Source organism: Malus domestica, chromosome 16, assembly GCF_042453785.1.
Source record: "Malus domestica chromosome 16, GDT2T_hap1".
Lineage (NCBI taxonomy): Eukaryota > Viridiplantae > Streptophyta > Magnoliopsida > Rosales > Rosaceae > Malus > Malus domestica.
In genome coordinates, this window is record NC_091676.1 from 19,598,482 (window position 1) to 19,670,570 (window position 72,089).

General features: G+C 37.6%; 1 pseudogene; it reads left to right on the forward strand.

The window, feature by feature from the left end:
- The first annotated feature begins 6,938 nt into the window (after positions 1–6,938).
- Positions 6,939–33,977, forward strand: LOC114819258 (1-aminocyclopropane-1-carboxylate oxidase homolog 1-like; annotated as a pseudogene).
- Positions 33,978–72,089: the final 38,112 nt, after the last annotated feature.

Sequence of the window (72,089 nt, forward strand, 5' to 3'; positions counted from 1 at the left end):
GATGTGACAGTTCCGGGGGCTAGCTCATACAACCAATCTTTAGCATTTTCTAAGAGAGAAAAGGGAAAAGCCTTCATTTTCAGAATGCTCCCATCAACATTCACAAGGGTCATGCTCGAACAAACAACCTCGAACTCCTTCAAGTGTTTATTAGGATCTTCCATGGACATCCCGTGGAACTTAGGGGTGTGATGTAACAAACTTGATTTCAATTCAAACTCGTCCGTCTTTCCTAGGGCAGCTAGGGGGTATTGGATGCATAGGGGAGTGGCATTGCCCAATCCCGAAGCGGAAAGCTCCTTGATTGTTCGATTGTCCGCTGCCATGTTGGGATCTTCCTCTTCCTCTTCAAGTGGATGTTCTTCAAACTCAGGTTCAGGAATAGGTGGGTTACGATCTTGCTAATTCCTATTCCTTCTCAAAGTCCTCTCAAAATTGCCGTCAAAGTCCAAGCTATGCTCACGAATCGGATGAGAACTCCGAGTCATAAACTGGTACCTAAAACAAGAAAAAAAACAAGGTCAGTAATTAACATAAAAAAAAACACGAAAATAAACAACAAAAGAAATAACAAGGGATTAGCAATGTTGCTAATCCCCGGCAACGGTGCCAAAAATTTGATGCGAGATATATAAGCACACAAATTAAACCTTCTTTTTGTCAATTGTAGTACATAATGTAAGTAGGGATCGTTCTAGGCCGGGGATTAGGAGGGATTGCTAAAACACTTGAAACTGACTCAAAAACGTAAAACAAAGTTTAAATCACTAAACTAGACTCAAAGAATGCAAAACTAAACTATAAAACACTAAAACAACTCAAAAGACTCAAAACAGCTTAAAACAAGCTAAAGACTCAAATCTGCCACTAATAAAGAATTTGGACGAAAACAGGTTGTAACTTGGTTCAAAACACTTAAAAACACAAACAAAATCACTTTCTAACTAATATGACTTAACAAAGTAAAGGGGCGGGGATTGATTTTGATGAATTTGAAAACAAAACAAACAAGTTATAAACTAAACAGATTTTTGGACGAATTTGGTTAAATTGAATGGATGGAAGGCTAGCTAGGAGGTTCTTCTCCACACATGTCACACTTGCATACAAAATGATTTCCAATTGCTTTTCAATAAACCCTGAATTCTTAACGCCCCAGATTAACCGTGAATTGCACTAATTAACCCTTAGATTTTCCTAAAGTTATTGAATTGGATGATTGCATACGACAACCCAAAGTATTCCCCACAAGTTCCCTACATGACTTGCATAATAGAGATACAAGCAAGAATCTTTAAATTCTTTGAAAATCATAAGCATTGACGAGGCACTTGTTACTATGAATTGCATGAAACTTATGCCAAGAATTTACTTAATGCGATTGTGATTAACAACCTTTACTACTTGTGAATATAAGTTCATAACGATTAGGTGAAACTCCCTTATATCCTAGCATTAGATTTATGCATGAAAATTAAGCGTGCACTCTCAACCAACACACACAAATCAGTTTTAATTCAAATAGATAAGTAAATTGAATTCACAACTTATGAAACACAATTAGAAGTAATCAAATCATATTGCAAGCATAAACATGGTTTCGAATTCCCCCTAACCAAAGGAGGGTTTAGTTCCTCATACTTACAAAACAAAGAGTATTGAATTTAAACATTGAAAACAAAGGAAAGAAAACACCTAAAATGTTCCAGCAATCCTAACTTGAATGGCACGCACGTCCAAGGCTTCTCCTCCTTCCTCTTTGCTGCGGCACAAGGTTTTGGGGACAGGTTTGGATGGTATTTGTATGGAGGAATGGATGGGAGATGGTATGGTGGTGTTTAGGATGGACATGGGGTGTGGCAAAATAGAGAAAGATGGCTGAAAATGTGTTTGTGATGTAGTGTATGAATGTGTAGATGGGTTTGGCTAAAAGAATGGATGGAGAATGGGTGGTGTGGCTGATTGTGTTTTTGATGTAGTGTAATGTGTAGATAGGTTTGGCTAAAAGAATGGATGGAGAATGGGTGGTGTGGCTGATTGTGTTTTTGATGTAGTGTAATGTGTAGTGTTTTTCCCTTCACTCCCTATTTATGGAAGCTCCAAAGCAAAGAATCACTCAAGTGGCTTCAATAAACAATACAAACAAAGACCAAAATGATGCAAAAACAGCTAGTTTACATGCTCTTTTATCATTGTGTCTTGCCTTTAACAAAAGGCAATCATTCATCTCTTGCTAATTCAACTCCTTTGTAGCTGTCCATGTGCCTTCATTCTTCAATTTTTGATGCATTTGCGTTGTATTCCATCCCTTTTCCACATGTACTAGCTGTTAGACAACTTTCACACACATGTTTTGCATCATTTCATCTTGCAAACATCAAATTTCGGCCACTTTACACCTCTACACACATGCTATGCATCATTTCAGCTTGCAATTATGTTTGTAGTTGCTGAAAATGTGAATACATCTTGTAAAGCAATCCAACAAATGGCATCTTTCACTTCTTTTCCTTTCAAATTGTTCCTTAAGTGTATGTATCTGCACACTTCCACACTTCAACTTCATTATTCAGATTTTTGCATGTGTTGAAACCCTTTTTAAAACACCAAAAATGTCCATCCTACTTGCTCCATATGCATACAATCCATTTTAGCCCAAAATTGCTCCAAATTGCACCAAAATGCATTTTCTTTCCAACTTTGTTATTAGGACCTACAAACACATGAAAATAGCTTAAAACACTCTTATAAGCAATAACTAACTAAGTAAATGCAAGAAAACATGTTAACTAAGTCGCATAAATATGCTCCTATCAGCATTCCATCGAGAGTGTCCATGATATTGTTTGGGTCAAGCTATCTGGTTATGCAGGCATATAAATGCACAACAAGGGATTTCTAACCTTCCATGATGGAAGGAGAATACTCTAGGATATGATTTAGGAGTCTTTGGCCAAAGCATGCATATGACTTAGGAAGTTTGTTCCAAATCATATTCAATTGAATCATATAAAGAAGTATCACATTGGATAGTAGACATGAAACAAACTATCACTCAAACAATGTGATTAAGAGTATTGTATTAGAGAAGGACTGTATTTGCATTGTAATTGTAACTGGATAGGTTCTCCAACCACTTCTACTTAGCTTGGTTAGCCATGACATACTGCTAGGTGTCACTCATGGTTTGTAGAAGACTTGAAGATTAGAAAACACTAATCTTCTTCAAAGGGAGAATTGAAATGTAGTTTCAATTCAGAATTGATCGTTAAGAGTAACAATTGCCCACTGCCTCGCTAATTAGAACCTAATGGATCGTACACCGAGTAAGGATGAAAGTGAAGAAATATACATGAGATGGATAAGCAATTAAATGGTTTAATTGAGAATGGTCAAGATTAATTAATTATACGAAAGGTTTGTATAGGGCTTTTAAGTTAGTTTTGGGTCTCGGGCCCCAAAAGGGTTTTGGTCTACAAGGCCCATTGAGTTTAAGTTGTGTGACAACTAAAACTAAATGGAAATTAATCCAAATATAAAGTCAAAACCGGCCATAGGGTGAGTGGTAGCAAACTTGGGTTAATTGCAAGTTTACCACTCACATGTGAGGTGGTATAAAGGTATGTTTACAGCCATTCTCTCACTAGGGTTTTCTTGAGGCAAAGAAGAGAAACCTTTTCTCTCTTTTTCTCTAAAGAGCTCGGCCACTTAGGGGAAAATAGCTTGCAATATTTTTTTCCTCGGAGACTTAGAGACACTAAACCTTTGGTGTTCTTGGAGATCCTTTCCTCACATCCTAAATGAGCAAAGGAGTATCAAAAGGAAGAAAATCACAAGGAAGATCTAAGGAGCTAGGAGGTGACTTGAAGGCCCTCCACTTGGGTGAATCCCTTGTGTAAACAAGGACGAGCTTCAAGGGTAATGAATCTCAAAATCCTTTATTCCCTTTAATGTTGTTAAAGAGTCTTGTGGTTCACCATTCACTAGGCTTTGAAAGTCATGGGTTTTCAGAATTGTTTTTTAATGCATGCCTACTTTAAAGTGTTATTAGTTTGCTCATGTGTTCAAATGTTTTTAACTAGGACAAAATTTTTCCTTCAGGGTTATGTATCCACGTCCTGTCCATAATTCCTGGAACCACAATAACAATCCAACAATCACAACAACTTCATACAAAATGATAATATCACATTATGCCTCCGGAAAGGGCCCTATCCCATTCGGGAATGCATAGTCATGTCACGTAATTTACGTTTACATCAGATTAGATTTAGACATGAATGAATTTTGGTAGTATCTCGATACAGTTCTTCAGGTGTATGACCCGAAGAACGTATAGAGATGACACCAAAATCTCCACAACCGAAACCTAATCCTTCAACCATAAACTACGCGTCATAACTGTGCATTCCCAAACTATCCAAATAATGGGACAATTCAAGAATTAATTGGACCGTAATCATGCTTTCGCATCCATGCGCGAAATCTAACTAATCCTCGAACGGGAAACTAAGTTTTACTAAAAATAAAAAACAAGTACGAATTTAATTTCAATTTACTCCGTACATCACAACACAATATAAATATAATTTCACAACACAATATAAACATAACAACATAAGTTCAACATAGGGGTGTGATATCCACACACCTCTTTTTACTTCTCCCACACCTTTTAGGATTTCAGCCGTCGGATCGGATGAATTGAAGAAGATCAACGAACAGAAATTAACAAGAGGTATGTGAGAAGTAAAAAGGGGTGTGTGGATAGCACACCCCTTCAACATAATTTAATTAATTTGATATTTAAAAAAATATATAATGAAGAAAAAACCTTCTCAATCGTTCTCCACCAATCGCAAATCACACACAACATCCCTATAAACAACAAAATTCATTGTGTTAGTATCAATTTACATTAATACCTTTACCCTAACAAAAAAAAAACACTTACCAAATAGAGCAAGATAGCTCAATCAACCTAGAAAACAAGATGGAGGGAGTATTAGATGATGAAATTGAGAGAAAATAGAAATGACAGATGCCAGATTGGGCAAAACTAAAGGGGATGAGTGCAGAGGCTAAATCTGCAATTTTTGTGCAGTTTGCCTCTGCACAAGCTCAATCCAGATTGTTTTGTGCGATGAATAGACCTTTCGTCGCGCAAAAAATATGTGTGCTTCTAAAAACATATTCGTCACTTAAAGGACATTTGCGCGACAAAAATAAAGTATTAGTCGCACAAGTATACCATTTTTTTATTTTATTTCCTTTACATAATAATTTATTCTTTTCAACTGTGCAGCCTTTGCAGCCTGCACAATCTGAATCCTTAATAATAAAGTTGACTTTTGGACCAAAATTTTGCGCGACGGATAAGGTGTTCGTTTCAAAAATACCCTTTGCGTGACAAAATAGAGATTTCGTCGTGCAGGTTTTGTTTTATTTTTTCAGTTTTCTTTTTATGTAATGTAAATTTTTGTTTTAATCTAAGGTATAAACTCAAACCTAACTAAACATTAAATTAATTACCAAAACTAATTTAATATATCAAACACAAATTATAATTAATGTAAATATTAAATACTCATCCATATAACATAAATTTATTTATTAAGATAAGTATACAATACACAGAATCTTATTTAAACAAAAAAAAAAAAATTCAATTCAACTTCAAGCCTCCTCCGCCTCTGCATTCCGTAGCACATCAAACTTCTACTGTCGGAAACGTTGCCTAAAAAGCTCATCTAGATGATTCTGCTGCTTCTCATCGGTTTCATCAACATCCCAATGCACCTACATTAATGCCAATAACAATAAATTAGTAATTTCAAAAATACTACATTTTAACAAAAATAAATATACATTATTTCATACAAACTTACCGATAACTCCCCTAGTATGGACTTCTTCAACTCCTCAGGCACCTTTTTCCAAGACTTAAACAAACAGAGCATTCCCTCCACACTAAATTGCCAATATCATAAATAAGTTCCGCGTACGACTTTTGTTGATACCTCTCAATTCGCACAACAACTTTCTTTTTGCCAGAACCTTCTCCAGAATCGCCCATGGTTTTTGAAACCAAAAACTTTTGAAATTAGGGTTCTGAAACTGTGTTTATATAACAAATAGGAAGGCTTCGCGCGACGAACACATTGGTCGCACAATAATCTATTTCGTCACACAAACAAGACATAACTGCGCAATAAATGGGATGGTTGAACGCAAATTTACCTTTTTATTGCATGACAAAAAAGATGTTTGTCGTGCAAAGTGATCTTTAGCGACGACAACTTCGTTGGGCAATATTTTTCACGACGACATTATTGATTGTAATTATTAAGTTTATGTGAACTTATATGTTTACGTAAACTTTATAATTACAATCAATATTAATATTACCTTAAAGTTTTATTCTAAAATTAATATGATCTTAAATATTTATTCTAAAAATAATTAATACCACAAACCATTCAATTCTTTAAATAACTAAACATGAATTAAAACATAATTAAGTCCAGATACATAACTTAAAAAAAAAAACCTTCAATTTAAATATTGTCATACAAAACATAAATTTAAAACTACTATTTGTATGGTCCTGATCCATTCCGCAAGACTTCATAATGCCACCGACTGTAACCTCCTGCCAACACATCATCCATCAACTTTATCAATTGTTCGTTCGTATCATCATCAAGAGTATACTTACACTGTTACACATATATGCAAGTAATTAATTCCAACATAAAACTAAAAATATCACAAACTTAATTATTGATCCATCAACAATATACTTACTAATAGTTCATCCATCACAGCCTTCTTCACATTCTCGGGCACATCTTCCCAATAACGCCACTCAACAGTGGGACAATTATTCCCATGGCTATAGCAATCGCATGCGCAAACTCAAAATGGTCCCTTAAATCATGCGGGTTGGCGTCGTGCACACTCTCATCCTTGTTTTTATCCGCCATCCCAGCACGAAAGAAGAACATAATTGTGAAGAAAAATGATAGCAGAAGCACATATTTATAGGAAAGTTTGGACGTTTGAACGACGAAGTATTTGTCGCACAACTTTGATATGTATAGTGCACCGCCGACTAGTTGGAGGCATAGTTTTGGGTGTTACATGGCTCCTAATCCTCCTAAGCCGGAAGACTTGCCAGAAGTATGCAGGTATATGCGATATGCATGATAATTTATAATTCTTTGCTATAATGGTAACTAGTTTGATTTAGAATTTATTCATATCCTAGATGAGATTCGATCGTGTATTGACTTTTGGTTGTTAATTTCTACACTATGATGTAGGAATTGAATCGTTTTGTAAAATCTTAAAATCTTGCTTTTTAATTAACAATTTGCATCCATGAGATTTGAACTTAGGGCTCCTCTAACAAAGTGGAGAGTTGGAGACTGGGTGTCAATTGAACAAATGGTCATGTGTAAGAAGAGAAATACAGTTAAAATCACGACACACAAGCCGCACATGCTAACCATTTTACTTAAATCTCTGTCAAATAATTTTTATATGCAGAGACCTACTGGTTGAATATTCGAAGCAAGTAATGAAGTTGGGGAAGTTGCTGTTGGAGTTGTTGTCGGAGGCTCTTGGCCTAAAGCCAAGTCACTTGAATGACATAGATTGTAGTGAGGGGCTTGTGCTTCTAAGCCATTACTATCCTGCTTCTCCACAGCCAGAATTGACTCTGGGAACCACCAAGCACGTGAAAACAATATAAAACCTGGAGAGCTAAGGAAGCAAGAGAGAGAAAGTAGAGAGGGAAAGTAGAGAGAGAAAGTTCTTATAAATTGAATGCATTTTTTTTTATTCAACTTGTTTAGAATAATTACAACTCTTGGTATTTATACATTTATCTACTAACCAACTAATACCACTACCAATAATACATAGACACTTGTCATAATCCTATGCACTCATAATATCATCAACTTTAACATCCCCCTTCAAGCTCATGTGGCAAAGTGCCAAGCATTAGATTGGAGCAATTTCGAGCGAACTGGGGTGAACACATCCCCTTAGTAAACATATCGTCATATTGATTTGCAGAAGCCGCAAATTGCAAAAGAATTGTCCCTTGTTGAACTCGTTCACGAACAAAGTGACAATCGATCTCAATATGTTTAGCTTTAGAGTGCAAGACAGGATTAGTGGCAAGAGCCATTGCTGAGATATTGTCACAGTGAAGAACTAGAGCAGAGGAACAAGCAACATGCAAATCTCTAAGCAATTGTTGTATCCATATAACTTCAGCAGTGGTGGTTGTCATTGCTCTATATTCAGCTTCAATAGACGATCGATTCACTGTATGCTGCTTTTTAGAAATCCAAGAGATGTGAGTATCACCCAGAAAGATAACAAAAATCAGTGGTGGATCTTCGATCATTAGGATCCTCTACCCAATCTACATCTGTATATGCTTTTAATTGAGATGATCCTGACTTAAAACACAATCCTAAGTTCATAGTTCCTTTGAGATATCTCATAATACGCTTCACAGCAGCAAAATGAGTAGCTAATGGTGAATGCATAAACTGACACACCAGATTGATAGAAAAAGAGATGTCTGGCCTTGTAAATGTAAGGTACTACACTGCCCCAACAATACTTCTGTAGGTACTAGGATCCGAGATAGGTTCACTACCATGATTCAGAAGCTTCTGATTAGGATGACAAGGTGTAGAACAAGGTTTACAATCCAACATATGTATCTTTTGAAGCAATTCTTTGACATATTTAGATTGAAGAACAAAGAGGCCCTGAGATTGATACTCAATCTGTAGACCAAGAAAAAAAATGCAAGAGACCCATGTCTATCATTTAAAATTCATTGATTAACTGAGTAATGACACTTTGAACCTTCACATCATCACTTCCAGTGAGAATTATATCGTCAACATAAAGTAGGAGAACGATAATGGAAGACTCATCACACTTGACAAATAGAGAAGGGTTTGCATATGAAGACTTAAACCCGAGTTTAAGTAAATAGCTGAAGAACATTTCATTCCAGGCTCGAAGAGCCTCCTTAAGACCATATAAAGATCTCTCCAACTTGCATACATAATTAGGACGCCTAGAATCCACAAATCCTTGTGGCTGAGACATGTAGACTTCATTCTCAAGAAAACCATGCAGAAAAGCATTCTTAACGTCTAACTGTTTAAGCTTTCAATTATGAGATGTAGCCAATGACAAAACTAATCTAACTATGGTTGGTATCATAGGGCTAAAAGTCTCATAGTAGTTAATACTAGCCTCTTGAGAATACCCCTTAGCTACAAGTCTAGCTTTGTACCGGGCCACTGAACCATTTGGATTTTTCTTAATCATGTAAATCCACTTGCAACCTACAAGGTTCTTGCCAGAGGGTATAAGCACATGCTTCCAAGTTTGTTCTTGAATTAGAGCATCCATATCTTCTTTCATGGTAATTTGCACTGAATAGACTTAACTACAGTAGAAAAAGACTGAGGTTCCTTGATGTTAGAATCCTGACCTATTTGAGCAGAGAACACTTTCTTTTTAACAATGCCAGATTTAGACTCATTAGTATTTGGATGCTCTTCTGAATATTCAAAAGGAAGAACCTCTGAAGACACCTCAGCATGAGTGGATGAAGGAACAAGATCACTAGAATTATTATGTTGAGAATCTGTGGACTGAGTAACATGCTATCGTCCAGAAGAAAGAGAAGTGAGGTGTGGTGAACCAAGAAAGGAATAACTGGTTGGAAGGCGAAGTGGATTTGTGAATGTATTTAGATGCATAACAGGCATTGGTAATGAAGTATGGTCAGGAGCAACTTTGGGAGGACAAGAGACATAACCAAAAAAAGAATGAAACTTGGACTCATCAAATACAACATGTCTAGATACCAACAACTTTTGATCTTTGATAGAAAAACAAATATACCCTTTGTATTGAGTAGTATACCCCAAAAAAAAAATACACTTAGTAGTTTTTGGTTCAAGTTTATTGACTCTCTAAGGTTTCAAAGAAGGATAGCACAAGCACCCAAAATTCTCAAATGATCCAGTTTGGGTGGATAATGATATAGTAATTCAAAAGGAGACTGCATATGAAGAACAGGTGTGGGCATTTTGTTTATGAGAAATGTAGCAGTAGCACATGCATGAAACCAGAACTTTGAAGGTAACGAGGCTTGTTGTAAAAGGGTAATTGTTGTTTCTACAATATGTCAATTTTTTCTCTTAGCCAACCCATTTTGTTCTGGGGTATAAGGACAAGATTTTTTTATGAACAATGCCTTTGGTAAGAAGAAAGCTTTGAAACTGAGTACTAAAGTACTCTCCCACCCCCATAACTTTGTAAAATTTTTACATTAGCAGCAAACTGATTTGAAACTAAAGCAAGAAAATTAACAAACATAGAGAACACTGCACTTTATTAATTAATGGAAAAATCCATGTATATCTTGTACACTCATTAATAAAGGAAACATAATACTTGTAACCTTTTATAGACATACTAGGTGAGGGACCCCACACATCAGTGTGAATTACTTCAAATGGAGCAATTACAGGAAAAGGTAGTTTGGTAAACTTGCCTTGCAAGCAAGCTTTACAAGTGTGAAGTTGAGCTTTACAAGAAAAAGGAATATGAGATTTACTAAGTGCTGCATTAACTATAGAATATGCTGGATGACCTAATCGACAATGCCACAAGACAAACGAGACTTTTTGACCCACATATGCAACTGGAGTAGAAACATGAGGAATAAACCTCTGTGGTTTGAACATAGGAAGTGGATAGACAACATTATTACTCAGCCCTTGGAATAGCATTCTCCCAGTGACATTGTCTTGTATACAAAGACAAACATCATCAATGATACATCTACATTTATTATCCTTGCACAATTGATTCATAGATAACAAATGTTGAGATAACTTTGGAACATGCAAGACATAATTCAACTTGAAATTATGTGGCTTAGTGGAAAGAGAAGAAGAACCAATATGTTTGATAGTTACACCTTCACCACTAGCACTAGTCAAAGTATCATTGGATGGATAAGATGTTGCCATGTGTAGATTTGATAGATCATTGGTCATATGGTTGGTTGCTCCAGAATTTAGAAGCCAGAAATCTTGTTGTGGAACCGGGGATGATATACCAGTACATGATTGCATAGCAAGTGGAGCATTAGACTGAGACATGGCAAACAGATACATTTGAGGCATGGCAGAAGATTAGAACTGTGAACCATGAATTTGTCAAACTATATTCTGTGGAGTACAAAATGGATTCCATATAGGAGCCTAACCATATTGTCCATTATTCATTTGAGTAGGCATAGGTGAAGATACACCCTGTGAAGAATGCCTTAAGAATCCTGGAGAGGTTTTATTCTAATCAAAACATGTAGCAGCAACATGACCAACTCGGTGGCATATTTGACAGCCATGATGAAAATAGTTCAAAGCATAATGACCTTTACGATCACAAATTTTACAGATTCGATTTGGGTTATAACCTTGGGGCATAGGTTGTTGTGTGGCATTATGTTGAAATGAATAGGATGAATCATAATATTGAGGCTGAGCATAACCTCCAGGACCATTATACTGTCCTCCAGAGTTGTGACCATGAAATTTCTACCCTTTTCCCTTGCCTTTGTAATTATTGCCTCGAAAATTATTGAATGAGCCAGAACTATGTTGAGTGACAAAATCCATAGGAACATTAGTCATATTCGGTATAGGCAATTGTTGAAACCCTTGAGGCACTTGCTGAAACCCCTAAAGAGACATAGATGGAACTGGCATAAAGGCAGTATTGAACTAGGATGGCCAGTAAAGCCTTGAGCCATTTGTGATACAGACTCTCCCTGATGAACTCCCATGCTTAAAGTTAGAACCAAAAGCTTGAGTATACATAGCAGATATCAACAAAATTTGTTTAGTAGCTTCATCCAAGGTTGTTTCTTCTGCCTTCAACTGAGATCTCAATTCCTTTAGTGAAACAAGATTTTCCTGTTCACGAATGCCTGCCTTGCTGGTATTATATTCACTTGGTGGACCTTGCAGTGCCACAATAACAATGTCTTCATCAAAGATCATTACACCAACAACTGCTAGTTAATCTTTAGACTCTTTGATCCTCTGAAGATATGCATTAACAGATTCAGATCCTTTCTTAATATTCTATAAATCAATCTTGAGTTGAACAATACTAGTTCTAGTGACATTGGAGAAATGTTCTCGAAGACTCATTCACATCTCTTTGGAACTCTAACAACCAATAATACAAGACAAAGCAGAAGATGACAATGTAGCATAAATCAATGTCATTAACGCTTTTTCATGAATTTTCCATACTTGATATGCAGCAGAGACATGGTGATTGTTCTCAACAGTTTCGTCCTCAGAATCAGAATCGACAAAATTATCAAGACAGGGAATAAAACCATTCACAAAACCAGCAATTCCATTTCCTTCCAATAGGTGTTCCATTTGAAAATTCTAGGTAACATAATTAGAATCATGAAGTTGAACCATGACAGTATTCCCAACACTCGGAATTAAAGACGAAATAGGTGATTGTGTAAGAGCTAATTGCATAAGAGTCACCATAGCTCACGGGAAAATGAATAAGAAAACTTCAACAATTGGTAGACCAATGTAATATTCTCGAACGACACACAACTGCGAATGAATCCACTAACAACCATAACAAACCACTAATTGCAAGAAATCAACAATCTTGAGTAGACAAAACACAAAACCCCGAAATCTTAGAGTTATAGATTCATAGAGAAATGACTCCAATGCTTAGAACTAACATAATGAGAAAACAAAAGGCAAAAGAATCGACAACACCAGGTGCACGAAGACGATCACAACTCTAGAAAATTGATCGATACAAAAATCCCGATCAAGAAATCATTGACAATCGAGCGCAAACAACAAGCAACAAACCAAATTTACAACCTAAGAAGATGAAATAGCTTATCGGAGACACCACCAAGCACCGATCACTAGCGAAGAATGACGGTGGAAGCATGAAGGATCGTCAACCGGAGGCGTGAGACACACCTGGCGAAGATACCATGAAAACAATATAAAACCTTGAGAGCTAAGGAAGCAAGGGAGAGAAAGTAGAGAGGGAAAGTTGTTATAAACTGAATGAATTCTTTTTATTCAACTTATTTAGAATAATTACAACTCATGGCATTTATACATCTCTTTACTAACCAACTAATACCACTACCAATAATACATAGAGACTTGTCATAATCCTATGCACTCATAATATCATTAACTCTAGTAGCACGGTGACTTGAGCTTACTCATGATACTTCTGCAAGATCATATTAGTGGTCTCCAAGTTCTTCCTCACAAGAAGTGGATTGATGTTCCGCTAATGCGGGGAGCTCTTGTGGTTAACATTGGAGATCTTTTATGAGTAAGTACCCATTCTTCATCTTCATCATCTTTTATATCTTTCTCCACTCTGAATGTTATACATTTAAAAAAAAAATTACTGCTATGTAAAGGATCATTAGAATTTTTTGAATTCTTCGATTAAGTTCCCTAGTTTAGGTTATCTTATAGTGAATTATTTGGAGTTCTTGCTTATCAAATGATAGATTCAGAAGTGTAGAACACAGAGCACTAACAAATCTAAGAATATATGCCGTGAGCTTGTTTATCAGAGGTTTGTTGTTGGATTGTGACTCAATTCTGTGAGCCCAGCAACCCAACTGCCCAGAGTAAATGAGCCTTTAGCTGCTCATGTGAAAGCAAAGCGAGTCGCTAGTTTTTGACCAGATTTTGTATATAAGGCAGCAACCTTTTGTGTTTTAGATAGGAAACCATAGAGAACTCTTTTGGAAGAAAAGAAGAAAGAGTTGCTCCCCATTTGTAGGTAATCACTCACTTAAAGATTTGATATGTATTTTCATCTTTTCCATTTGTTCTTTGTTTGAGTGAAAGTCATTAGGGTTTGAGAGTAAAACTCTATTTGTAATCTCCATTTCAATTATTAATGGAATTTCCTTGCCGTCTTTGAATTGGATGTAGACTTAGGCCAAATCAATATAAATCTTGGTGTCACTTTGTATTGTTTGTCTTGTCATGTTTTTCCATATTAGTTTCTGTTGATTTGTATAATATTTCCTTTAATTCTAGGATTCCTATAATTTTGGGTTTCCTAGTTTAGGTGATAGATTGCTTGTAATTATTCTTTCCTTATTGTAGTAGGATTGTATATGATTATATATACCTCAGAATGAGAAGAATAGAATTATCACATTCAAAGAACTCTTTTCTTGTCACCAAAGCCAGGTCGTAAAAAAGGAAAGAAAAATTTCGAATCTTAACTGGGTTTGTGTTACTAAGCCGTGCCCAACTCCATTGATGCGTCTTCGACAAATAGCGAGCAACGAGAAGTTGTTGCTGTGTTCCATTTCTACCCCGAACTGCAGCGAGCGAAGTGTGTCGTTGCTGCCCGCGTGTCCTTGCCGCTGCATAAGTCTATCACTATTCGTGAAAGATGTTTTCTGAGAACAACCAACTTGTTCCCGCCACTGCCCTGGTTATGGTCTAGCTGGATAATTCAAGCTTCAACATCATGATGGGTTTGGATGAGAAGAACTACGATTTATGGGCTTCTCTTAGTCAAATTCATATCGCTCGAAGGAAGAAGATGGGTCTATCAAGGCACCTATGGAAGATGATCCCAAATATGATGATTGGTTATCTAAAGACCAGACAATTAAGAGTTAGCTATTGTCGGCAATGAAGTCGGAAATCATGAAATGATATATTGGATTGTTAACTTCTAAAGAGATCTAGGATGCTCTTAATATTGCCTATTTTGATGAGAATAATAAGGCTAGGATTTATTCATTGAATCAGAAAGCTTCACGTCTTAGGTAGAATGGGTGGCCGTTGGCTAGCTACTTTGGAGAATTGACAGAGATTTTCTAGAAATTGGACCACTTTAACAAAGTGGCCATGGCATGTGAAAAACATGTCCTAATATTTCAGAAGACAACTGAGCTACAACGATTGTATTTGTTTCTTGGTGGACTTGATGATGTGTTTGATCATGTTTATGGAGAAATATTGCGCAAATACCCATCACTTGGACTTCAGGGTGCTTATGCGTACGTTTGTCGTGAAGGGGATCTCGAGGAAGCTATAAAGATGGAGGGCCAAAGCTTAGAACCGACTACAATGGTAGCCAAGGCTCATGACTTCTTCAACCGAACCAATCGAGGTGGGTCGGAGAGTAAGACTGGGTAGCCACGAACTGGCCAGTCAAGTCATGATTGTCCTCAGGGTAAATGTCCACATTATGGCATGATGAGACACTCCAAGAGGCGGTGCTTCGAGCTGATATGGTATCTCAAAAATTGGGATAAGACACATGACCCTCGATTCAATAAAACTCGAGCTTTTGTTGCAGAAACTAAGGATGTAGTAAGTAAAGCATTAGCTCTAATTGCCGTGGCAGGTATCGATGGTAAGGCACTTAGTGTTTCCATTCTTGTTATGAATAATACATGGATAATTGGTTCTGGAGCCACTAAACATATGACTTGTGATTTTAGACATATTTCCTCTCTAAAAAACTCCACTCACACCGAGGTTAATGTTGCTAACGGTGATGTTGCCCTAGTTCTTGGGGAAGGCACTGTTTCCCTTTCTGATACCATGAGACTTGATACTGTCCTTGTGATTCCCACCTTAAATTATAATTTATTGTCGGTTGCCCAAATAACCCTTACCTTACACTGTTTGGTGATTCTTTGGCCTTATTTTTGTGTATTTAAGGATATCTGGATGCGAAAGATGATTGGTTATGGTATTAGACAAGGGAAGCTGTATTTTCTTGAGTTGAATTCCAGTAGCTCGGGATTGCTCACTCAAGCACTGTTAGTGAATGAGACTCTAACAGAGAATAATAAAGTGTCAAATGTATGGATGTGGCACCGTCGTCTTGGCCATGCTTCGTTTGGTTATTTGCAAAAGTTATTTCCTTGTTTGTTTATGAAAAATGATGTTTCTCAATTTAAGTGTGATGTGTGTGAAATGGCTAAGAGCCATCGAAATTCTTTTCCTCCAAGTTTAAATAAGAGTTTTGTTCCTTTTATGATTGTGCACTCGGTTGTTTGGGGCCCTTCAAAAATCCCATATCTTGGTGGAGCTCATTGGTTTGTCACCTTTATTGATGATTGTACGAGAATGACTTGGGTTACTTTGTTAAAATAAAAAAGTGAAGTTATTATGGCCTTTCAAAAATTTCACAAAATGTTTCGGTCCAATATAATATGAACATTTAGGTGGTTCGCAGTGATAATGGAGGTGAGTATGTTAGTACCAAGCTCCGTTCTTTCTTTGATATGCATGGTATTCTTCATCAGACTACATATTCGTATACCCCTCAGCAGAATGGGGTTGTTGAACGAAAAAATTGACATTTGTTAGAAATGGTTGATGCATCTCTCCTTGAGGCATGGTTTCCCTTGCATTATTGGGGTGAGGCACTCACATCTGCTGCCTACATTATTAATTAGCTCCAATCTCATTTTCTTGAATTTCAAACACCATTTTAGACACTTATGTCCCTGCTCAATTGCCCATCGGTTCCCAACCTCTCCCCTTGAGTCTTTGCATGTGTGGCTTTTGTCCATGTGCACTCCCCCAGTGGCAAAGCAAACTAGAACCTCAAGCTCTTTGATGTGTGTTTCTGGGGTATGCTATTACTCATAAAGGCTATCGTTGCTATCACCCTCAAACCAAGAAAATGTTTATCGCTACCGATGTCACTTTTCATGAAACAGAGATGCTTTGTGGTTCTGATGAGTCTTCACTTCAGGGGGAGTTTCAAGGTGAGGAAGTTTACTTGTTCGATAATGGAACCAAGCAGGAAGCTACTGTGCAGCCACTCACCACTGAACAGAAGATACTGATTGCATAGCAGCTTGCCGACGAGCAGCAGGCCATAATACAACAGCCTACCACCGAAGAGACACCAACTACACAGTAGCCTAGTTCCAAGCAGGTTGTTGCTGCTCAACAGCTTCTTGCGGAACCTAAGATGGTGGGTGACACGGCTCCCTTGTAGCTAGATCCCATAGTTGTAGAAGAAATAGTACATGCCAACTCGTCCCTTAATGATTCTCATAACCAATCGTCTTCTATGCTAGATGGACCACTGCTCTGTAGTCTCCCGAAAAGAATTAATCGAGGTATCCCTAAACCTACTTATGAGGCAGACCTTAAGTGTAAAACTACATATTCAGTGAGCGTACCAATTCATAACTCGAGAGTGAAGTACCCATTAAACAACTATGTGTCCACTTATCACCTGTCTGAATCAAATAAGTCATTTGTAAATCAATTGTCTACTTTATATATTCCTAACAATGTGCAGGAATTCTTAGCCTATCCTAGATGGAAATAAGCGATGAATGAGGAATTAAGATCGCTGAAGAAGAATGCTACCTGGGAACTATCATACTTGCCAGTGGGTAAGAAACCTGTGGGATATAAATGACAATGAAATACAAAGCTGATGGAACTGTTAATCGGTTTAAAGCAAGACTAGTGGCAAATGGGACACTCAGAAATATGGCAAACATTACATGAACACCTTCGCGCTAGTAGCCACGATCAATACCGTTCGAGTTCTATTATCCCTAACAGCGAACCTAGACTGGCCACTTCAATAGTTCAATGTCAAAAATGCATTCCTACATGGAGATTTAATTGAAGAAATTTATATGGAGCTTCCATCGGGATGTACCGGAATGGACATGAACAAGGATAAGGTATGTAAGCTAAAGAAGTCACTGTATGGCTTGAAGTAGTCACCAAGAGCATGGTTCAGCAGGTTCACTAAATCAATGAAGGCATTTGGGTATAGACAAAGCAATTGGGATTACACTTTGTTCTTGAAACGGAACAATAAGAAGATTACAACAATCATTGTATATGTGGATGACATGGTGGTTACAGGAAATGACCCAGTTGAAGAATCAACGCTAAGTAAGTATTTGTCCACGAAGTTTGAAATGAAAGATCTTGAATCTCTGAAGTACTTTCTTGGAATTGAGGTATCAAGAAGCAAGTCTGGAATATTTTTGTCCCAAAGAAATTATATTATTGATTTGTTAAAGGAGACTGCGATATTAGCATATAAACCTGTAGAAACTCCGTTGGCTGAAGGAACGGAGTTGAGTATTGACTAGAATCAAGTACCAATAGACAAAGGAAAATATCAGAGGTTAGTTGGGAGATTGATGTATTTGGCATATACGAGACCTAATCTTGCTCATGCCCTAAGTATGGTCAGTCAATATATGCATGATTCGGGAGAACAACATATAGGTGTGGTTATGAGAATATTGTGTTATTTGAAGGGGAGTCCAGGAAAAGGAATTTTGTTTAAGAAGAATTAGCATTTTAGGATTAAAGGATCTACCGATGCTGTCTGGGCAGGTTCAGTAGATAACCGACAATCGACATCAGGATACTTCACCTTTGTTGGACGCAATCTTGTAACATAGAGAAGTAAAAAGCAGAATGTAGTAGCTCGATCGAGCGTAGAAGCAGAATATAGAGGCATGGCTCTTGGTATTTGTGAACTCTTGTGGCTTAAGTTTCTATTACAAGATTTGTGGGTTAACCATAGTCAGCCGATAAAGCTATTCTGTGACAACAAAGCTACAAGGGATATTGCTCATCATCCGGTACAACATGATAGGACTAAGCATATGGAGGTTGATAGGTTCTTCATTAAAGAAAAATTGGAAGGAAAAGTAATTGAATTTTCTCCAATTAGGACCGAGGATCAAGTGGCAAATATACTTACAAAGGCCGATTCTAGCGACAAGTTTTCAATGTTTTTGGACAAGTTGGGCATATGTAACATATATGCACCAACTTAAGGTGGAGTGTGATCTTGTATAATATTTCCTTTAATTCTGGGATTCCTATCATTTTGGGTTTCCTAGTTTAGGTGATAGATTGCTCGTAATTATTTTTTCCTTATTGTACTAGGATTGTACATGATTATATATACCTCAGAATGAGAAAAAGACAATTATCACATTCAAAGCATTCTCTTCTGTTTCTTGGTTTCATATTCAATGCTTTCTCACAACATTTGTTATCATATGCAAGACTCTATGGACCAATGAAGGAGTTATTATCAGAAGAAAATCCTCCAAAGGGAAAATTTTCTGTCGTCTAGTGAGAGCCTTTCTCACCAGCAGTATGAGTGACTTCGTTTTCAACTTTCTGCATTGTCGCCAGCTTTTTTGGCAGTCCTTTAACTTCCCTTTGTCTTTTTCTTTTTCTTTCTCCGACTGTTTTTTGCAATAACCCCAACCCCATTTCCATCTAGATCTTCCCACAATCTCATCTTCCTCGTACTTTTTTTGCCTCTGTTTTCATCATCCCAGCCTCAAATCTCGTTCACCCATTTCTATAATCTCATTTGGTCATTTCCCCAATATCATCGTCATCACTTGGCTCCATTTTCTTTCCACCAATCCTAATTTTAATTCCATTTAATCGTGAATTGTCGCTTTTCTATGGGAGGGTGTGTAGAGTTTTGGCTTGGGTGTTCGCACCACCACCTTTGTTGGCCCTTGTAGGTTCTTCCCAGTGTTTGTCCTTGTTGGCGTTGTCATTCATGGGATCTTTCTTCCCATGGGCTTCCTTTGTTCTATGGTGGCGATCGTTTTGGTGGTTCGTTGATGGTGGAGCAACTTTTTCTTCCTCAACTTTGGAACTCAAGATGATATGATGGTAGGTCCTTGTGCTGGAGATGGCTTCGACTCGTTGTGGGGAGTTTCGGCGGTAGGAGGAACTGCTATAGTAGCTGGTGTGGTTTAGGGTTTCTTCTGTTGTGTGGTGTGTGTATGCTGGGTTCCAAAGCTTTCTTTGGGCTTTGTAATGTGTGTTTTAAGGGTCCATTTTTTCTTTTGTTCACAATGTGTATTTGGACCCTTTTTGTGTAATATTTCTTTGTTGGCAATATATTTACCCTTTCTCCAAAAAAAAATATTAAAAAAATGAAAATCCTCCAAAGTACTAGGAGATCACTATAAAGGACTATCATTCCGATTTCAGTCAAAAATGCCTTGACGGAACATTTGCCTTGTCTTATTTCAAGGTTTGAATTTAAACCTAGAGGAGTAGAAACAGCAATGAACAAATGGTTTCTGTAGTGGAATTGAGGCTGTTCAAGAGAAGTTGTAAATGGGTTATTCAATTCCCTTTTTTTTTCCAATATGCATAATTGTTCTATGTATATATATTGCGGTTTGATAAAAAGGAATTGTCATTGGTGTAGACATGTAAATTTCATTGCATACAAATGATGCATTGAAAAGCTCCATGTGGCATATGACTCATAACAAATGGACAAGTCATCAATGACATGTGGCACAAATCAAGCAAATGAAGTATAAAACTTCCCCAAAATTCGGCAATAAGGGAGAATCCCCCTTAAATTCGGCTAGGGAATCCAAATTGATCCTAAAACTGGAAAGAAAGCTAAAACATCTTCATAAAACAAGTAAGAATTGAAGATTGCTCATGAAATAGGTAACGAGATCCTTAAATTTGGCCAAGGGAGTAAAGTGGCTGAAATTAAGACACAAAACATGCCTAAAATCATCCCAAGGGCAAGCCTTGAGAAGCCTATAAATACAAGGGCCTCCCATAAGCATGAAGGTCGAAATTCTTGCATTCAAAAGAACCTCAGCATAAATCTTTGAAGACTAATACGCTGCCAAAGTTCTCTTCGAAGAACATTCAACAAAACCCAAAGTGTTCTTTCGATCAAAGCTGAAGCTCTCCCTTGAAGAATCAATAAGTGCTCGTGCGGATTCCTTCAAGACCTTGTTGCAAGCTTATAAACTTGTAGCAACGTTCGTTTCAAGATCAAGTTGGCAAGCGCTTTGAAGCAACGAAATCCCGCATCAAACACTACCTTTGCCGCACTATTTGAAGGAAAATTTTCGTCCTAGCTAAGAACATGTGAGAATATTTGAATACATATGCAAACTATTAACACATTAAAGTAGGCATACATTCAAAAACAATTCATAAAACCCATGACTTTCAAAGCCTAGTATATGGTGAACCAATAAACTCTTTAACAACATTAAAGAGAAGGAAAGATTTAGAGTTTCTTTACCCTTGAAGCTCATCCTTGATTACACAAGGGATTCACCCAAGTGGAGGGCCTTCAAGTCACCTCCTTGCTCCTTGGATCTTCCTTGTGATTTTCCTCCTTTTGTGCTCTTTTGCTTCTTTGAGGATTTGAGGATTTGTTCTCCAAAACATCAAAAGCTTGATGTCTCTAAGTCTCTTCACCAAGGATGTGATGTGAAGATGAAATGGATGACTTAGGGAAGAAGAGATTGCTAGCTATTCCTTCCCTAGGTGGCCGGCCTCTTTAGAGAAAATGAGAGAAAATTGTTTCATCTCATTTCACCAAGAAAAACCCTAAATGAAAATAAAGCTATAAAGTTGAATTTATACTTCATCACATGTGAGTGGCAAACTTGTAATTAATCCAAGTTTGACACTTCTCACCCTATGGCCGGCCATATCAAATTGATTGGGCTAATTGCCCATTTTGTTTTAGTTGTCATACAACTTAAACATAATGGGCCTTGTGGACCAAAACGCTTTTGGGCCCCGAAACCCAAAACCAACATATAAGCCCAATACGAACATTTCGTATAATTAATTAACTAATTAATTAACCTTGACCATTCTTCAATTAAACCATTTAATTGCTTATCCATTTCATTTAATTTCTTCACCAACATCCTTACTCGGTGTACGATCCATTAGGTTCCATTTAGCGATGTAGTGGGCGATTGTTACTCTTAACGATCGATTATGAATTGAAACCACATTTCAATTCTCCCTTAAAATTAGTCTTTGCTAATCTTTAGGGCTTCCACAAACCATGAGTGACACCTAGCAGCATATCATGGTTACCCAAGCTAAGTAGAAGTGGTTGGAGAACCTATCCAGTTACAACTACAATGCAATACGGTCCTTCTCTAATACAATACTCTTAATCACATTGTTTCTGGTGAAAGTTTGTTTCATGTCTACTATCCAATGTGATACTTATATATATGATTCAATTGAATATGATTTGGAACAAACTTCCTAAGTCATATTCATATGCTTTGGCCAAAGACTCTCGAATCATATCTTAGAGTATTCTCCTTCCACCATGGAAGGTTAGAGATTCCTTGTTGTGCATTCATATGCCTACATGACTAGGTAGCTTGACCACAACAATGCCGTGGACACTCCAATGGAATGCCTTTGACATGATCAAAGATCAAGGACCTAACCATTAGACATCAATGATGCCTCAGGTCAAAGGACTACTTTGCATATTGCAACTTTCGAGTTCTTACATGACATGTATGTTCGAACTCTCTTTTGATCGTTGTTCAGTGTACTCGATCACTCTTTCGAGCACCTATGTGTTTGCCTTAGTGTCCAACACTAAATGACATGAGACTAGTCATACTCACGCTTGAGTCGACATAACACATACTAACCTTAGCGGATTGTCAATGCCCAATTGGCAATCCTATGGCTAGGAACGTTTTAGGAATGAACATAAGAGAAAGGTCTCGATAATCTAACTTACTTAAATCACTTATCTCTTAGATCAAATACATTCCTTGGATTCCCTTATTTCTTAAACACATGATACAATAAATAGTGATTAACAATAAGCTTTGCCCTTCATTAAACATATAAAAGTTTAATACAATAAGTATTCCAAAAGCTATTACATCAAATGAGTGGCTTTGTGGGCATACTTCCAACACTATTGAGTTGAAGATCATCCACGCGTTGTTTTCAAGCTAAAAAATTGAAGCAATCGTTCAACCGTTCATCCGAGATCAAGTCATCACGACCCTTGGTTTAATGATCAAGCATCTACATTAAATTTAAAGATCTAATGAAAGGAAAAGTTGTAAACAGAGATTGTAACCTACAAATTCAAATCAATACAAATCTACTTTATACAGGTGTTCTTATTTCATTCGATATAGAATTTTCATGTTTATAAATTTGGCACGCCTGGTGGGACATCTTTGCCTCTTATCTCTGTCTTTAAACCCACAAAAAGCACAAATAGCACCAAGAAAAGATCAAGATGTTCCTGTAACAATAAAAAGCCCAAGAAAAATGTAAAAGCTGTTAAGCCGACGTTTACTGGGGAACCTATGGAGCAAGAGCCACGCATTCTCGTCTCCTTTCACGAGTACTTCCCGAAGGATTTCTTCCAATAATGCACTACTGCTGTCTGTCACATCGTTGAAGTAGAGATAGAATAGCCCTCAAAAGGCAAAGTTATCGCCTTCAAGGAAGAGAAAACTCCCATGTCCGAAGAAAGCCTGGCGTCATACTTTAGCATTGAGAAGACGCTATGATTGCCCAAGGAGATGCGAATAGCACTAATAGCAATCTTGGCGAGCCCTGACGTCCACGAAGCGCAAGAAAGTAAGGATGAAGGCTTGAAGCTTCAGCCACATGAATATGCCATATGCTATGCTGCCCATGATGTAATCAACTTCACTGACATAGATTTTCTGTTGGGATCAAAGCCTCATAACCGTCATCTCTTCATCTCTGGGTACGTAAGGAAGCACAAAGTCAACCGCATGCTTGTGGATTATGGATCGACCATAAACATCATGCCAAAGTCAACAATGACTACAATCGGCATCAAGGTGGATGAACTATCCCAAACCTGCCTCATAATCCAAGGTTTTAACCAAGGAGAACAAAAAGCGATGGGCATGGTCAGTGTGGATAACCATTGGCGAACCCAAATCAAGCGCGCTATTCCACATGATTGATGCGAGAACTTCTTACAGCTTGCTCTTAGGAAGGCCTTGGATATATGAAAATGGAGTAGTGTCGTCCACCCTCCACCAATGCCTAAAGTTTTACCGAGAAGGGGTGAAGGTGATACAATGTGACACCAAGCCATTCACCGAAGCCAAATCCCACTTCGCGGACGCCAAGTTCTACATGGATGAACATATGGTGCCTGAAGCTTTTCCAAAAGAGATCAAGTCCACAGGCAAAGCTGCACCGAAAAAAAATGAGTGGCAAGCGATGCCTAAAGAGAAATAAGGGGAAGCCGTGCCATCTCCAAGCGAAAATGACGATGAGCCTGCTAAGCCCGCAACAACCAAAGAAATGTGACGCCTTCAATAGGATCAAACACACCTGTCTTTTGATACATCCCGATGTCGAGAAGAAAGAGTGGGCAATCCCCATTTGAAACAAGCAAAGCCGGTACACAGCCGCATAAGAACGACATAAAGCTGCTTAAGGTAAATACAATTTTACCTTTAACACAGCTAGGCGATGCTAAAATCTCAAAAAAGCCACCATAAGGCTTCGTATAACCCCTGCCAAAAGGGAAGGAACCAAGATCTCTTCCAACCAAGAGGACCGAGGAAAGCTTCGACCCAAATGCCTACAAACTCATGTCAATGGCTGGGTATGATTTCACTTCCTCTTGAAATCTTGGGAAGAAGAGTGTAAACACCGTCAACGAGAAAGAACGTGACCTCCCTGAGACTAAAAAAAGGTTGAACGAGCATGGTTACAGAGTTGACAACAACAAAGGTGGACTTGGCTTCACACTAAATACACCTGTGAATATTTAAAGAAAAGCGAAAAAACGCTAGCGTTCAACACATCAGCGTAAGCGTTGAACAAAATCAAGATGAGCCTAAACCTGCCTTTCGAACATCAATCTTCGATAAGTTGAATCGTTCAAAACCCAGAATTTTGGCACTTAATCGCATTGGAGGTCAAAAACAAACTTTCATCTTCAAACAGCTTAACACACCAACATCCTAAAGCTCTGTCTTTGAAACATTGTCAAAACCTAAGAAACAAAACAACATGGCTAGCTCTCCTCCGCGGCGGTCTGCCTTCAGAAAATATGTAGTAACCAAGAAGACTTCTAAGAAGAGGAAGACAATGCCAAAAGAATAAAAGCTTGACGGTCTAGCAGAAAAAGATAACATTCGTAGCTTGATTCCTTCAAGGATGAAGCGCTAAGCAACCTTAGAAGTGGACAAAAAAGGACAACCGAAGGTAAAGAAGTGCACCATCATCCATACTAGCCAATCTTCACGCCAACAAGCCTAAGTGGGCGACACTGAAGAGGAGGTCCAAGTCGTTTTCCATATCACAATCTAAGAGGACGGGAAAACAAAGTTCTCAAGAAAGATGTCATTTCTGCGCCACCATAACTTAAAGACGGGGCAAGCCATGGTTGATGATCTCAGAGAGCTCAATCTAGGCACAAGTGAGGAGCCAACACTTATCTTCGTAAATGCACTACTAAGCGCATATGAGATCAAAGAGTACTACCAACTGCTTTTGGAGTACAAAGATGTCTTTGTTTGGAACTACAAGGAAATGTTCGGCCTTGACCCTACCATTGTCGTGCATCGTCTGGCAATCAAGCTTGAAACGCGACCGATAAAGCAAACTCAAAGATGCTATCGATCTGAACTCATCCCACAAATTAAGACTGTGATTGACAAGCTAATCGAAGTAGGCTTCATTTGAGAGGTGCAATACCCTAACTGGATCTCTAACATCGTCATTGTCCTTAAAAAATTTAGACAAATACGTGTTTGTGTAGACTTTCGGGACCTCAACGATACTTGCCCAAGGGATGACTTTCCCTTGCCAATCATTGAAATCATGGTGGACACAACCATTAGCCACGAAGTGCTATCATTCATGGATGGCTCATCTGGGTACAATCAAATTCGCATGGCTTCCGAAGACAAGGAACTAACATCCTTCCGCACCCCAAAAGGTATCTACTGCTACAAGGTAATGCCTTTTGGCTTGAAAAGTGCTGGAGCCTCATATCAGCATGTAATGCAAAAGATCTTGAACGACATGCTACATAAAAATGTAGAATGTTATGTAAACGACGTAGTTGTCAAGACCAAGACGAGATCTGATCACTTGACGGATATACGAATGGTGTTCGACAAACTACGGCACTACAACCTTAAGATGAACCCGTTAAAATGTGCATTTGGCATCACCTATGGGAAGTTCCTTGGCTTTATTGTCAAGCAATGTGGCATTGAAGTAGACTTGTCAAAGATTAAGGCCATTTAAAGCATGCCCGAGCCAAGGAATCTACAGAAGCTGAAAAGTCTACAAGGACAGCTTGCCTTCATAAGACGCTTCATCTCCAACCTCGCTGGACGCTGTCAACCTTTCAGTCGACTCATGAAGAATGACACTTCATTCGTATGAGATGACGATTGCCGCAATGCCTTCAAAAGCATAAAAAGGTACCTAACGAGCCCACTTGTCTTAGGATCTCCCATGCTTGGAAAGCCGCTTATCCTGTACATTGCTACACAAAAAGGTTCCATTGGAGCACTCTTAGCGCAAGAAAATGAAAACTAAAGGGAAAAAGCATTCTACTACCTAAGTAGAACTCCCTCTGGGGCCGAGCTTAACTACACCCCAATTGAGAAGACGTGCCTTGCCTTAGTCTTTGCTGTCCAAAAGCTCAGACACTACATGTATGCTTACACCATCCACTTGGTTTCCAAAGCTAACCCAGTCATATACGTCATGTCCAAGCCATTTTTGACTGGGCGACTAGCAAAATGAATGTTGCCTCTCAATCAATACGAAATCATCTACGTTTAAGCTAAAGTCATCAAGGGACAAACGTTAGTAGACTTCTTTACCGATAATCCAATCCCAGCCGATTGGAAAATCTTAGATGACTTACCTGACGATGAGGTGTTCTACATCGACATCTTCCCGACATGGATAATGTTCTTCAATGGATCTAGACGGAGTGGGGGCAGAAGTAGTATTCATGTCACCACAAAAACAAATACTACCTTATTCCTTTTGGCTAAGCGAGCTATTCTCCAACAACGTCGTTGAATACCAAGCACTAATTATCAGACTCTAAATGGTGGTCGACATGGAAATCACAATGCTAGAAGTGTATGGCAACTCCAAGCTCATAATCAATCAACTCTTGACTGAATATGAAGTTAGGAAAAATGATCTCGTCCTATACTTCCAGCTAGTAACTCAACTGCTCTAAAAGTTTGAAGTCGTAATGCTAGAACATGTGCCAAGAAAATAAATCAAATGACAGACGCTCTCGCTAAATTAGCCTCAAGTATGGTGCTAGGAGAAGACGAAGTTGCAGACGTGCTAGTTAGCCAGAGATGGGTGATCTCGCCCATCATGGGAATGTTATTGGATGATACAAACGTTATCTCAATACTTCCAATCAACACTGAAAAGTGGAGACAGCCGCTGATCGAACACTTAGAGCATGTAAAGCTTCCAGACGATCCTATACACCGCTCTGAAATACGTCGACGAGCACCTCGCTTCCTCTACTACAAAGGAGCACTATACTGACGCTCTTTTGAAGGAGTACTTCTAAGATACATAGGTGAGGAAGAAGTTAATCATGCCATAGAAGAAACATACTTAAGCGTATGCGGAGCGCATCAATCTGGACCAAAGATGCACTTCTAGTTCAAAAGGATGGGCTACTACTGGCTAAGTATGGTGAACGATTGCCTGGAACATGCCAAAATGTGCCAAGCTTGCCAATTCCACGCCAACTTTATACATCAACCATTTAAGCCATTACACCCTATGGTTTCTTCACGGCCATTTGATACATCGGGATTGGATGTTGTAGGACCAATCACACCAAAGTCATATGCTAAAGAAGTCTACATCTTAACTGCAACAGACTACTTCTCCAAGTGGGCTGAAGCCGTACCCTTAAGGGAAGCCAAGAAGGAAGCTGTCGTCTGTTTTATCATTTATCGATATAGTGTGCCTCACTACATCATTACCGATAACGACAAACAATTTTCCAACCAACGAGTGGACAAGCTCTGCGAGAAATACAAGTTCAAGCAGCACAAGTCTTCCACATATCATGCTCCGACCAACGGTCTTGCGGAAACATTCGACAAAACGATGTGTAACCTCCTAAAGAAGATGATTGGCCGAATAAAAAGAGACTGGCACGAAAGAATAATCAAAGCACTTTGGGCATATAGGATAACACATAGGACTCCTGCACAAGCTTGCCTTATTCTCTCGTATATGGCGTGGAAGCTGTTCTGCCACTCGAAAGTCAAATCCCCTCATTAAGGATGGCTATACAAGAAGGCTTGAATGAAGAAGAAAACACAAGGCTGGGAATTCAAGAGTTGGAAGCACTCGAAGAAAGGAGGCTCGAAGCTCAACAACACTTGGAATGCTACCAAGGACGGCTATCCAAGGCCTTCAATAAGAAAGTCCGCCCAAGGTCTTTCCCAACTGGGGATCTTGTCTTGGCATTACGAAGGCCCATCATCACAACTCACAAGACAAAAAGAAAGTTCACATCAAAGTGGGATGAACCTTACGTAATACAAGAAGTTTACAACAATGGCACCTACCTAATTATGGCTGAAGACGGCTTGAAGATCGACCCATCAACGGCAGATTCTTGAAGCGCTACTACCTCTGAGCGGCACAATGCTCCTCGCCTACATGAGCCTAAATTGAAAATGGCACAACATTCCTTCCTCATGAGTCTAAAATGCAAACGACACCAAATAATACAAAATGCTCCTAGTTGGCACGAGCATGAAAGGCGAACCCCAACGCTCTTGGCCCGCATGAGCATAAACTGTGTACGGCAAAACGAAAAAAAAAACAAAAAAACAAAAAAGCAAAATCACCATCATAATCACCATTAAAATCGCCAACATCCATCACTCATTTGAACTACGTCATGACTTGATCCCTCCTCCACCAAGGGTACGTAGGCAACTTGAAACTTCAAAACTTCAAGTACAGTCACATCACCAACAAAACACAAACACTTTGAAGAATAAAGAGCAAATTCAAATACGAATACTTTATTTCTTTAAAGGAAAAAATTTGGCTACAAAGCCTTATTACAAAAAATGAGCAAAGGCAAATAAGGCTTAAAGACATTACTTGAAAGCTATGTCCCTAAAACTACGATGACGATCTTTAAGCAAGCCTTCCAAAGTTTTCAAAGTCTCTACATCGGTGGGAGACAAGGTGGGCACTTCCACAGCCACACATTTCCCTTGCTCTAAGCATGAAATCTTCTTTTGATGCTGAGAAAGTGTGGCTTCTTGCTCCAAGAAAACACCTTGAAGGACAGATAAAGTTAACGTCATCTTTGGGGAGAACAAACTTACAAAGCCAACAAGCTAAGCAAGCGGCTAAGTAAGATTCTTCCACGTGCTCTGATGCTACGCCAAGTTTGTCAAACACTTTCAAATTGGCAAGAAGCACGGTGCTCAGCTGAACCAATGACACCTAACGGATCTGAGTCTCCCTTCAGCTTGGTTGTCTTGTTGCAGCCACTTTTCTTCTAAGGTCTTTTGTACTTCATGGCATCCCAGTACCAAAAACGGATCCATGAAGAAATCTTTATGTTTGACTCACCCTGAGCCTCCTGGGAAAGCTTATGGTATGCCCAAAACAAATAGCGGCAACTCGTAGGAAATCCTGGGCTGTTGCGATGAGAAAACTCCTCCATGCTAGGAACAACCTCGTTATAAAATTTCCCCTGGATTGGCAAGCCTTCTATCTTGTGAAGATCCCAAAGCGAAATCAATATCTCCCCTTGAGCTGTGTGAAGAGTGTTGGTTGTTGAACACCAGTGCTTGAAGAATGCATGAATGATGGAAGGATGACAACCGTAGCTAAACAAAGATACGTACACAGCGTGATAAAGGTCCACGTTGGTAAGCACATTTTTGGATCGGCTCAAGACATCTTCAAGCCACTCCAAGTAAAACTCAACATAGGCAGCTTCCCCAGTAGTCGACAAGGCACACTTGCAAGTCACAGCTCCGTTGTGAATCCGATCACCAAGAAGCTTAAATGAAGCCGGTGAATTATCACAAACATGATGCGAAGGGTTCAAAACCAGAATTTTCGACGTACATGCCTTCTTCTTCGTAGTTGATTGACCAAAGTCCAGCACCTCCCAAGGCTATTCAGAAGACCATGACTTAATGTGCATGAATGTCTTTTACAAGAAGAACAAGTGCCTTAGGTCCAGTCAATGATGCACAAAGCTTCAACGTCGTTCCCCTATCTCACGAATCACCTTCCTTTGTGAGAATGGTGATGGTATTGTTCTTGAAACACTTGAGCAACAAAACAAACAAGGCAACATAAGCAAGAGTAGGGCACGGCAAGAAAAGAAAAGAATTTTTTTTTCCTTCACCAAAACAAAAGACATGCGAGACTAACCTCGTAAACATCAAAGGATGATGTTGATGAAGTCGCAACGATGAAAGAAATCAACCACAAAGCTTGATCGAGCACATCAAAGTGAGCAGTACCAAGCAACGGCAAGGGGCAGGCCAACGTCATCACTGAGGAAAGTTGTGACCAAAAGGCACTACACAACATAAAAATGCTGTAGTCTTTTGCACAACCTCACACGGTAAAAGTGATGCACTGCAACAAGCTCCAAGCAGCAATTGCCGAGAACAACAGCAGCAGCAGCGACAAGAGGCACGACTACGTCACCACTGAGGAAAGTTATGACCAAAAGGCACTACATAATTTAAAAACGCTGCAGTCTTTTGCACTACCCCACACGATAAAAGTGACACATGGCAACAAGCTCCAAGCAGCAACAACAGGCATGGCAAGCACAGCAGCAAAGAAAACCCACAACTCCAAGCAACAAAGTGCACGGTAAGAGGAGTTGTGTTGTGGAAAAAATATACACAATTGTCCTATATATAGGGGTCAATTGCTTCCTAATGCTATAAGGGAAATACATACCCAAATAGCAAAAGGAAAATCAAAAAAAGAAAGCACATTCCAACTAAAAGAAGGAAGCAAACTCCAAGCAAAAAAGATGGCAAGTTTCAGCCGATTTGAGTAGGTAGGACGTTTTTAGTGACAACTTAACTTTCCGGAAAGGTTTTGATGCAAGGCCAATGGGAGAAGAGAGCTAAGTGGCTAAGGATCATTGTATCCAAATTCATAATTTTCCCTAAAGCCAAATTGAACGGGATTCCTATCGAAGGAAGGAAAACATTTTTCCTACAACCACAAGGAAAAATTCAAAATGCGCCAAATGTATTTTGTCAAAGATTATGGAAAATCAAATACGCACAATAAGTACGTGCCGATTTATCCATTTTCAAAATTTCGCATCAAACACTTCCTTTGCCGCACTCTTGAGGTGAAGATCATCCACGCGTTGTTTTCAAGCTCAAAACTTGAAGCAATGGTTCAACCATTCGTTTGAGATCAAGTCATCGCGACCCTTGGATCAACAATCAAGCATCTACATCAAATTTGAAGACCTAATCAGAGGAAAAGTTGTAAACACAGATTGTAACCTACAAATTCAAATCAATACAAATCTACTTTGTACACTTGTTCTCGTTTCATTCGATACAGAATTTTCATGTTTACAATTGGCACTCCACATTTTGTATTTTGCACTTTAAACTCTCTATATTTGGAAAGAAAAATACATTTGTGAGGAGTTTTAAATGAGATTTTTGGAGTGTTAATAATAGTTCTCGAATAAAAAAACCCATGACTTATCTTTGCTATGTTTTCCACAAAAGCAGATTTTTCTTGTGAATCAACTATTTTCTTGGACCTCATGCTTTTTATGTTTTGGTTAATTGATATATAATTAATAAGGATCAGGATCAAGGAGGGTGGGCAAAGCTTCAAAATAGACTAGCGGTAATGTGATTCAAATATTTTTATACACACACTTAGTCCCAATTTCTTTTCTTCTCATTTGATAATTGTTTTCAAGGATCCGAACAATCTAATATTTTAATTCATCATTCATAGATCTTCTTTGTAAAAAATTTGACAAATTCAAAATTATTAAGACATTCATTTGTAATGAAAAATAAACAAAAATATTACTGGAAATACTAAAATTCGTATTATTTAATTTAACAATAAAAAGTTTAAATTTTCCACAATTAAATCGTTAAGAAAACGTTAATAGTGGACCTTAAAAAATGTGTCCAAAATATGTGTCCTCATTCTAATAATATGCGGTAGGCTTTAAATATCGTGGAGTCATAATATGTTGGCTTACATTAAGTTTCCAGTTATAATTCATAACATAACATGCCGCCTACCAAATAAAGCCAAACATCCCACGCATTTCGACCACCGTTTTGACTGCAAATTTGGTTAGCCGTCGCAGATGACGACAAAGAGTTGACCAATTTGTTTACGTGAAAACTCTCTAAATTTTTTATTAGCTTAAATATCAAATGATCTCTGTGTTATAGCTATTCGGCCTATTTAGTTCTCGTGTTCATTTTTATTTGCAAATTAAGAACATTTCATCTAATCTTTATTTAAAAATTCATAAAACTATACCAACATGTTATAGAAAAATACTTCTTCAATTAAAATAGAAAGAAATATAATTTCAAAATGAAAAAAATTAGACAAACCCACCCTGTCATCAGCCTTGTCCTTAACCCAAACACCAACCCTAGCCACACACGCTTGCAACTCGACAAACATGTCTCTAAATCCACCTCGACCCCACCTATTATTATAGTCCCAAGTCAATTAACTCTAGCTACCTCTCATCAACTGTGTAATCGATTAACAGATCGCAAATGACAGAGCTATATATTATCATTTTTCTTTATTTAAATTTAAAATCAATGAGAAATAAAACATATAAAAGATAAAACTTTCAATCTGACAAAATTATTAAGGTTGTAACCTGCATAGAATATAGTAACCTAGAATGCATTTTACATTAATGTCAGAGACTTCGATAAAAAATTGAAAACCAACAAGGTTTTAGTCATAAACATTGATACTAGTGATCACATGTTAAGTATCTCTTGTTGATATTCATTGCCAATCAAATCAGAAGTTTAATTGGCATTATCTTTTGGCCTTATAATAATTAGGGTAATGCTAATGAGATCAAATTTGCAAATCAAATGACGTAGTGGTTGATGATTTAATTATTACTTAAATGTTGATTAACGTGTTTATTTCCTATTGGTGACACATCATTTGGTTTGTAAATTTGATTTAAAAATTTGGTCTCCCTAGTATTACCCTAATAAATATCTCTATGTGGTCAACTTCAACCATTATAAAATGATATCCTCACGCCACTTACATACATCAACAAACCAGTTATGATCTGAATCAAATCTAGTCACACACAAAGATGGTAGCTACCAAAACAAATTACGACCAGAAAAGTGAGGTAAAGGCTTTTGATGAGACCAAAGAAGGAGTTAAAGGCCTCGTTGATGAGGGCATAACCGAGGTTCCTAGAATTTTTCATCAACCACCGGAGTCGGATATTGGGGATCAGGGGAGGTGGGGTTTAGCCCAAACTTCCTCCGATCCCCAACATCAAGTAATAATAACACGATAACAGTTTGTTCAATTATAATATACCATGTATACCGTTTCTTATTTGTCTGTATTTCTACCCTCTCTAAATTGTATAATTTTTCTTGTGTTAAATTTGTTTCGATTGAGATTCCAATTTGGGTTTTAAAATTGAATTTTTTAATTTTTATTTATTTTTATTTAGCTCATATCAAATGATGGATTTAAGAGCATACAACACAAGGTACTGGCAAAATATGTTGGCCCAGGATATTTGTTGCGAACTTCTTCTGTACAGGGATGCTACCGTTGACAAAACTCTATGGACCAATCTAAGAGTTATTAGACAATCCTCCAAAGTACAGGGAGACAACTGTGAGGGATTTCTTTGTTTACTACAACAAAAACGGCCTTGATGACACATCCGGCTTGTCGTATCTCAATCTTTGAAGTTGGACACAGAGGATCAGTACTCATATGAACATGAAAGTTTCTCTATTTACAATCTATAGCCGTTTTCATCTATCTTGTAAGAGCATCTCTAAAGGAAAAGTAAAAAAAGTTCACATTCGCAATAATAGTTAAAAAAGACAGCTTTAGTGTTTTCCATCGAAATGCCAATTCCTACATGGCATGACATGGATTGATATCAAAGGTGGTTGCTGTCAAACTTGTTAGCAACTTCAAATATATTTTTAGTAATTAATCAATTCTTTTACCATATTTATTATTACTTTTTTGTTTCAAAAATACTTATTACAATTATAAAAATAAATAAATAATAGTTTAGACATATCAGTGAAGAACAAAATACAAAAAAAAAAAAAAACAAAAACAAAACAAAAAATCAAAGTGCCTCATAAGCCATCGAATCTAAATATATGTTTAAAGTTTGATATCTTTGGAGATGGTCTAAGGCGTTTCTATCGTCGAATAAAAAAAAATCTATCTTGTAAGGTGACTATTGAAATAGACCATACTAAATGATAAAATAAAATACATTCTTACATATAGAGTGTAACATACAGTGGGCTGGACGAGATTGGGCCTTAAGTATATGATTGGATTAACAAAGACTTGTAAGATAGGACGTATAATCCATGTATAAGAATAAGTTAAATAACTCACTTTATTGTGGATTCATAACTCATATGTTAAGTTCTATCCAGTTCACATTTTGATATAACAAACACGAACTAAACGCAAGTCTATTTTAATTGGTCCTAATCTGTCCCAACCGACCTCTCAAATAGGCCCTTAGGAGTATAGTGAAACTATTATTGGAAAAGATATTGTTTTGACCTAATTTAGCAGTGTCCATGTGGCGTTCCATGCTTAATCTACTAAGTAGTACGTGCTCATGTCAATCTAGAGTTTGTGCCCTGATTTACTAAGTAATTTGTCCCCCCCCCCCTCCCCCCTCCCAAGATTAGTTGCCCCTATCTATAAAGTAGCACGTGCAAAAAGGGTTAACGTTTAGGATTTAGTCAGAGGCTTTGCACAATGGGGATATTTGGTTGGGCAAGAAACATTTCGTTGGCCAAACATTTGGCACAAATAAAAAAAATAGCGTGTAGTGTGCGAAACTTGTCCAATGAACCATAAGAGGTTTCGTTGCTCAAATGCTTAATTAGGTTTTAGGGTTTAGGGTTTATGCTTAATTAGGTTTTAGGGTTTAGGGTTTTCGCTCATCGGGTAAGTGGATATATCCGTTGGGGCAAAGTGAGTAGCATGGTTGGCATATTAAATTCTTTTGATGATTTTGTATTCTACGAAACTAGTTTCCATGATGTAGTTGTCAAACTTATTTTTATATACTTCCAAATCTCATACGCCAAAAATCACAAAACATAAACGTTCAGAGATTAGATAACCAGACGAAATCATTCGACTGTTAAAGACGAAAAATCATGATTTAACGGTTATTTTAGCTCGGATTTGGATTATTTTTTACAAATATACTTCTAGACTCTAGAAGAATACAATTAACGAACTTGATCATCAATTTAAAATATTTACAATAGTGGATACAACAAAAACTTACTAACCATGTTAAAAGTTATGGGAATTTTTTTTCTTTGCCTGATGAATTAGATTGGTTCGTCGGGCCACCCTACCAATAGTAGTCGGCAAAATTACAAACTATGTCGAGAAAACTCTACAGATGACCTCCAAATGGTTCTCCAAAAATCAAATTTGCTCCGTGAAAAGGTTACCCGATCAATATTCCAAAATTTAGTTGGGAAAATGTTATTTCCCACCAATTATTTTTTGTCAAAATTAAATATTCCAAGCAACCTTTGCCTGCTAAACTTTTAGGGTTTGCCCGATGAAATTTGAATATGTGACAATTTGGTAAAATTCTAGAAATATGTGAAATTGTAGGAAAGTATGAAAATTGGTAAAATTCTAGGAAATATGTGAAGTAGTTTTTTTTTTCTTCACAAATGTCATCACATTTGACCACCAGTGGGCGCCGATCTACCTCTTCTTCTGGTCAGAGTGAGCATTCGACCCTTAGCGCCACCCAGGCGGCCAGCGGCACCTAGGTGACCACTTTTGAGTTAGCAATCGACCCTAGTAATTCTAGGCCATAAGGCAGAATGGCTTGATTTGCTAGTGACCTCACAGCCAGGCCATTGTGCAATAGGTGGGAGACAGAACTCCCGACTGGGCCTAAGAGCAAAATCCAAGGGATCTGTACAAGGTTGGTGAGCAATCAAATCACCCGGGTATCATAGTTCCGAATCCTGGTTATTTGTAACCCTAATCATCTGCGAGCAAACGATAAAGTCAACATCTTATTGACGTCTATGACGCAAAAGAAGGATGAGTAACTCCCCAACCTTTGCCATCAACAACCGAATGTGCATATGGGAAAGCTGACACCTGATCCAAAGGTTTCCCTACAGTTGCTGAAAGATGGGGTTGGGCGACAGAAAGGCAAGAAAGTTTGTGATGTAGGAACCGGTCGGATTCGGGGCCTCAAAGGGTCTTCTTATAAAAATATTGTGACCGTTGGGCCTCATACATGGAGCAATCTGCTTGATACCATGAAAAAAATTGAGGTTTCACTATAAAAACAATTGGTAATATAAGAAGTAGCCCAACCTTTGATAATCTCTTGCAAGGTTTCTCCTTTCACCGATGTGGGATTCTTTTACCTTCACATCCTCACATCGCTACTTTTTGTATTATCAATTACTTTTATCGTGTAACCTCAACTTTCTTTAGAGATTAATGTAAGGGATTACATTTTTTATGTCCGTAACAATGACCTTGATGGCACATCTACCTCGATCGTCTCGTTTCAAGCTTTGAACTATTGCTATGAACATTCTGTAAGGTGATTGTTCAAATCTGCCGTATTAAATTATAAAATAAAATACCTGATTGTAATAATTTATGGTGCTTTGTTAGAGAAATGTTATTAAATTGCTGATTAGTGCTATGTAAATGATCGTTAGAATTTCCTAATAATTATAAAATACAATGATTGTAATAATTCAGGTTATAGGCCATGGCGAATAGGTCTCCAGATCTACCTCAACTCCACTTATTGTTGCAGTACCAAGAAAATTACATGGTCATTTCTCCTTGGGTAAATCGTCAAAATGGTCCCTGAGATTTGCATAACTCATCACTTTAGTCTCTGAGATTCCAAATCCATAAAAGTGATCCCTGAGATTGTCCTCTATGTTGGAAATTTTGAGTAGAATTTCATTGTCCCACATTGCTCACCACCACAAGGTCCCCTCACTTGCTTTGTCCCTTATAGAAAGTGATTAGAGTGATGGACCTTGGAGAATAAAATTGGGTTCACCCTTGGGGTTGGGCTTTGGTGTGGGCTAATTAATTGATAATTAATATATAATTAATATATAATTATTTCAAATTTGATTAATTATTTTTAATTAATTTCAATTTCAATTAATTAATTATTTTTATTATTTTATCAACAGACTCATCCTTTCAGATGAAGTCTGAAGTGTGAAAGAATGCAGAAAGAAGACACCCCTATGATGTGAAAATTAACTTGACACACAAATTAAACCCTATGGATGACAATTGTAGTATATGAGCAAATAGGGATCGTTCTAAACCGGGGATTAACTAGGGATGCTAATCAATGTCAAACTGACTCAAGAACATAAAAACATAATGTAGAACACTAAACTAGACTCAATTAATGCAAAACTAGAGTTTAAAACACTTAAATCAACCAAAAACTCAAAACAACAACTAAAAGGCTCAAAACTGCCTTAAAACCACTTTCTGGGCAGTTTTGAGTACCTAACACTAATTTGGACGAAATTGGACTAAAACTTGACTCAAGACACTTAGAAACACAAACTAAATTGACTTCTAACTAATCTAACACTTTAAAATAAATGGGGGATTGATTTTGACGAAATTGAAATTAAAACAGAGACTTGTAAACAAACTTCAAACAAAACAGATTGTGATGAAATAGAATGGTGAGAAACTAGTTAGAGGGTTCCTTATCCACACATGAACATATGCATATAATTTGATTCCCAGTTATGACTTCAACAAACAATGAATGACAATGCTCCAAGTTAATTAGGTTCGCTTAAATTAACTTTCAGATTTCCCTAGATTCATTGGATTGAATGGGATACGCATTAAAACCAAATTATTCCTCATCAAAGTCCCTAACTATGGAATACGCATGATAGAGATATTCAACAAAGATCATTAAGTTCAACGGAAATCATGAACATCAACTAGGCATTCATAACTATGGAATACGCATGTTAATCCAGCCTAGGGTTTACTTAAACACAATCGTGACTAGCGATCTTTACTACTCATGAATATAAGTTCATAACGATTAGGTGAAATTCCCTTATATCCTAGCATCAAGTTTAGGCATGCAAATTAAGTGTCGACCCTCAACCCACATACATAGACAAGTTCTTAATCCAAACAGCAAAGTAAACCTCATCTAAAGTTCATGAATTCATAACTGGAGTAAATCAAATCATAACCAACATATGTCCATGGCTTCAAATTCGCCTCTAACTACAAAGAAATTAGTTCCACATGTTTAACATAATTGAAAAGCAAATTAAATTAAACATGAAAACAGAAACAAGAGAAGAAAGAACTCCAAACACTCCACTAATGGCAGATTGCATGTGCAAGGTTTCTCCCTCCTTTGGACTGCACGACACTACTTCTTTCTCCTTCAATGGTGGCTGCACGAGGTGGTGATGGTGGTGGAAAGGTGCGGCTGTGGTGGATGAATGGTTATTTGAATAGGGTAGAAGGGTTCAGGGGATTAGGGGGCACGGCAGAAACTTAGAACTAGGGAGAATGATGTGGTGGTTGCGGCAAGGCTTAGGGTAAATTTCTGGAGTGAATGGATGATATGGGAGGTGGTCTTTTTTCGGCCAAAAGCTTTAAAGGAGTATATATAGGCACTTAAAAACCCTAGCAATCAGATTAGAGTTTCTAGAAGCCCAAATCCAACAGAAAATAGGTTAAAACAATCAGATTTTGCATGGGAAAAGGCCTAGGGTTCGGCTGGTTTAGTGGGCTAAGGTTAAGGCTTCTAGAATGCCTTGCAAGGCAAGGAAATCAGGTATTTAAAACCCTAGGTGCGGCATAGGATTAGGGAGATCAGATTTGGAAATGGGCTAGGGTTTAGGTGCGGCATATGGTGAATATCCACAAAGAATTAGGGCTTAAGTCCACTTAGTTTTAGACAGGGATTTGTATAACTCAAATCCACAACTAAAGGCCCTAATAAGTCAGAAATTAAGAGAGAATGGCTAGGAAGTGCGGCTCAAGTCCAAGAGGTAAGGATAGATCATCCAAAAGCCCAACGCCAAGAATAGAAACTCACAAATACGGAAACCTCCAAGAATAGAAGCTTCCAACATTAGAAACTTTGGTTTCCAATTCCGACTTCTTTGTTCTTCACTTTCATTTCTTCATTTCTTAAGCTCCTTTGACCTTCAAACTCGTCCATTCCTTGTGCTCCATAAGCCTACACTTCATTCCAGCTCAATTTTGCTCCAAATGCTCCGAATTGCATCATTTTTTGTAATGTGCCTTTTAAACCTGAAAACACATGAAAGTAGCTCAAAAGACTACTTTAACGAAGAAAACATAACGAAAATGCATAAGAACTAGCTAACTAAGGCGCATAAATATGCTCCTATCACCCTATGAGAAGATGTCTCCCAACAAATGCATCCCTTCCTCGTACATGTTGCGAACATGCATAATCATATTATATATACATCCATCTGCATGGCATTTAGGACACAGAAAATATCAAATTCTTCTTCTACATTCCTAAACCGTCTTACTGAGAGAACCACATAGAAATTCGCCAGAAATTAAGTTTTCCAGTGCTGGAATTCTAACTTGATTGTTGAATTCTGGTGAAGCAGACATCCGTAGAACTACAAGCACTGAGTAGGGACGAAATTTCTGTATCAAGGACATTGCGGTACACAAGCCTCGATCGTCAAGTTATTTGTTTTATATTTTTATTTTGTTCATACTCTGTTAATTTTTCTATTCACATTTATTGTTTATTAGCATATATAATTATATCATAGATTGTTGACTTATATCCAACACACCATCCATCATTTTGGTCATTCCGTTTAAAACTCCGTTAAGTGTCCCGAAGCTCTTGGCTGGAAGTTTGTGCAATTTTCAAAGCTTCATAACTCAATCATTTCTTAACCAAATTTGACCCATAATAGATCAAAATGAAGATAGGAAAGTGTAGAATAAGATTATACCTATTTCAAAGTCCAAGGGATGCTAGAGGAAGTTTGTGCAATTTTCAAAGCTTCGTAACTCAATCGTTTCTTAACCAAATTTGACCCAGAATATATCAAAATGAAGATAGGAAAGTGTAGAATAAGATTATACCTATTTCAAAGCCCAAGGGATGCTAGAGATGGCTGGAAAATAGCCTCAAAGTTGACTGGTCCGAGTGAAAACTTGAAAACTCACCGGAAACTGGGTAAACTTTAAACGTTCATAACTTCTTCAATACTCAATGAAATCAAGTGATTCAAAGCCCAATGGTTGCCGGAGATGGTCGGAAAATAGCCTCAAAGTTGACTGGTCCGAGTGAAAACTTGAAAACTCACCAAAAACTGGGTAAACTTTAAACATTCATAACTTTTTCAATACTCAATGAAATCAAGTGATTCAAAAATGAAAATCATACTGTTGATGGCTAACTCCCCGTGGTTTGCCCGCAAAATGGCTCCAAAATGGTTGTCTTAGTCTCGAATTAGCCACTTTCAAGCCGTTTTTCGACCAAACTACGGATAGTTAGCAGTCGAAAAAGGTACCATTCTCTTCGTCTTGTCGAGAAGTATGATTTTCATTTTTAAATCACTTGATTTCATTGAGTATTGAAGAATTTATGAACGTTTAAAGTTTACCCAGTTTCCGGTGAGTTTTCAAGTTTTCACTCGGACCAGTCAACTTTGAGGTTATTTTTCGACCATCTCCGGAAACCATTGGGCTTTGAAATAGGTATAATCATATTCTAAACTTTCCTATCTTTATTTTGATATATTATGGGTCGAATTTGGTTAAGAAACGATTAAGTTATGAAGCTTTGAAAATTAACCAAACTTACGGCTAAGAACTCCAGGACACTTAACAGAGTTTTTAATGGAAGGACCAAAATGATGGATGGTAGAGAATCTCAGGGACCAAAGTGATGAGTTATGCAAATCTCAGGGACCATTTTAACGATTTACCCTTTCTCATTCGACTGTGTAATCAATTAACAGATTGCAACTGAGATCCATATATTACCCTTTTTCTTTATTTAAATTTAAATTACAAAAAAAAAAATTAAAAATCAATCAGAAATAACACATATAATAGATAAATTTTCAATCTAAAAAATTATTACGGTTGTCACATAAAAATTAAAAATCAATGAAAAATAACACATATAATAGATAAATTTTCAAGGGAGACTTTGGATGCGGTCCTTAACTATAAATATTTTTTTATTGAAACCTTGTTGATTTTTTATTTTTTATCGAGGTCCCTGAAATTAATGTGATAGTATATTTCTATGTACATTACTATATTTTTTAAATTAAAAATTAGAAATTTTAGTTGTTTATATGTGACAGCCCGTCCCAAACGTATATATTATTTATCCTCGAGAGGGTGGAAATTTCTATTATACCATTTTTTGTTATTGAGTTGTGTGTGTGTATAAACTAAGGTTTTGGACCAATAGGTTCTATTCCTTATTATTTGGACGTAATTAGAACTAAGGTTCTAATTGTTTTGGTTGGTTGTAAGGAAATTTGGACCACACACACACACACCCATGCCCAATCCCATTGACTCTCTATCTCTCTTTCCTCCCTCTTGGATTTTCTGCCATTTACGTACAATACGTACGGACAAACCTCAAACCTAGCAATTTCTTCATGGATCGAGGTTTTTGAAATCATCTTTGTGTTCCTTGTGAGCTCAGGAACACATCTATACCGTTTTTAGAACATGAAGACCTCATTTTCCCGAGAACCCGAGAACCCAGTTTTGGGTTATTGTTCATGCACTCATGATTTCGAAGTTTTTAGGAGATTTTAAGCTTCTAGTGAGCTTTAAGACATCTTCACGAAGCTCGTAGAAGAAAAATGAAGTGAATTGGACGTCGGGAAGTTGAGTTTTGCAAGTTTCAATTTTGGCCGGATTATCGAGGTTTCTTTGGCTAGATTCCGTGGATTTTTGGGCTTAAAATTGGTAAGGTTTTGTTATACTCGTTGTAAGCTTCAATTTGGTACAAATTTCATAAGTTTTGGTGGAAAAATGAGCGAGATATTGAAGTTCTGAAATTTCTTAGTTTTCGGCGATCACAGCAGTGACTGGTGCCCGACTCTGGCCAACCAAGGAAGAAGGAGGAGAATATTCCGTTAAAGTTGACGAAATATTTGAAGGAAATCTTTTGGGAAAACATGTTCATTTGAGCAACATCATATAGCATGCAATTAACAATTAAAGGCGGAATCATGCTTGTATGCACTCAAAAACAAAACATTACCATGAAATTCAAAGCCTAGTAGATTGGTGAACCAATAATCAACTCAAAACAAAGTGAGTTGAAATTAATACCTTTGTAGATTCCTCTTTGCATAAGCAAAGGCTAATCACCCAAAGAGATAGGGCCTTCATTCCTTGCTTCTTAGATCCATGGATTTGGATGGAAGAATAGGTTCTCCAAGTTCCCAAAATTGAGAACCTCTAAGTCTCTTCACCAAGGTTAGATTGTAGAAGAAATGAGTGACCTTGGAGTAGTAGGATTGCTAGATGTACCCTCCAAGGTGTTGGCCTCTTTAGAGAGAAAATGGAGAGACAATTCTCACCAATTTTCCCCCAAAATTAACCCTTTTTAATCCTTAATGAATATTTGGCTATAAAGTCATTTATATAGTCACTTCTTTAAGTGACCTAAATAACCAAAACCCTAATTCATCACACTATGGCCGGCCATTTAGGGAGTTTTGGGCTTTTGGGCTTTAATGAATCTTTATTCATTAAATTGTCATACAACTTAAGTTAATGGGCTTGACGTTCGAAGCCCATTGGGCCTTAAGGTCCAAAACTATCCCGAAGTCTTTAACGAACTTATTCGTTTGATTAATTAACATATTAATTAATCCTTGCCATAAATTAATGATTAAACCATTTAATCATTCTTACTCATTTCCGTTTAATCTCCAATCTCCACCTTTTATGGTGTGCGATCCATTAGGTTCCTTTTAGCGAGGTAGTGGGCGATTAAAACCATTTTACATCGATTGTGAATTGAAACTATTTTCAATTCTCCCTTTAGTGATTACACACGTTTAGGGCTTCCACAAACCATGAGTGACACCTAGCAGCATATCATGGTTACCCAAGCTAATCAGAAGAGGTTAGAGAACCTATTCAGTTCGGGATTACAAATGCAATACGGTCTTTCTCTAATCTAATACTCTTGACCACATTGTTTGGTTTGATAGTTTATTTTCTCATGTCTACTATCCAATGTGTGTCTTGTGCTTATATGATTACCTTGAATGTGATTCGGAACGCATTCCCTAATCTCATTCATACTCTGGCCAGAGATTCAAATCATATCAGAGAGTATTCTCCCTCAAACGGTTTGAAGGTTAGAGATCCCTTGTTGCGCATTCACTTGTCTCCATAGCTAAGTCGCTTGACCCCAACGATGCCGTGGACACCCTCCTGATGGAGTGACTTTGACATAATCAAAGATCAAGGTCTTAACCACAAGACAACTATGATGCCTCAGGTCAAAAGACTACTTTGCATTATCCCAACCATGAGTTCTCACGTGACATGGAATATGAGAACTCTTCATTGATCGCGTTCAGTGAACTCATTCTCTATTGAGCACCTACCGTACTTGTCTTGATGTCACACACACCAATGACTCGAGACTAATCACTCTCCTTGAGAGAAGACATAGTACGTACCGATCTTAACGGACTGTCAATGCCCAATTGGCAATCCTATGATCAGGAACATTTAGGATGTGTCTACGAAAGAATGGTCTCATGAATCTAACTTCATTAGATTACATTCTCCCAATCACATATTCCTTGGACTTTATCGTTTAAGCATATAACATTTATATGAGACGGCTCAAACAATAATCTTTGCCCTTTATATGTAAAACTAGATTAGTTTAACATGTGAAATGTCCGTAAAGTATCATCACATGATTGGCTTTAGGGCACATTTCCAACAATCTCCCACTTGCACTAGAGCCAATCAGCTTGGTCATCTTGATGATACCTCTTCTGTAGTCATTTCATAAATGGCTGAATAGTAGGCCTAGATAGTGGATATCTATATGTGTTATCCATAGAAGCAACCTTGAGAATAACGACGTCACCATTATACATGATTCTCAATCATGTGGTTCAGTCTCTCATTTGAGTTCGGATCTTGATGAGACCTTGATTCCCAGGCTTGAGCTATCGCCCCATTAGTGTCATACACTTTCTGGTTGGAACCGAATAGAGAGTTCATAAATGAACTTTCCCATCCAAACAACATTGTTGTAAACTTCTATATGGCAATATATATTGCATTCATAATGGAACACACTAAAGTCATTACTTTAATGTTTCCATCCAAATATCTCTTTAGTCATAATAAAGAGATATCTGTTTATCTCTTCATTCATAATGAAGAAACATCCAATGATGGATTAGATTCATAATCTAATACATTTACGCTTCCATTACGTTACTCTAATTCTTCCTCGATCTTTGAGGAATTTATCCTTTCGTATTTCTTAAATACTTAAGGACTCACTTGACAGTTGCCATGGTTCTGATCCTGGGCTTGCATTGATATCGTCTTGTACCGTTCTAGGTACAACTCATATCAATGTTTTTCATACAATATGAAATACATAAATCACCTTTCTGCGTATGCATAAAGGATTCGATTTACGCATTATTTCTTTGGGAGTCAAAGGGTACGTTCCCTTTGAGAAGGGCAACTTGCTAGTCTCACTAGAATCGTCCTTCTTATTGAAGTTTATCATCATATGAGAAACTTCCTAGCATCCATTGTCTATTATTAGGGATTGATATAATCCAATTATATCATGAAATATATCATTATAGATTTCCATCCCATGTATATAGACTATTTCTCCCATATACATTCTATCTTCATATAATGTATTAAAGTCATAACTTTAACGAAGAAGTATTCTTTTCATTTCCAAAATTAATATATCATATATATTTAAATTTTTAGGAACATGATTAACTCCCACTAATCTTTTGTAAAACTAGTAAACAAAAGATTCATTTACATCTTTATGAGAAATCAAACGATTTGATCCTTTTTCTCATAAAATGCAAATAGCTCCCACTAACTTGCTAAGATCCATGATGGATGGATCTCTACAACTTACATGTCTTGTGATTTATAGTTTTAGACATATATTATCAAGACTATCTTAATAATGGTTTCGGAAACCCATATTATGTCAAAACATTGAATCACCATTTAGTTGTAGCTAGCAATCTTCAAATTAATTGAAACTAAGACTACTTCAAAAATGGTTCCTTTAAAGTCAACCATTCTCTTTGATTGTAGTCACCTTAAGCTACCAATTAGCTATGAAGGTTTCATTATTTCGAGTCAAATGGTACTTTACCATTTTCTTGAGTATATATCGTATATGCACTCAATGTAGTCATAAAGTTCAAAACCATTCAACTGAGACGGTTTATAAATCCTTATCGACTACCTTGGAGCTTGTGGTATAGGAACTCGGTTGTTATATTTGTTGATTACTTTCTTGTCTCTCAAAGAACCCATTCTTTGAGTTCTATCTCTCGTTCATTTGCTTTTAGGCAAATCACATTGTAGAATTACAATGAACTACCCAACAAAACAACATTTGTTAGTTGGTTTATAGAAGCGATATCCAAAAGTTATTTTAAGGATATCCTACAAGATTGTTATCAAACAAATATTGCTTATTAGCACACAACCCCAAATCTTTAACATGCTTAAGATTTGTCTTTCTTTCCAACTACATCTTATGGAGTCATGAAAATATTGGAAGATCTTCTCATTGACAATCATATTATTTTAGAAGTATATATCCTATATATGGGTAATAGATAATATCTAACGAACTAAAACTTATTCGAGTTCGTTCTTCTCCTTGTGGAGAAATATATTATCTTATGATGCTTATTTCCTTGATATCTTTCAAGGAAACTATTCTAAAGTGTTACCTTATCTTGGATCAAATCTAAGGAGGTAAATACTTTAGACGTCTTACTCATCAACTTACATTTCTTAAATTCTTTGGAACATTTTGCAAAGTATTCGGACTTGTGTTTATTCAAAATAAACTATAGTCCAACCGAGAGTGATCTTCGGTGAATGTTATTCAACATGAGTAATATTATGTTTGTGGACAAGTGCCACTAACATTTAAGTGAATTAACCTCAACAACTTTGTGATTCTTTCTTCTTTCCAAAAGAATAAAGATTCGAACATTTCGCCTCCATACAATTTTAACAAGAAGGTATTGGATCCGGATCTAACGATCCAAAGCGTCCATTTATGACCAACTCGTAATTTATGTTTTAGAGGTATCACAACTTTAGTTGGGATTAGTCACTACCTTGCAACCTTTTGGGTTTTAAGCATCATTATTTTCTAAACAGTTAACACTACCATATTATCTCTACTATAGAGATAATTAATTAGATTACCATAATCCAATCATTGATTAATAAAGAACATTGTTTTGTCAAACAAAACATTTATCCATTTCACATAGTGACGGAATTTAGTTCCTTAAAATTGGAATATAAAGACAATCTATGTTTTTCCAATTTCTTTGGTAGTTCATATGAGGAAGTAAGTACCATCTGCTTTCGCAGAGATCTATATTTGATTCACGTTTCCGAATGTGAAGCACCTTTTCTTCACTCATATATCTTCTACTTCTTATTAGTCACACTTTTACAACGATTTGTAAAACATAGTTACTAATACGGAATCAAGCATTCAAGTAGAAGAACCAATTGTTTTGAACTATTCAAGAACAATTTACAACACCTTCGAAAGGTGTGTTCTTGACACTTGCAAGACATTTCTTGCAAATACCCCTTCCAATATCCATCATTTCATAAAGAAAGTTTGTTCCCTTGGAGTTATTTATCTTCTTTATCTGACTTCTCCTTTTGACTACAATAGTCATGGTCCCTAAACTCCCACTATCTCTCTTGAAACCTTTTTCAATTGTGTTATACACATCAAACATTTTGGAGAGAGTGTGGTTATTGTTCACTACACAGTTTACAATAAACTTAGTGAACGATTAGTATAGGGAAACAAAGGTGAAGTCCTTGCCTAGTTTCCGTCTCATTATGTGGTTTTATCACTTCAACACTTAATGATTCAAAATCATTATAAATCCATGTTAATGGACTATTTTTGTCAACCAACCATTATGTTCTAAACATAATTACAAACTTTAAAGAGTTGTACAAGGCAACTCTTATTTCTTCACACAACAAATTGTAAGTGAAGAATCATGGCACATAAAGTGTCCATGCCTTTGTGCTTTCTTCTCAAGTTCCTTGTTCATGTAACAAAGAAACAAGCACTAAGTGTTTGCATTGACTAAGGGTTGTTCAAAGCAACTCCTATTTCTTCATACAACAATTTGTAATTGAAGAATTATGACATTAAAAGTGTTGTCCTCTTTATGATAGACCTTTTCTAACATATTCTTCTAATGATACATTATCAATAGGAAGATTGTGAGGATGAGACTACTTTGGTACTTTTACAAGCCATTAAAGACAATCTATGGTTTTGTAGTACCAAGTCCGGAAACTAAAACATTCGGTTTTGTCAAGTGTTGGATAGCGTTTGCAAATATATTGGTAAACAAATACATAACGAATATAAATTGATTGATTTTAAGCCATTTGATTCGGGTCTTTAAATCAAATAGCACCACCCACTATTTTTGGCAAATTCCATATCCCTCATTGGAATTCGAGAGTTTTGGATGAAACTCCTAGTAGGTTATGGGAGGCTCACTATTACCAAGCCCACCTCACGATGATACGATATCGGCTAGCATTAATAATAATGAGAGAGTACGCTTACTCATTTGCAACTAATGCAAGTACCCATCTTATTTGGCCTCTAGAGAATGTAACCTCACAATGATATGATATTGGTTCCATTGCACTTAGTTAAGTCATTCCCACCATGCTTAGTTCATGAAGGGGTTCAAGAATAGCCTCACAATGATATGATATTGGCCATCCTCGTTGCCTACACTCACCTCATCATATGTGTATGGATTCCTCCTGAGTATAAGCATGCACTTTGTACTCCCCCATGATAGGGTGAAGCCGGTGTACAAGTCATAAACGATTGGATCCCACCATGGTGGAAGGCCACGAAGAGATATTCTAAACATCTCTCGCTTATCAACTTAATATTGGTTTGGTTGAGGGTTTTAGGTCTCATCACATATAAATATTCATTTTAATCTCTATTAAAACAATTTTGGTCCTCTTACAACTATTGGTCCATCTCATTGTTTTAGTTGTACATAATACTCCCACTATGCTTTTAAAACGATTTTTAAAGCAAGAGTATATGATACTACTAACATAAACTTTGCATTCATTTGATGGACTATATAGTTGCCTTAGGGCCTTAGGATGATTATGAACCTTTGTTTAGATTCAACACAAGCCTTGTGTTGAATCTCGGTCTAGGAATGAAGATTGATTTTAGTTACGCGTTTAATCACATTAAGGCGTGTTGTCTTAGGGGCGTTGGACCCAACTACTTCATTTTCATGCATATCATATAAAGCAAGAAAGAAGTACTTCAAAGTAAAGGTGAGCTTATGCTCATTACAACATTTGCATATAACAAATTACTTTAAAGTAAAGAAGAGCTTAAGCCCTTTTACAACATTTGATCAAATCAAATTACAACCAAAATCTAATCTACACATTCCCATGGTTCAAACAATTGAAACGCCTTTCACATAGCTCAATTATATTAGGCTTAGGTTCATAATCACCCTTTAATTAATTAACACTTTAACTAATTAAATTGAATGCAACATTTTCATTTGGTTTTTGTATCCATAAAATTGATTTAAATGGAGCTAAACAAAATGAAAATCCAATTCTCATTTAAAGAGACAAAACAATTTTGTTCTCATCCTATTTGGGCCATCATGCAATTAACCTCAACTTTTGGGCCATATTGCAATAACAAAAACTTTTGGGGTCACTTTGTACAATACACAAAAGTCACAACTTCATGTAAATACAACTAGAACCCAAACTTTTAATAATGCAAAAACTTCATTAAAGGATCAAAACAATTTGTCCTTTAGCGTTTTTGGACCTAAACGTAAAAACGTAAACTTTTGGGCCAAAGTGCAAATACACAAAAGTATCAAAACTTTATGTAATTGCATAAAAGCCCCAAAAGTACTCCCTTTGAGGGAGTGGCTGGTTTTGGGGAGGGATAAGATTGGTGTGTGTGTTGATTTGTGAGTTTTGTCAAAAACAATCAAGTGGTGTAAGATAAGAACTTCTTATCACCATTATTTCTATCACCTTTCATAAAAAAAATATAAGTTTTGATGATAGATTTTTCTATTGCCATTTAATCAAATATTTAACACTTTAAATACATGATAAATCATTTGAAAAACATATCACAAAAACTTTATGAAATAAATCAAAACTTTGAATCAAAACACCAAACCTTTTTGTTCTTGGCAAGAACATCAAGAACAATGAAGAACATCCATGAAAAACCCAAATTTTTCCATGAACTTTTTTCACCCAAAAACATTCCAAAACCATTCTTACTTAAGGGAAATAACATCTAACCAAACTAGGGTACTTAGGGGTTCCAAAGAACACATTAAAACACTTTTAACAAGTCAAACAAGAACCCAAAAATTCACCCTTTGGATTTGGCCGAATTTTCCCAAAAGCATGGCACCAAATTTTAGCTCCAATATTCATGCTCATATGAACAACATCTACAACATTTGAGATAGCAAATTTTCCAACAAAATTTACTTTCAAAGAAGCAAGAATAAAGCTTGTAACAATTACAACTTTTGAATCACAAACTTATGAACTACAAAACACAAAAGGATTCACCAACTACTAGACCTAGGCTCTGATACCACTTGAAGGAAATCTTTTGGGAAAACATGTTCATTTGAGCAACATCATATAGCATGCAATTAACAATTAAAGGCGGAATCATGCTTGTATGCACTCAAAAACAAAACATTACCATGAAATTCAAAGCCTAGTAGATTGGTGAACCAATAATCAACTCAAAACAAAGTGAGTTGAAATTAATACCTTTGTAGATTCCTCTTTGCATAAGCAAAGGCTAATCACCCAAAGAGATAGGGCCTTCATTCCTTGCTTCTTAGATCCATGGATTTGGATGGAAGAATAGGTTCTCCAAGTTCCCAAAATTGAGAACCTCTAAGTCTCTTCACCAAGGTTAGATTGTAGAAGAAATGAGTGACCTTGGAGTAGTAGGATTGCTAGATGTACCCTCCAAGGTGTTGGCCTCTTTAGAGAGAAAATGGAGAGACAATTCTCACCAATTTTCCCCCAAAATTAACCCTTTTTAATCCTTAATGAATATTTGGCTATAAAGTCATTTATATAGTCACTTCTTTAAGTGACCTAAATAACCAAAACCCTAATTCATCACACTATGGCCGGCCATTTAGGGAGTTTTGGGCTTTTGGGCTTTAATGAATCTTTATTCATTAAATTGTCATACAACTTAAGTTAATGGGCTTGACGTTCGAAGCCCATTGGGCCTTAAGGTCCAAAACTATCCCGAAGTCTTTAACGAACTTATTCGTTTGATTAATTAACATATTAATTAATCCTTGCCATAAATTAATGATTAAACCATTTAATCATTCTTACTCATTTCCGTTTAATCTCCAATCTCCACCTTTTATGGTGTGCGATCCATTAGGTTCCTTTTAGCGAGGTAGTGGGCGATTAAAACCATTTTACATCGATTGTGAATTGAAACTATTTTCAATTCTCCCTTTAGTGATTACACACGTTTAGGGCTTCCACAAACCATGAGTGACACCTAGCAGCATATCATGGTTACCCAAGCTAATCAGAAAAGGTTAGAGAACCTATTCAGTTCGGGATTACAAATGCAATACGGTCTTTCTCTAATCTAATACTCTTGACCACATTGTTTGGTTTGATAGTTTATTTTCTCATGTCTACTATCCAATGTGTGTCTTGTGCTTATATGATTACCTTGAATGTGATTCGGAACGCATTCCTTAATCTCATTCATACTCTGGCCAGAGATTCAAATCATATCAGAGAGTATTCTCCCTCAAACGGTTTGAAGGTTAGAGATCCCTTGTTGCGCATTCACTTGTCTCCATAGCTAAGTCGCTTGACCCCAACGATGCCGTGGACACCCTCCTGATGGAGTGACTTTGACATAATCAAAGATCAAGGTCTTAACCACAAGACAACTATGATGCCTCAGGTCAAAAGACTACTTTGCATTATCCCAACCATGAGTTCTCACGTGACATGGAATATGAGAACTCTTCGTTGATCGCGTTCAGTGAACTCATTCTCTATTGAGCACCTACCGTACTTGTCTTGATGTCACACACACCAATGACTCGAGACTAATCACTCTCCTTGAGAGAAGACATAGTACGTACCGATCTTAACGGACTGTCAATGCCCAATTGGCAATCCTATGATCAGGAACATTTAGGATGTGTCTACGAAAGAATGGTCTCATGAATCTAACTTCATTAGATTACATTCTCCCAATCACATACTCCTTGGACTTTATCGTTTAAGCATATAACATTTATATGAGACGGCTCAAACAATAATCTTTGCCCTTTATATGTAAAACTAGATTAGTTTAACATGTGAAATGTCCGTAAAGTATCATCACATGATTGGCTTTAGGGCACATTTCCAACAATATTCTCACATCGTCAGGTAACTTTAACAGCATATTCTAGTTTTTAATGGAATATTCCCTAATGCCGTTAGGGAATCCATTTGGTGTGCCAGGCACGTGCCAGCACGTGAGGGCACGTGGGTGCTCGGAAAATTTTTCTAAAAATATGGGGATGTTTCTAAGGTTGAGTAGGTCATGGTGGTATATTCAAATACCCTATTTAAGCATTGTATGAGAAGTTATTTCCTAGTTTTGTATATGCACTTTAAATAACGTTTATTCAATTATTTCGCATATAGATGAGACCTATCCTGAGGACGAGCGCCATCAATCGAGGCTCGGGGGCTACAACCCTTCGACATACCAGTGAGTGGGCTTTTGGTTTTCTATATATACCTATATACTTGAGAGTTTTCCCGGAAAATAAATATGAATGATTATACGTTTTGAAATGCATGCAATGTATGTGCCTATTTTATTTATGCATTAGTAGTTGCATATATTTATGATTGGTGCTGCAGACGCATAGGTAAGTGCCAGGTAAGTTCATAAATTAAAGATATGAGATTGCTTCAGTTATGCCAGATATGATGTGATTATGATGTGATGCATTGAGAGCTTGTAAACCTGCACCCCGGTGTTAGGGCTCCTTGATCACTCATATATTTCATGCATTTATACTATCCATTTCTAAAGTCTTTGTGATGTTTTTGTGTTAAAATTGTGGCATTTTACCTTACCTTGTGTTAAGGGTCTTGTATTTCATTAATTTCTTACCTTCAGTATTAATGTGTAACATTTCTTTTATAAGTTGGCCATGAATGAGATGTTATGGTGCAAAATTTTCATAAATACAATTGTAACACTTTTAGAATGCCTAGTCATAAACTAGTCTTGTAAATCTTGCATTTTGATTTTGTTCCATCATTTTATTAATATTGGCTTGTGGCTATGGATTTTATGGCAACGCCTGTAAAAGGATGAATTGGCTTTAATTGCTCTCTCATTTTGTGACAGGTGGTTTTGAACTTGGGATCCCTCCAAAACTCACATGAGGCACAGATTAGCTGTTTGGGTTTGTCGGCTGATGGAAGTGCCTTGTGTACAGGAAGTTGGGATACAAAGCAAAAGGCAGAAAACGTGGGCTGTCTGTGACGAAAAAGAAAGAGCTGCGTGGGCAGCTGTAAGGATAGAGAGAAGTGGGAGCGTGAAAAGTGAGTGGAAAGGAGGAGAGACAGCTGTGAGCGCAGGAAAGGAGAGCCTTGCGGGGGAGCAAAGCTGCCTTGCGGCATCAGAAGCACGGGGGGTCAGACGTGCAAAAAGGAAAGAAGCAGGGCGTGGAGGGCTGCCCTTGGCAGCCTGGAAAAAACAGAAAGAAAAAAATATAAAAGAATAAAAAGGGCGTAGGGAACTGCACAGAGGGCAGTGAAACAGAAATAGAGGGATGACAAGAGCAGAAAAATATACAGAGGCACGGGGGGAATAAGAACCAGCGTGGAAGTCAAAAGGAAAGCAAGGTGTCAGACGCAGAATAAAATAGAATAGGATAGAGAGAATTGGAACGGGGGGAGGCGCAGAAATAAGGGGGAGCGAGGTCAGAGGTACGGGAGGAAAAAAATAAGGAATAGGCTGCCCTTGGCAGCTGGCGAAGAGAAAAAGGAGCGCATGTGAGAAGGGGGAGACAGAAGAATAGACGCGGGAGTGAGAGAGGAATAAGAAGGCAGAGAGCAGTTAAAAAAAAAAGAGACTAAACTGTGCGAAGGCAGAAAATAAAAAGGTCAGGAAAGATATAGCTGCTTTGCAGCTAAGTGAGCACAGGAAGGAAGGCACGGAAGTAAGCACAGAGAGCAAGGCAGCAAGAAAAATTCGAGGCTTCAATCTAGTTTCTTGGTTTTATCTTCTCAAACCCATGTTTTGCTTTTGGTTTAATTTGAGAATAATGTGTAACTAATTTTTAGTAGTTAGGGGCTGTTTTGAAGCCCCGAATATGATCGTAAATTTGTTGTGATATTTTGTTTGAATGACTTTTATGAAAGGATGAAAATTGTTTCACTACTTATCTCATTGATAAATTCTTTATGTGTTTCTATGGATGCATACATAGTGAGCATATCTAGGATTTTAATGCTATGAATATATGTATGCTTGCCCTTGTTGAGTGAGGACCTACATATGTTCTAGAGTAGCACTTGTTAATTGTGGTTAACATGTGAAACGATTTCTAGGAGAAGTAAGACAACACCAGTACTTACGATGCCTTGTGATGACTCAAACTCTTTTTATTCTTAATGATTTCTACTTGTTAAATCTATGAACACACCATTCTAGGTTGCATGCTAGGGACTAAGTTAAGTTGAAAACACCATTCTCTTAACATACTACGTAAGAAAGAGTAATAAGTTGTGTTCTAACATTGAGCCAACTTGAGCATCTTCATCCGGAAATAAAAGGGATTTGAATGAAACATAACATACTTGCATGATTATTTGGTGGTGGAAAGCATGTCCCCTAACTCATTTTCTTAATTTGTGAATTAAAATCTATTGGTATTATTTAAAATCTGTTTCTGTACTGTTTTTGTACGATTTAATTTAAATAGCAAATCAACTCCAAAAATCCCAAATATTCGTGTGAGCATAGCTTGGTGTGTCTAGTTTATGTGTATAAAATTTCGTTGCATTTGGATAAGTTTAAGTTAGTCTAAAAATTATTGTTCGGTGGCTGGTCAGTGGAGACAGCCACCCTGTTTTTGTGACATTTTAAGTATTTGGATAAAACAATCTTCTGCGGGAAAGACCCTTATTTTCATATGCTACAATTGACAAATCTTAGTGTGAATAAGGAAAATTAATAGGATTATTGTGTGCTACTTTGTGGTGCGTTATAATTCCCTACCAAATTTTTGGCGCCGTGTCGCCGGGGATTGTTATTTCTGATTGCTTATATTTTATTTTTATTTTTATTTTTATTTATTTTTATTATTGTCTATTTCTTGTCTATTTAGTGTTTTTGGTTTTGGGTTTATTTCAGGTACTTTTTGTAGTATATGCAAACTCGAAGGTCCGAAAGCATTGATATAGCTCCCTACAATCCTGAGCCTGAACAAATACTTCGAAAGGTTCGAGGAGAAATCAAACAGAATCAAGCATTGGTGTCCGTACCATCATCATCGTCTCCACCACATTTTAGTTCAATAAAGGAGGAAAAACCACAAGGAGACATGGCTGACAACCGTACTCTGAGGGAGTTGGCAACGCCAAACACGGATCAACAACCATTGTGCATCACATATCCAAATGACGAAGGAGGATGTGAGCTCAAGTCCGGCATGATTCACTATTTGCCTAAGTTCCATGGGTTCTCAACAGAGGATGCCAACAAGCATCTTATGGAGTTTCATGTAGTATGCTCAGGAATGAGACCAGCAAATGTGAATGAGGAGCAAGTCAAGTTGAGAGCATTCCCATTTACATTAGAAGCTAAGGCAAAGGAGTGGCTTTACAATTTACCTCCGGGATCAATTAACACATGGAATCAGGTGAAGCAAGCATTCTTGGAGCAATATTTTCCGGCCACAAAAGCTGCAAGCATAAGAAAAGACATATGTGCAATTCGACAACAACATGGAGAGCCCTTTGGAGATTACTATGAGCGATTCACACAATTGGTTGCATCTTGTCCTAATCATCAAATTTCAGAGCATCTTTTAATACAGTATTTTTATGAAGGATTATGTGGTACTGATCGTATAATGCTTGATGCAGCAAGTGGAGGAGCATTCATGGACAAGACACCAATAAATGCTAAGGCATTATTAAAGAACATTGCTGGCAACACACGACAATTTGGAGGGAGAGATGAGCTACCTTTTAAGAAAGTTAACGAGGTAAGTGCTAATTCTAGTATTGAATTACAATTAGCTAACTTGACTAACCTTGTGCAACAGGTTATTGTGGCTCCAAAACAGGTGTGTGGTGTATGTTCAATGATGGGACATGCCACGAACATTTGCCCTTCGTTGATGGATCAAGGTGGTCTTGAGCAAGCTAATGCGTTAGGAGGGTTTCAAGGGCAACAAAGGCAAAAGTATGATCCCTATTCCAACAACTATAATGCAGGATGGCGTGATCATCCACACTTAAAATGGAACAATCAAGACAACGGACAACAATCTGTTCCCAACAACTATAACCGTCCGCCTGGCTTCTTTCAAGCAAGACCGCAGGCACCATTTCAGCCTCAACAACAACAAGCTCCAAGTAAGTCTCTTGAGGATTTAATTGCTTCTTTAGCTAACTCTACTCAATCTCATCAACAGAAAACACACAAAGCAATTGAAAACCTTGAGCGCCAAATGAGTCAGTTAGCAAGTTTGATGGGGCAACAACACCAACCAGGAAGGTTACCAAGCCAAACTGTGACAAATCCAAATTCGGAGCAGTTAAATGCTATGACTTTAAGGAGTGGAAAAGAAGTTTTTGAGCATCCAAGGATGCAACAAGGGGAGTTACAAACCAGAAATCTTGAGCAAGATGAAGCTTCAACAGAAATTGAAAAGTCTTCTAAAGCAGTTGAATTAAACAAAACAAATTCTAATACTGTAAGAAAAGAAATTCAAAATTCATTTAACTCATGTGTCCCTATTCCTTTCCCTCGCAGGTTTATGAAGTCAAAGAAAGAGCAAACTGATAAGGAAATCTTGGATACTTTCCGGAAAGTCCAAGTGAACTTACCTCTTTTAGATGCCATAAAACAAGTGCCCAAGTATGCAAAGTTCCTTAAAGAGCTTTGTACAAACAAGAGGAGATTCAATGATCAAGAAACTGTGGCATTAAGTGAGGAAGCATCAGCTGTTTTGCAAAGGAAGCTACCACCAAAGTTGAAGGATGCCGGTAGCTTTACCATTCCATGTGTAATTGGAGGGAAAGAGTTTGGGAGAGCATTGTGTGATTTGGGGGCATCCATCAATCTGATGCCATATTCAGTGTATGAATCATTGAACCTTGGAGAGTTGAAGGAAACAAAGGTAATAATCCAGTTGGCAGACCGTTCAAATAGATATCCGAAAGGCTTATTGGAGGATGTACTTGTGCAAGTGAATGAGCTTATTTTTCCTGCTGATTTTTTTGTTCTTGAGATGGAACATGACCCTATGCCTACTGCACTTCCTCTTATATTGGGAAGACCATTCCTTAGAACGGCACGTACAAAGATTGACGTCTATGATGGTACCTTGACCATGGAAATTGATGGAGAAATTGTCAAATTCAGAATCTTCGATGCTATGAGGTACCCTAATGATTTTGAATCTTGTTTTTTTATTGATGCGTTTGACTATTTTGTGCAGGATTGTTTTAATGAAAGTGTGGGACAAGGTAATTTAGAAAAGGTGTTAGTGCATAGCATTACACATGAAAAGCTTAATACTTTCGAGCACATTGAAGAAGAATTAATTCAGACTATGACAGATCTTGAGTCTCTTTCACCAATTCACGGTAAGTCTTCTGCCTATTTTATTTCTCTTCCTATTTCTAACAAAAAAAATCTTCCTTTTGTGATTCAGGCACCAAAATTGGAGCTTAAATCGATTCCTGAATATTTGAAGTATGCATTTTTGGGAGAGGAAGAAACATTACCAGTCATCATATCATCACAACTCACAGCAGAGGAAATGGAGAAACTGATCCGGGTACTGAAGGATCATAAAACTGCGATAGCTTGGAGCATTACAGATATAAAAGGTATCAATCCAGCTACATGTATGCATAAGATTCTGTTGGAGGAAGGTGCAAAACCAACAAGGGAAGCTCAACGTCGTTTAAACCCTCTCATGATGGAGGTCGTCAAGAAAGAGGTTATCAAACTTCTTGATGTTGGCATCATATATCCTATTTCAGACAGCAAGTGGGTGAGCCCTGTTCACGTAGTTCCAAAGCGATCAGGAGTCACAGTTGTTAAGAATGAAGCGAATGAGCTAGTGCCTACACGTGTGCAAAATAGTTGGAGAGTTTGTACAGACTATCGGAAAATAAACAACACCACACGCAAGGATCACTTTCCAGTCCCATTCATTGATCAAATGTTAGAAAGGTTAGCTGGTCATTCTCATTATTGTTTTCTTGATGGCTATTCTGGATATAATCAAATTGCAGTTGCTCCAGAGGATCAAGAAAAGACGACTTTCACATGTCCATTTGGTACATTTGCATATCGAAGGATGCCGTTTGGACTTTGCAACGCACCTGCCACATTTCAAAGGTGTATGGTGAGTATCTTTTCTGATATGATTGAGAAAATAATTGAAGTGTTCATGGATGATTTTTCTGTTTATGGTGATTCTTTTGATACATGTCTACATAATCTGTCCCTAGTTTTAAAACGTTGCCAAGAAACTAATCTGGTCTTAAATTGGGAAAAATGTCATTTCATGGTTTCTCATGGATTAGTTCTAGGGCATATCATATCTGAAAAGGGAATTGAAGTGGATAAGTCTAAAGCAGAACTTGTTAGTTCTTTACCTCTCCCTACTACTGTCAGGGAGGTTCGTTCTTTTCTGGGACATGCAGGTTTTTACCGCAGGTTTATGAAGGACTTCTCAAAGATTTCTAGACCGTTATGTCGTTTGCTTCAAAAGGATGTATCATTTGATATGAATAAAGAGTGTGTGGTAGCATTCAACAAGCTTAAGGAGTTGTTATCCACAGCTCCTGTGATCATGCCACCAGATTGGAGTTTACCTTTTGAGTTGATGTGCGATGCTTCAGACTATGCAGTCGGAGCAGTTCTAGGGCAACGTGTCAACAAAGTGCCTCATGTCATTTATTATGCATCCCGGACACTTAATGATGCCCAGTTGAATTATTCAACAACAGAGAAGGAGTTTTTAGCTGTTGTATTCGCTTTAGAAAAATTTCGATCTTATCTGATTGGGACTAAAATTATTGTGTTTTCTGACCATGCAGCATTAAAGTATCTACTCACAAAAAAAGATGCAAAACCGCGACTCATTCGATGGATACTTCTACTTCAAGAGTTTGACTTGGAGATCAAGGATAAGAAAGGGAGTGAGAATGTTGTAGCAGATCATCTTAGCCGACTTGTGCATTCCAACACAGAGGAAGATCTCATCCCTTTACGTGAAAGTTTTCCGGATGAGCAATTGTTTTCATTAAAGATTACTGACCCTTGGTATGCAGATATTATCAATTACAAGGTCATCAAAAAGATTCCGGATGATTTTACACGTGCTCAGAAAGATAAGCTTGTCAAAACCGCCAAATACTACGAGTGGGATGATCCTTATTTGTGGAAATATTGCACTGATCAATTAATTAGAAGGTGTGTCCCCGAATCTGAGTTTAAATCTATTCTAACTTTTTGTCATTCTTATGCATGTGGTGGCCATTTTGGAGCAAAGAGGACAGCACTTAAGGTGTTAGAGAGTGGATTTTATTGGCCGAGTCTGTTTAAGGATGCGTATGAGTTTTGTGCAACATGTGATCGTTGTCAACGAACAGGTAACTTGGGCCCAAGAAATCAAATGCCACAAACCCCTATTTTGGTTGTTGAGATCTTTGATGTGTGGGGCATTGATTTCATGGGACCTTTTCCATCTTCAAATGGTTTACTTTACATTTTATTGGCTGTGGATTATGTTTCTAAATGGGTGGAAGCAAAAGCCACCAAAACTAATGATTCAAAAGTTGTTTCAGATTTTATTAAGAGTAACATCTTTGCAAGATTTGGAATACCTAGAGCAATCATTAGCGATGGAGGGAGTCATTTTTGCAATCGAACATTTGAAGCGTTGCTTAGGAAGTACAATGTCACACATAAGGTGTCTACACCTTATCATCCGCAAACTAGCGGTCAAGCAGAAGTATCAAATCGTGAGGTGAAGCAAATTTTGGAGAAAACTGTGAGTCCTAGTAGGAAGGATTGGAGCATGCGCTTGAACGATGCATTGTGGGCTTATAGGACTGCTTATAAGACTCCTATTGGAATGTCCCCATTTCGGTTAATTTATGGGAAACCATGCCGTCTTCCAGTAGAGTTAGAGCACAAAGCTTATTGGGCGATCAAAGCCTACAACATGGACATGAGTGTTGCCGGTAAGCAAAGGAAGCTTCAATTAAATGAGTTAGACGAAATCCGGAATGATGCGTACGAGTTAAGTCGAATATACAAGGAGAAATCAAAGGCATTTCATGATAAGATGATCTTAAGGAAGAACTTTGTCATTGGACAGAAAGTTCTTCTATTTAATTCTCGCCTTCGATTATTTCCAGGTAAGCTTCGTTCTCGATGGGTTGGTCCATTTGTTGTAACTAATATTTTTCCTCATAGTGCAGTGGAAATCCGAAGTACGAAGACCGGAAACGTGTTCAAAGTGAATGGACATAGACTCAAGCCATATTACGAGCCTTTTGCCGAGCATGATGTGGAGGTTGTACCTCTCCAAGAACCAGTTCCCTTTGGATGATTACTGGAGGCATCGTCCGGCTGCAAGACGTTAAAGAAAGCGCTTCTTGGGAGGCAACCCAAGCTGTTTATCTTTCATCTTTATTTTGAATAATTTTAAATGTTCTTGTTCTGTTTTTCTCTTGTTTTCTGGTTTGTGTGTTTAAGTCCTACTTTTGTTCCTTAATGCAGGTAATGATGTTGCAATATCTACCACAACTTCTTGCAAAGTACTTGTACATTCATGAAAACGAATGGAACATTAAGCAGATAAATACAAGAGGGAGCCTTCACATAGGCTGCTTAGGAGGAGGGATCAGAGGTTGATCAGTTGGAGCTTCAGCAGTCGGCGGGGCCACGGAAGGAGGAGGTATCAGAGGTTGATCAGTTGGAGCTTCACTACGCGGTGCCGCCCCAGAAGACGAAGGCAGATGCGGGTGGAACAAACCCACAAACCTCCGGTGATCAAGTAAAATCTGACCATCATTTTCCTGCAGCTGGTCAATTTTCCTCTTCATGTTTGTGGCATAATTGTGTGCAAGCTTGTGCAATTGTTTATTTTCATGCTTGAGTCCTCTAATCTCCTCTTTGAGACTCTGTATTTCAGCCACCAACGATTCAACGTGACGGGTTCGGGCAAATAGGCGTTGGGCCATGTTGGACACGGAACCGGCACACTGCACGCTAAGAGCCAGAGACTCCTTAACCGCCAATTCATCAGATCGTCTAGCGAGCAGTCTGTTATCTCTGGGGGTGACAAGGTTCCAGGCCACCACTGCAGCGGTCATGTCATTTTTCATCACCGAATCCCCAACGGTGAGAGGACCAGTAGGGGAAATCAAAGATGGGCGCCATATGTTGTCTGGTGAAGGCGGAGCTGCCTCTTCACCAAGGTTTAAGTCAAAACGACGATCGGAAGGGCCAGACATTTTTCAGAGGTGGTGAAGAAAGAAAAGAGTCGGACAGATCAAGATTAAACAAGTGCAAGAAGGGAGTGTTTACAGGAGGGAGCTCAAGTGTGTTGTGGAACAAAATTAGTGCCTCTATAAAAAGAAGAAATCAAAGAGGCGCTCCTCAGAAATTGAAGAGGCGTCCTCTCGCAAATCGAAGAGTCGGGGCTCCGTTCTCAAACGCCTGTTTCTTTTCTCAAAAGAGGAGTTTCCTTTCTCAAAAGCCGGATTCTTTTCTCAAAAGAGGCGTTTCATTTCTTAAAAGTTGGGCTTGCTCAGAAACCACGAGCCAAACCCCGGATTTCGCAAAATCAATTTGTCCAGACGTGTGGTCACTCGTCACATGCAACTGGTAGCTTTGCGGAAATTACGGGCAGCTTTGTCAGAAAGCGCGTAATTTGTACTATTCATCCATCCACCGGTTGCCGACAATGAGTGAGAGAATAGTTCCGGTTGTGAAGAAAAGTCCTATAAGTATCTACATTCGCCTTCCACAGCAAAGACACACCCTCTCAGCACTTCTTCATCTCCGAGAATGACTTTCCAACAAACCCTCTCAAGTCACTCTGTATTTCTCATTCCTTGGGATACTCCTGCGAACAACCCATTCAAAGCAAAAGTATTTCATATCATAAAGGTTGAAAGCAAGAGTATCTCATATCATGCATTCTCCATGTCCTTTTCCTTGTCTTTGTTCTAACTTGCAGGACATGGAGAAATTGCTCTCGAGTACTCGTCTTCCACTGCTGATGTACTTCCAAAGAAGCTGCCACATATACCTGAAGAACAGATAAGGCAAGCGAAAATGATACCAGCAGCATGTGGAGACAATGTACAGAAGAAACAAGCAGAGAAGAATGCAGCTCGTACAATCAACCCAGCACAAGGAGTCCGAGCTGAAGAACTAGAGAAGCTGCCACATCTGCTTGGAGAACAAATAAGGAACTGCAACATCACCAAAGAGCAAAGCTTCGCCGTACAATATCATCAAATCATCACTTGCAAGTAAAAAGCTAAGTGTCACCCCGTTCAAGAGGAAAGCTGTGGAAAGTCAACAAGCACGACCAATGATCACTTATTAGTTCTATTCATTGTCTTTTATCGTGATTTTCATTTTTTCGTTTGCTTTTTACATTTTCTTGAGTTACTGAATTATTTCTTTTCTTTGCAGGAATTTTTTGGTTATTTCCACCCTTGAAGTTGATTGCAGAATTTTAGCTTGGGGGGGTCATCGCTTGGTTTTACTGCAAATTAGGGAAGTTTTCAGTCCAATTGTTTTATTTTGTTTCTTATTATTTATTTATTTTATTTTTATTTGCATTATAGTGTTTTCTGACATTGGGGACAATGTTTGATTTAGGTGTGGGGGGGTAACCAAGTTGTTTTGCATGAAATTTGTGGGAGTTATCACCCATTACTTCTAGTGTTGTTCCTAGCTGTTTTAGGTGTTTTTAAGTTGTTTTGGGGTGTTTTAGTGTGTTTTGAGATAAAAATCCGAAAATCTCATAAAAAGTTGAAAAATTGTTTAAAAAAAAAAAAAAAAAAAAAGTTTTTGCATTTTTATTGTTGTTTGAAGCTACTTCTAAATTTAATGATGAGATTTGATCTTAATTTCCTTCTTACTTTCAAGAAATCTAAGTTCTTTTCGTTGTCTTTGTGTTAACTGTGATTTCCAGAAATCAACTTGAAAAATAAATGTGCCTAGTCTTGTCAATGTGAAACTTGAGCATGATTTAGCGTTTCATATGTGAATCATGTGAGATTATGTGAACCTTGTGAATTTTTGAGCCTATACATGATTGAACCATTATGCATCAATCTCATTCCTTCTTGTGCGTATGATCTCACTGTACATGTATCTCTAGAACTTGCTTTATACTTCTCGATTCAGTAATCAATTCATGTAATAACTTGGAAGTGATATAGGCCATCTTTGGATCGTTTGAGCCTTTCGTGCCTACCTTATATGCTATGTTTATCCGTAGTAGCTCATTGAGCCTTTAACTAAGCCATTTCTTTGTTAGCCACATCTCTTTACCTTGCTCCAATATTGGAGTTGAGCCCATACACAAAAATCGATTCCTTATTGTTTTGAGAAATTACATGGGTTGTGCTCTTGGGGGTTTCATTTATGTAGAAAGATGGATGGAGCATGTGTATTACAATGAAATGTGAATTTGATGGGTGATGTAGACTTGGACAAAATTGTTTCTAAAAAAAAAAAAAAAAAAAAAAAAAAAAAAAAAAAAAACGAAAAAGAAGAAAATTGGAGAAATGTTGATTAGTTGAAAATGTATCGGTAGAGTATAAATTTCCGTTTGAAGTTAAATTTGGGGAGTAGCAGGTGCTCGAGGTTTTATTATTTTACTTTCAATTTGAGGTGGTGTGATATTGAGGTGTTGGAAAACTACTAAAGTGTACTTTCTCAAAATTTTTGATTTCCATATCATTTCTTTCATTAGCCTATCACCTTTAGCCTCATTACAACCTTAATAAAGTCCTATTGATCCAAGGTATTACTTAAATATTGATAGCGAGTTAGGTGGACAAGCAAGCATATGGCGGCATGTACAATGAGATCACTTGAGTGAAACACATTACCCAAAACTTATGAGTGAATGAGCGTATGTCTTGTGAGAAACTCACACGTTTGCATATGATGATTTAAAGGAGCTTGGAATTGCATTGACATGACTATCTCACACATGGCTTTTCAAGTTTTGTTTGAAGGAAATTTGGTTAACTATTGGACGAGGTTTTGAGCTTTTGATTAGTTCTTGATTGTTTGTTCCATGATTAACACTTATCTCTGAAATCGAATTTGAGAAGTTGGCTACTAAGTTGTTGAATCTAGTCTCAGTTGAGTGGTTTCGTTTTGTGTTTTGTTTTGCTCGAGGACTAGCAAAAATGTAAGTTTGGGGGTATTTGATCACTCATATATTTCATGCATTTATACTATCCATTTCTAAAGTCTTTGTGATGTTTTTGTGTTAAAATTGTGGCATTTTACCTAACCTTGTGTTAAGGGTCTTGTATTTCATTAATTTCTTACCTTCAGTATTAATGTGTAACATTTCTTTTATAAGTTGGCCATGAATGAGATGTTATGTTGCAAAATTTTCATAAATACAATTGTAACACTTTTAGAATGCCTAGTCATAAACTAGTCTTGTAAATCTTGCATTTTGATTTTGTTCCATCATTTTATTAATATTGGCTTGTGGCTATGGATTTTATGGCAACGCCTGTAAAAGGATGAATTGGCTTTAATTGCTCTCTCATTTTGTGACAGGTGGTTTTGAACTTGGGATCCCTCCAAAACTCACATGAGGCACAGATTAGCTGTTTGGGTTTGTCGGCTGATGGAAGTGCCTTGTGTACAGGAAGTTGGGATACAAAGCAAAAGGCAGAAAACGTGGGTTGTCTGTGACGAAAAAGAAAGAGCTGCGTGGGCAGCTGTAAGGATAGAGAGAAGTGGGAGCGTGAAAAGTGAGTGGAAAGGAGGAGAGACAGCTGTGAGCGCAGGAAAGGAGAGCCTTGCGGGGGAGCAAAGCTGCCTTGCGGCATCAGAAGCACGGGGGGTCAGACGTGCAAAAAGGAAAGAAGCAGGGCGTGGAGGGCTGCCCTTGGCAGCCTGGAAAAAACAGAAAGAAAAAAATATAAAAGAATAAAAAAGGCGCAGGGAACTGCACAGAGGGCAGTGAAACAGAAATAGAGGGATGACAAGAGCAGAAAAATATACAGAGGCACGGGGGGAATAAGAACCAGCGTGGAAGTCAAAAGGAAAGCAAGGTGTCAGACGCAGAATAAAATAGAATAGGATAGAGAGAATTGGAACGGGGGGAGGCGCAGAAATAAGGGGGAGCGAGGTCAGAGGTACGGGAGGAAAAAAATAAGGAATAGGCTGCCCTTGGCAGCTGGCGAAGAGAAAAAGGAGCGCATGTGAGAAGGGGGAGACAGAAGAATAGACGCGGGAGTGAGAGAGGAATAAGAAGGCAGAGAGCAGTTAAAAAAAAAAGAGACTAAACTGTGCGAAGGCAGAAAATAAAAAGGTCAGGAAAGATATAGCTGCTTTGCAGCTAAGTGAGCACAGGAAGGAAGGCACGGAAGTAAGCACAGAGAGCAAGGCAGCAAGAAAAATTCGAGGCTTCAATCTAGTTTCTTGGTTTTATCTTCTCAAACCCATGTTTTGCTTTTGGTTTAATTTGAGAATAATGTGTAACTAATTTTTAGTAGTTAGGGGCTGTTTTGAAGCCCCGAATATGATCGTAAATTTGTTGTGATATTTTGTTTGAATGACTTTTATGAAAGGATGAAAATTGTTTCACTACTTATCTCATTGATAAATTCTTTATGTGTTTCTATGGATGCATACATAGTGAGCATATCTAGGATTTTAATGCTATGAATATATGTCTGCCTGCCCTTGTTGAATGAGGACCTACATATGTTCTAGAGTAGCACTTGTTAATTGTGGTTAACATGTGAAACGATTTCTAGGAGAAGTAAGACAACACCAGTACTTACGATGCCTTGTGATGACTCAAACTCTTTTTATTCTTAATGATTTCTACTTGTTAAATCTATGAACACACCATTCTAGATTGCATGCTAGGGACTAAGTTAAGTTGAAAACACCATTCTCTTAACATACTACGTAAGAAAGAGTAATAAGTTGTGTTCTAACATTGAGCCAACTTGAGCATCTTCATCCGGAAATAAAAGGGATTTGAATGAAACATAACATACTTGCATGATTATTTGGTGGTGGAAAGCATGTCCCCTAACTCATTTTCTTAATTTGTGAATTAAAATCTATTGGTATTATTTAAAATCTGTTTCTGTACTGTTTTTGTACGATTTAATTTAAATAGCAAATCAACTCCAAAAATCCCAAAATTTCGTGTGAGCATAGCTTGGTGTGTCTATTTATGTGTATAAAATTTCGTTGCATTTGGATAAGTTTAAGTTAGTCTAAAAATTATTGTTCGGTGGCTGGTCAGTGGAGACAGCCACCCCGTTTTTGTGACATTTTAAGTATTTGGATAAAACAATCTTCTGCGGGAAAGACCCTTATTTTCATATGCTACAATTGACAAATCTTAGTGTGAATAAGGAAAATTAATAGGATTATTGTGTGCTACTTTGTGGTGCGTTATAATTCCCTACCACTCCTGCCCAGAGTTAGGGCACAGTCTATCATGTGATGTTCACCTCCCGCACCATATGCTCACCTTGGATCCAAGTTAGGTGCACATGTTTATCGTACAGACCACTTTAGATGGTTCCGATTCGTAGGTAACCCACGATTATTTGCACAGTGTTCACGTGATCGTAACTAAAGCATATTTATATTACACCTAGTCCTGTCATACAAACCACTTTAGGTGGTTCCGACTCGTGTGTAGGATTTGATTTGATTTGATATGATTGAGATTGGTTATGAGCTATAGACTCAGCCGTGCAGGTCACGTAGGTGGAGCCGACTGATATGATATCTGGCATTGATATAGTTTAACTGAATTATTTATGGCATTTCATTGAGATACTTTGGCATGGTATATTTCTATGATTTTCATCCTGAGCATGATTTCGTTATAGAATATATTATATTTTTTTGGGAAAATTATACAGGTTTTACGGCGAGGGGTTAGAACTTTTGAGAAATGATACGATTTTGAAAAGCTTTGTTTTTGCCCACTCACACTTTCTATTTTGCGCTCCTCTAGGTTTTAGGTAGTAGTGCTTGGTTGCTCACGGGGATTTTGAAAGTGGTTCTAATAGAACATCATAAATGTAGGATCACCCTTGGGTGTTGTATAATTAGCACTTGTCCTGCTTGACTGCATCTAGGATATTTATGCTCTGGTTGTGTATTTCACATTTAATCATGCACTCGCACTCTATCTTAGCTAGTACTGTTGTCAGTTTTGTTTTTATTCACTCGTATTTCTTTATATCATTATTGCTTCCGCATTGTGCACCTGGTTACGTCACGCTGACGTGATGGCCAGCATACCTTAATTTAGGTCGGTGTGTGTCAGTTTGGTATCAAAGCATTAGGTTTGCAGTCTTTCATATCTTGAGAATTTCTAATTATTTTGGTCTCTTCTGTCAGAACTATGTCATCTCGTAGAGATCGAAGTCCTTCTGTTGAGCTTAGTTTGCCCGATATAGCTCAGTTAGGGGAAGCTTTAAGTAATGCTATTTAGTCTTCGCTCCGTCTTCCCTAAAGCACACCTATTGAGACTGTGTATAATCTGAAGCTGAATCATTTTATGGGGAATAAAGGACATGAAGGAGCGGAGAAATGGATCAATCATATTGAGAAGACTTTTCGTGCAATGTAGAGTCAAGGGAATCTTCATCCCGATAGGTGGCTCAAGATGACTACCTGGTTTTTGGGTCCGGAACCTGCATCTTAGTGGAGATAAGAGTCTTATCAGTTGACCCCAGAGAAAATTACGGATTGGGAAGTATTTAAGCAGTTGTTTCAGAAAAGGTTTATTCCCCTTGAGTATATTGATCTCAAAAAGCAAGAGTTTACTAAATTAAAGCAGGGGAAGATGACGGCAAATGAGTATTATAGAAGATTCACTGACTTGTCTCGTTATCATCCGAAGGTTACTGATAATCCGGTTGAGATGCTTCGTCGTTTTAGGTTGGGTACTAAAAAGAAATGGCGTTCTATAGCAACCTCGACTCCTTGTGCCACTTACCAGGAGTTTTATGAGATTTCGTTGAGGATTGAGGACTCATAAAATATGCCCAGTGAGAATGGGAATCAGAGGCGAGATGATAAAGGTAAAGGTCAGTCTTCTCAAAGACCTCACAGGACTCAGAGCTTTAAGAGAAGTGGAACTAGTTCCAGTTCTTTTAGCGGAGGTTTTAGTGCCACTGGTCAGATGAAAGGTCGTAGATTTTCAGGAGGTCATAGATTCCAGAGACAGGGTGCTACTTTGTGTCGTATATGTAATAATAGGCATTTTGGAGAATGTAGACGGGGCATCAGTGGATGTTTTACTTGTGGGCAGATGGGACATAGAGATATAAATTGTCCCCAGAATCAACAGAGGCCCCAGCAGCCTTCTATGCCATCACCAGCGCCGATCCAGCAAGTTCCAGGGTCTGGTAGTTATGGTCAGACTGGTCGAGTTGGTGCTTACCATTATCATGGCGATGCCGCTTCTTATGCTTCATGGCAGTATCAGTATTCGCAGGATCCTTATTACCAAAATGGATATTCTTAGTATCCTAGAGGGTATACACCGTATCCTCCCATTCCAATAGGTGGATCTCAGTGTTATCAGGGAGGCAGCCCCAGTAGGTAGATATTACTTCCAGTAGTGGGGATTTTCAAGGCAATCTGATCAGCCAAGCCAAGGACGAGATGTGCAGAGGCGAGGTAATCAGGTTAATAGAAATCGTGGGGGACGACAACAAGCTCAGGGACGTATTAATAATATATCATTGCAAGATGCTCAGAATCATCCACACTTGCTCATGGGTATGGTGCGAAATATATAAGCACACAAATTAAACCCTATTTTTATCAAATGTAGTAAAGTATGTAAGTAGGGATCGTTCTAAACCGGGGATTAGGAGGGCTTGCTAAAACCTCTAAACTAACTCAAAAACATAAAAACAAAGTTAAAAACGTTTGAATAGACTTAAAGAACTCAAAACAGGTTCACAAGACTCAAAATAACTTAAAGACACTCAAAACTGCCTAAAAACACAAACTAGGCAGTTTCTGACTCTAGCACAACTTTGGACGAAATTTGGGTTTTGACTTGACTCAAAACACTCTAAAATACAAACAAACAAATTTTAAACACTTTGAAACAAGAAAGTAAAAAGGGGGATTTTAGTTTTGATGAATTTGAAACAAACAAACAAGTTATAAAACTAGGAAGATTGTAAAACAAATTTAAGAAATAAGATGATGGATGGATTAGTTAGAGGTCCGTTCTTCACACATGACACACTTGTATATGAATTGATTTCCAATTGCTTTTCAATAAACTATGATGCTCAACACCCCAGATTAATTAGGTACGCTTAAATTAATCCTCAGATTTTCCTAATTTCATTGAATTGGATGATTGCATACAACAACCCAAAGCATTCCCACAAGTTCCCTACATGAATTGCATAATAGAGATACAAGCAAGAATCATTAAGTTCTATGAAAATCATAAGTATTGACGAAACACTTGTAACTATGAATTGCATGAAACTTATGCCAAGAATTCAATTAACGCGATTGTGATAAACAACCTTCACTACTTATGAATATAAATTTGTAACGATTAGGTGAAACTCATTTATATTCTAGCATCTAATTCATGCATGAAAACTAAGTATGCATCCTTAATAAACATACAAGAATTAGTTATGAATAAAATAGATAATTGAATTGCAATCACAACTTATCAAATCACAATTGGAAGAAATCAATTTAAATCTCAAGCACGTTCATGGCTTCAAACTTCCCCCTAACTAAATAGGGGTTTAGCCACTCATACTTACAAAGCAAAGATAAACAAATTTAAACATTGAAAACAAAAGAAAGAAGACACCTAAAAACGCTCCAACAATCCAATTTGAATGGCAAGCACGTCCAAGATCCTTCTTCTTCTCTTTGTAGCGGCACAAGGTGTGGTTTGATGGATGAGTGGTAAATTATGGTGGTGGATGGATATAGGTGGGTTATGGTGAAGGGTGGATGGGTGGATTGTGTTCTCTTTGGTTTTCTTCCTCTCTTGCCTTGAGTTTGCATGTGGGCTTCTTTGCATGTGTTTATCCTTGCAATTACACACACACTTGCACACACAAAAGCCCAAAACGTCCATCCTCATGTCTCCATGTTTGCACCATCCAATCTTAGCCCAAAAATGCTCCAAAATGCTCCAAAATGCATCTTCTTGCATCCTTGGCCCATAGAACCTACAAACACACAAAAATGGCTTAAACTACTAACATAACTAAGAACTAAGAACATAAATGCACGAAAACAAACATACTAAGTCGCATAAATATGCTCCTATCAGGGTACGTTAAACATTCTTGGTCACTTTGCTAGAGTTTTAATTGATTGTGGTGCTACACATTCTGTCATTTCTCATACATTTGCTCAAGTGACGCAACCTCATCATACACCTCTAGGGTATTGTTTAGAGTTTGCTATGCCTAGAGGGGAGAGATGTTATGTTGATTGTGTATATCCAGGATATCCAATGATGGTGGAGGAGGTAGTCATGCCAGCTAATCTTATCCCGTTAGATATTGTTGATTTTGATGTGATTTTAGGCACATATTGGTTGCATTATAATCATGCCAATATAGATTGCTACGGGAAAGCAGTTACTTTCCATCGTCCTGGATTACCTGAAGTTACTTTTGTGGGTAATCGTAGTGGGGTGAGGCATGTTGTTATTTCTGCTGTAAGGGCGAAAAGGTTATTGTCAAAAGGTTGCCATGGATATTTAACTCATGTAGTGTTGAATAATGTTGCTTCTAGTAGTGTGGAGGATGTTCGAGTAGTCAAACATTTTCCTGATGTATTCCTTGATGATTTACCTTGATTGCCGCCAGACCGAGATGTGGAGTTCACTATTGATTTGCTTCCAGGTACGGATCCTATATCTTTGACTCTATATAGAATGGTTCTTGCTGAATTGAGGGAGTTGAAAGTTCAGTTGTAGGAATTAATTGATAAAGGTTTTATTCGGCCTAGTACCTTGGTTATTACCAGTTGAAGATTAGCAGTGAGGATGTCCCTAAAACTGCTTTCAGGACTCGTTATGGACATTATGAGTTTCTAGTGATGCCATTCGGATTAACAAATGCACCATCAGATTTTTTCATGGATTTGATGAATCTAATATTCCAACCATATATAGATAGGTTTGTCATTGTTTTTATTGATGACATTTTGGTATACTCTAAGTCTAAAGTAGAGCATGTTCAACATCTTACTTTTGTGTTGAAGAAATTAAGGGAACATCAGTTGTATGCTAAGTTTCGCAAATGTCAATTTTCGTTGAATCAAGTGTCATTTTTGGGACATGTCATTTCTGCTCAAGGCATTTAAGTGGATTATCAAAAAGTGGCAGCTGTGGAGAATTGGGCGCAACCTTGAACCGTCACTGAGGTACGGAGTTTTCTTGGCCTAGCAGGCTATTATAGACGGCTTGTTAAGGATTTTTCAGTCATTGCTTTGCCATTAACGAGGTTGACTAGAAAAGAAGTTAAGTTTGAGTGGGATGATAATTGTGAGCAAAGTTTTCAGCAGTTGAAGTATTATTTCACTCATGCACCTGTTTTGGCAGATGATAGTGGTAATTTTGAGTTTTACAGTGATGCTTCCTTAAATGGTCTAGGTTGTGTGTTGATGTAACATGGTAACGTGATTGCTTATGCTTCGAGACAGTTGAAGCCTCATGAGAAGAATTATCCTACTCATGATTTGGAGTTAGCAGCTATCATCTTTGCTTTGAAGATTTGGAGGCATTATCTATATGGTGAGAAATGTAAGACCTTCACAGATCATAAGAGTCTTCACCATCTTTT